Source organism: Archocentrus centrarchus, chromosome 21 (genome assembly GCF_007364275.1).
Source record: "Archocentrus centrarchus isolate MPI-CPG fArcCen1 chromosome 21, fArcCen1, whole genome shotgun sequence".
NCBI lineage: Eukaryota > Metazoa > Chordata > Actinopteri > Cichliformes > Cichlidae > Archocentrus > Archocentrus centrarchus.
The window spans coordinates 29,770,565-29,831,512 of NC_044366.1; the positions used below are offsets into that span (position 1 = coordinate 29,770,565).

General features: G+C 39.5%; 3 protein-coding genes, 1 long non-coding RNA gene and 1 pseudogene across 5 annotated transcripts; 2 read left to right on the forward strand and 3 right to left on the reverse strand.

The window, feature by feature from the left end:
- The window catches only part of LOC115800087 (MAGUK p55 subfamily member 4-like), a 17,020-nt pseudogene extending 14,511 nt beyond the window's left edge, over window positions 1-2,509 (reverse strand).
- A 20,263-nt stretch (window positions 2,510-22,772) lies between these two features.
- On the reverse strand, window positions 22,773-23,699 carry LOC115800164 (olfactory receptor 6N2-like). The gene has a single exon (XM_030757421.1). It carries the CDS (start codon window positions 23,697-23,699, stop codon window positions 22,773-22,775), a length of 927 nt encoding a protein of 308 aa, XP_030613281.1.
- A 10,133-nt stretch (window positions 23,700-33,832) lies between these two features.
- LOC115800165 (olfactory receptor 11A1-like) lies at window positions 33,833-34,786 on the reverse strand. Its single transcript, XM_030757422.1, has one exon. The coding sequence runs from the start codon at window positions 34,775-34,777 to the stop codon at window positions 33,833-33,835; it is 945 nt and encodes a 314-aa protein (XP_030613282.1). The 5' UTR covers window positions 34,778-34,786.
- Window positions 34,787-48,349: 13,563 nt separating this feature from the next.
- On the forward strand, window positions 48,350-49,258 carry LOC115800086 (olfactory receptor 6N2-like). The gene has a single exon (XM_030757339.1). The coding sequence runs from the start codon at window positions 48,350-48,352 to the stop codon at window positions 49,256-49,258; it is 909 nt and encodes a 302-aa protein (XP_030613199.1).
- Window positions 49,259-52,758: 3,500 nt separating this feature from the next.
- On the forward strand, window positions 52,759-54,119 carry LOC115800088 (uncharacterized). 2 transcript variants are annotated; one of them, XR_004021638.1, is made up of 3 exons: window positions 52,759-52,885; window positions 53,311-53,386; window positions 53,491-54,119. It is a non-coding gene; the product is annotated as an uncharacterized LOC115800088 (long non-coding RNA). The 2 variants fall into 2 exon arrangements; XR_004021637.1 differs by having other exon boundaries at window positions 53,513-54,119.
- Window positions 54,120-60,948: the final 6,829 nt, after the last annotated feature.

Sequence of the window (60,948 nt, forward strand, 5' to 3'; positions counted from 1 at the left end):
TTCACCACACTGGACAGCACTTCACTGACTGAATGCACACATACATAATTTTAAAAAAAAGAGAGAAAAACAAATGAAGACATACAGCTGGGAAACTTGGGAACACTTGGTAAATGGACTGACAGATTCCAACATGCCGGAGACTGAATGTTGCCTTAAATATCACAGCAGCTGTTTGAGGCTTTAAGTTTTTCTTGAGCAGAAGGTGAAAAGCAAACATGTCTGAGCCAGACAGGATTAACATTACAGAGAAGCTGTGACCCTACAAAGACTAATTCTTTTGGAATAAAGTTTTAATTTAAAGTCTCTACTTGGGATTGAAACAGGTGAATTTAGTGGAAATTAACTGGGGCAGCTCAGGTGGGCACAGCAGACACATTCAGTGTGTTTACAAATGTTTTGTTGAACAAGTGTGAGATGGGGTTTGCTCTGTTTGCTCTCAGTTAGTGGCTGCATCAGTGTTATTCAATCTGCAGCAAAATGTATAAATGACAGAGATTCCCTGACCCTGCAGAGAGAGACACATTCTACTGGATTTTTCTGTGTGTGTGTGAGTGTGTGTGTGTGTGTCTGCATGCGTGTGTGTGTGTGTGTACACTTCTCACCATCCTCCATAGCTTGTTTCATGGTGTTTTTTCAGAGGAGGAGGAAAGGGTTATTCTGAAAAGATGTGGAAAAGGGAAAAAAGCAGTGAAGTAACAGCCTCACAAATTAGATTTAAAAGAGAAAAGTCTGGATAAGTTAACAATCGTTAATTTGCACCAGTGGCACTAACTAAACTGATTAGTAGACTAAAATGATCACAAATTATATCCTGTGTGGCTATCATTATGCTTCTTTGTAACACATGAAACAAGACGACATATTTAAGTTTTCATTGCAAACTCATTTCACCTTGGGTCAGAATGCCCAGCTGATCTTGATATTTTCAAGAAAATAGATACTCAAAATAAAAAAAGTCTGTATTGCTAATAATTTTTGCTTCTGAATTGTACCAGTGGTTCTAATAATCGTCTTCCTGCATGTAGAAAGTGAAAATCAGGTTTCAGGGCGTGTCTTACTAAATATTTGATACAGATATAATCTTCTGTTTCTGGATGTTATGTCTGATAACCACAGCATACAGTAAGTTCAAAAACAGCACCTTGAGGCTCTGGACAGACCGAGTGCAGCAGCTGGATAAAGTGAACAAAGCACACCTTTGAAGTTTTGCAAATGCTCCGGCCCTATAACTTTTGTAACTTCATAACAAAGTCTGATTATTATTAAATGTTATCAGCCCTGCTAAAGAAAATAAGTGCAATTTATATCTGTAAACCCATCGTGTAATACACATACTACCTAAAATGGTGTTCAGATTATTAACTTAAATCATGTTGTGATTGACTTTATTGTTATGCTCTTTAGTTTTGGCCATTGTAGGTGTGGTGTATGCTGAATGCAGATATATAAATAAAATGCTAAAATTAAAACCAGATTTCTATTTTTCTTGCATGAAGCTTTTCATTATGAACAACAAATGGTCAAATTTGTTGACAGATTTAAAAACAAAATCAAATTCCCTGAAACAGCAGCACAGGAGGAAAAACAGGGAGTGAAGGGAACGTTTCAAATGCAGCTTCTGTGACTTTAGAACTTCCTGTTACAGCAGCAGGTTACTAAATGTGGACTAATTTCAGGTTAGGTCACTTCAGCTGCTTATCTCAGGTCAGCTTCCGTTTCCACTTATACTGCTTGGGAGGAGCTTCAATTAGTCATCAGAAGTTAGGAGGTCACGTCACACTCACAGAACTTTCTCGGGATTATTTCTGTTGGTGTCTATTATCAAATACCACAAAATGAATAACAGATATTTTTAGCTTCATGGTATGCTACAAAAGTGTTCTGATGATTTTTCTGGCAGATCAGTTTCTAAAATTGGATGGTGGTGAAATATAAGTTTGATTTATAAAAAAATCGTGCCTGATGTTCCCAGAAAAATATGATTTCATCATATAAGATACATATTATCATTAAAAGGTTAATTGAATCCAAATCTATGTACACAAGGGACATTTTGGGGGAGTGCTATTGTATATAAAATATACAATAAAATTTTTTGTACACTATCATCAGGAGGGTCCCGTAATAAATATCATTTATTATTATTTTATTTAGATTATTCTGTCTTTGCTTAAATCCCTCGTCTTCACCCCTGAAGTCCTTAGCGCTACTAAGCAAATAGCAAACACAATAGAAGCAAACAAAAAGCTTAGTGAGCATATTAGCATTTAGCTCAGAGGACAACTGTAAATAAAACCCCATAGTGTGACTAGGAAGGCTCTATGTGCTTAGTCTGATTTTTATATCAATTGCAGAAGAGTCAGAAGTGTTAAATAAAATCCACTTACATCCTCTTGCTGCGGTCCAGTTTCCACTGCAGTGATTTTTCAGTGTGTGAATCAGTAGTGTGAGTGCATCAGAAGCAGCCAGTGGTAACTGACATGGCTGTGAGTTTACTACCAAACCTCAACCAACACTAATCCTCGCTGACCCGACTTAATCCACCAACCACCAATCTCTCTCTCTCTCTCTCTCTCTCTCTCTCTCTCTCTCTCTTTCCGCCCTTCACACTCTCTCCTGCCCCCACTTCCCTCTTTGTTGATTTTTGTAATTTTTAAAAAAATCTTTACTTTTCCAAACAACCCTTTTTATCACTCAGTCATTGCTGTCTTTATGTCCATGTTTATTCAAGTTCCCACTTTCTCATTGCATTCCTCATTCATCATCACCTCCTCACATGCTCATTCACTTTAAGTAATTCATCACATCACAAAGCTTCTTAACTCTTCACTGCTTTTAGCCCCCGCCCCACACACACAAACACACACAAAGTATAATCACACATGTTTGTACATCTATCTTTGTGAGAACCCTTTGTAGCACACTGCATTACTCTGTCCTTTATTTTAATCTTAACCTAATTCCAATGACAAAGTCTGAAGCCTCAAACAACCGGCTGCAGGTTTGTCAGAATGTGAAGAGCAACAAAATTATCCTTTATCTTCAATGTCCAGATAAGCGGAACATCAATCTTGGTTCTGGCAATAACAGATGAACAGGGACACATGCACACAGCAGGTCAGCAAGCAACCCAGTGTTAAGATGACAGCACAGAATAACAGTAGATCAGCTGCATTAAATCCCACTTCAACATCTGGGTGAGGCCAGTTGCTATCTGCTTTGTGCATGTGTGTGTTGGGTGTTATCACAGGGTAATGGTCACTGGGTCACCTCCTCAGAGGTTAACACTCCTCCTTCAGAAAGCGAAATAGACAGAAATACAAAGAAAAGAGAGAGAGGCCATATAACAGAAACAGATGCAAGAAAACATCAAAGAGGAGCCCTGTTTTTTTCTTAACAGCTGACCAGCAACAATTCTTTGAAAAATTCCCAAAGCAACACCCACATTAGCTTATCTTAGACTAGTTCAATTCAATTCAATTCAATTCAGTTCAGTTCAGTTCAGTTCAGTTCAGTTCAATTCAATTCAATTCAATTCAATTCAATTCAATTCAATTCAATTTAATTTAATTTAATTTAATTTAACTTAATTTAATTTAATTTAATTCAATTCAATTCAATTCAATTCAATTCAATTCAATTCAATTCAATTCAATTCAATTCAAGTCAGTTCAATTCAATTCACCAAATCACAGCAACAGTTGCCTCAGGGTGCTGACCCTACAGTAATACAAAGGAAAAACCGAACAATCAATACGACCCCTATGAGCAGCACTTGGTGACAGTGGGAAGAAAAAAAACTCCCTTTTATCAGGAAGAAACCTCCAGCAGATCCAGGCTCAGGGAGGGGCAGTCATCTGCCTTGACTGGTTGAGGGTGAGGAGAGTGAGACAGGACGGAAGACACACTGTGGAAGATAGCCAGAGATTAATAATAACCAATGATTAAATGCAGAGTGAGGTATAAACACAGAGAGAGTGAAAAGAGGTTAGTGAAGAAGGAACCCCTCAGTAGTCTAAATCTAAGTAAGGGAGGGTTCAGGGTCACCTGAAACAGCCCTAACTATGAGTTTTATCAAAAAGGAAAGTTTTAATCCTAATATTAAGAATAGAGAGGGTGTCTGTCTCCTGAAACCCAGCTGGGAGCTGGTTCCACATAAGAGGGGCCTGAAAGCTGAAGGCTCTGCCTCCCATTCTACACTTAAATATCCTAGGAACCACAAGTAAGCCAGCAGTCTGAGAGTGAAGTGCTCTGTTGGAGTTACACAATACTATGAGGTCTTTAAGATAAAATAGGGCCTGATTATTTAAGTCAGTAATTTTTTGAGACTATTTAATAGAAAAAAATGATATTGTACTCATAAATATACATACATTAGTGTGTAATTAACACAAATAATTGATGCAGTCTCATAAACTTATAATTAAACCATTAAAAAATGAATTGGTCTTTACTTTGTGGAGGCTGCAATGTTCCCCCACCATATTTCAATACAGTGGCCAAGAAGGACATCTCTTTTCACACTAATCGCCAGGCAGAGGAGAAGAGAACTCGTAGGCATGCTCATGTTGTGGAGGGACACTTAAATTTGTGCCTGCACCTTCAGACCCAGCATCATTCCTATGTTTTATTCAGAAAAGGGGTCCCCATCCCCCAAGAAGGGAAAATGCGAAGAGATGACACAACACCACCGGCATGTTAAACTGAAATGACGCCAGGGCTCTAACACATGAAAATGTGCATAAGCATTTATTCCTGATATTGTCAGCAGATTACACGTGCAGCCCCTCCATTTCCAGACAGCTGACAAGAGCGGCTAAACAACAGCAGCTGGTTATAAGCTAACACTGTCAGCTGATGTTAGACGCGAGTGTCCAAAAAATCACACGTTCCCTTTGATAAACAGTTTGATTTGTGTTTGAGATTTTGAGTTTATTCACTAAACCTCTGAGTTCAACAATGTTAGAGCCACTTCAAAGAAAGTTTCACTAATGTCAGCTAACAGCAGTGCTTACCAACAGCAAAGATCTGGATACTCACCTCAGTAACACTGTCATCAGTTAAAAGTGAGCTTCACTGACTTCATCCATCCTTTTTCTTCCACTTATCTTTTTCTTCCTGGACAATAATCCAGCCTAGGAGTGATAAATGCCTGGACTAGTTTTTCAGCATCACTCTGAGACAGAATGTTTATAATTTTAGAGATTTTGAGCAAATCCAAGAAAGCAGTCCTACACATTTGTTTAATATGTGCATTGACGATCATCTGATCAATAATGACTCCACGATACCTCACAGTGTTACTGGAGGCCAAGGTAATGCCATCCAGAGTAAGTATCTCGTTAGACACCATGTTTCTAAGATTTGTAGGGCAGAGTACAACAACCTGTTGTTGGAGATTGTTTTTAGTTCTGGCTTGTTATTTTTACAATACATGTAAATCCCATATTTATTTGCATTAACTTTCACTTGTGGTCCTTTCTTTCAATCTTTTGTTCTCAATCATATGCCACTCCCACATCCCCTAGACCCACGGGACACAACAGCTTCTCATTTACATGAACAAATTGCAATCTCTTAGATAGCTATGTGACCCAGTCTGACAAAATAAGTTGGAAGTTGCTGGGGCTAATTCTTAGGCCAATAAAATATGAATGTATTGTTGGTCATTTTTGGGTTCAGGATGTTCTAAGCAACAAGGGAGAGATTGCTAACATGTTCTGAGGGCTCATACAGGCTACCAGTGCTGTCATTACTAAAATTAATTTGCATATTAAGTATACAATGTAAGTGGTTGCCTCATAGCAAGAGGGTCCTGGGTTTGAATCCACCAGCCAGTGGGGGTTTCTCTGTGAGGAGTTTGCGTGTTCTCCCTGTGCTTACCCCAGCTTCCTCCCACAGTCCAGAGACCAGCATGTTAGGTTGATTGGCTGTTCAAAAATTGGCCATAGGTAAGATAAGATAAGATAGTGTTTATTTGTCACATGCACAGTTATACACAGTACAATGCACAGTGAAATGTATTTTGTACCAGCTACCATATATACACACACATATAAATAAGAAGAATAAAAATAAGTAATTCACACTATACACTATACTCTATATACTATACACTATACACACTTTTTAAATTATAATATTTACACTGTGCAATAATGGTCCAGTTAGGGCTCAGAGTTGAGCAGACGGATGGCTTGTGGGTAAAAACTCTTCTTCAACCTTTCAGTCTTAGCCCTCAGGCAGCGGTAACGCCGGCCTGATGGGAGCAGGGAGAAGAGAGAGTGTCCGGGGTGGCTGGGCTGTTTTAGGATCTTCATGGCCCTCAGCCTGCACTGCTTGGTGTAAATGTCCTGCAGGTTGGGGAGGGTGGTTCTGATGGTCCGTTCAGCTGAACGAACCACCCTTTTTAGGGCCATGAAGTCCTGCTTGGTGCAGTTTCCCATCCAGGTGGTGATGCTCCCACGCATGATGCTCTCGATGGTGCAGATGTAAAAGTTCCTGGTGTGTGGGTGTCTCCCTGTGCTAGCCCTGCAATAGGCTGGTGACCTGTTGTTGATGCACCCCAACTTTTGACCTATGACACCTGAGGCTCCAGCATCCATGCAACCCTGAACTGTTTGTCATTTCCTGGATGTTTATGTCATTATTAGGTAATTAGAATAGATTCAAGAAGATTTAAATGAGACCAGCAAAAAAAGAAAAAAAAAGAAAAAAGAAATCCAAACACAGGGCACTATGAAAGACACATAAATCCATCCATCCATCCATCCATTCACTTCTGCTTATGCTTTTCAGGGTCGCAGGGGGGCTGGAGCCTATCCCAGCTGTCATAGGGCGAGAGGCAGGGTACTGTTAGGGATTATTTTTTACTCAGTGAATAAAGGACAAACGTTTAAAGGTAAACTCCAGTAAATTAATTAATAAACAGTGGATCAACCACATAATAAACAATTAAATAATATATTAGACAGAGAGCAACAGATCAGAAAGTACTAGACTAACTTCTCTGTTTCAGTGCATCTTATCTTGAGGACCGGCCACAGAACGTACAATTAAAACATCACCAACGTCACCATGTCCTGTCATTAATCTGGACAAGATTTCTCTATGACAAATTAAAACATCAGGAAGATGATGTGCTTCATGACTCCACAGCTGAGGAATCTGGGCCATGAAAAACCAACTTGAACAAGACTGAATGACGAAGGTCAACTCGTAGCGCCCGGGCTCAGAGAGAGAGAGAGAGAGAGTGCACACTCTTACTCTGAGTCCCCACATTAATATATTAAATATCTTACTTTTTTAATTAAAGTGTTTCAGGTGTCTTCCTTCATAAACAACCTGTCAGTACACCCTGTACAGGTTGCCAGCCTGTTGCAGGGCCAACACAGAGAGACAGACAACCACTCACACTCACATTCACACCTATGGGGAATTTAGAGTTTCCAGTTAACCTAACCCCAGTAAGTGCATGTCTTTGGACTGTGGGAGGAAACCGGAGTACCTGGAGAAAACCCACACAGACATGGGGAGAACATGCAAACTCCACACAGAGAGAGAGGGTGGGGCCTGGGCCAAGGTGGAATCAAACCCAGGCCTTCCTGGTATTCTAACTGTGAGGCAGCAGTGCTAACCACCGTGCCACCGCACTGCCCTATAAATGCATTTTCTAAAAATTAAGACCATAATGCTTATTCTTACAGCTCAGCTTTGTTTCTGTCTGAAGATCTCCAGCTCTTCAGGTTTCATAGACTAAAAACTCTTTATCATTAACTTTTATCAGTGCAAACAAAATTACTAAACAAGCAAAGTAAGCAGATACTGCACAACAATATGAACAATACTTCACTTTCTCACTTTTATGTATCACTGCCGGATTTTTATATGCAAAGTACACAAAACACAACAGTGGTTTGTCTTTGTAAAATGAAAATTTAATCTAATACACAGATTCAGTACAACCTCTATATTATGATAAACATGATAATGGGTGGTTGAACACATCTATTTTTATATTTCGGCTTTATTTTTTGCATGCATTTTCTCAAAATGTAAATTCACTTATTTTGTAAACTATTAATAAAATTCAAACAAAAAGAAACAAGGCTAAGTTCATGTATTCTGTTCAGTATTGTCACACAATTTCATTCACTAATCTGAACTAATAAGTTAGAATCTTAAACTTGGCTATATATATGCAACACCACACAGTGGTTCATGAACAGTGACTAAACCACACAGTGGTTTAGTCACTGTTCATGAATCCATTGTAATGGAGCCCCTATAGGTCCTGTCTATCATGGGTATATCTGATAAGGAAAAGAAAAAAAAGTCACTATCTTTTGATATGAAGCTCAAAGTTTACAGTGTCATCATTTGTAGTTTTACCCCAGAAGCACATAAAACACATGTTCTAATTTCTGATACATTTTTGCAATGCGTTACATTGTAGCTTTAATAATTGAGTCTTCCTCTGGAATGAGAAATTATTCACAGACATTTTTAAGTTATTTTTAATGCTGATTTTCTCATAAAGCGGTTGAAATCATATGAGTACTTATATGTATGTATATAAGCATTGTCCTTTTGGTAGCTTGATACAATAGTTTAAAGAGAGATAAATTAAGCATTGATGGATGGGTGGTGGTGGAGTAAGTGCTTATTCACTAGCGTTTGCTTTCACTCTAGTTAGATGTTACAGTATGCCAAAGTAAAGATCAAAATGCAGGATGCAACAAAAGGCAAATGAACTGAAGGGGAGCTTTAATAATTGATATATAAGCTTGACATAAACAAATAACAAATAATATTTAAATGAATCACCCAAATGTGATTTACGAAGGGTTGAGGCACACAATTTACTGCAAGTTGTGCTAAACTTAATGCCAAACAAAGCACATCTTATGCTTGATATGGCTGTGATACAGTGACGTGCGGTGAGGGTCGTGACTGGTGAGGCACTGACGTCATCACATCAGATTTACAAACATATAGCTTATTCACCATTTGATTGGCAACAGTTGTTTTGTTTAACATTAACATAGTCTGAAGCAAACCTTTTAGCTCCGGTGTTGGTCTTCCTTTAATTATTATCTTCTGCTTTGATTGAAAGTCCAGTTTAGAAAATTCTTTCAGTTGAGTTATGTAATCTTCCATGTTGAACATAAGGCCAAGCAACAGGAAAAACTAACTGGCCTTGCTAACTGTTTATGGTAGCTTGCCGCCGAGGAGTCGTAGAGTCCCTGGGATCACCAGCGCCCCCTACCATGAGGCACGAGAACTGCGTGCCTCACCTAGTGTCTCTTCGCAGCAGTTTCATGATCGCTCAACACAAGAATGCATTACACACATACAGTTGTTAATGAAAAAAACAACAAAAAAAACTGCATTATATACACCAGCTAAAATATAGAAATTTAGTTCATATAGTAAAAGTGTTAGAACATTTTAATAGCCACATGCAAAGGGAAAGTAATCCGGTCTCACTGCATAGCATGCCAGCACAGTTAGTAGTCATTGGCAATGACTATACTGAGCCGCACCACGGATTGCGCAATCCGTGGTGCGGCTCGCCGGGCTGGTGCCTCACCGTTCGTCTCTTAGTATTTGACCGGCAAATGCGAAAATTCAGCGATTTTGAAAAAACTAATCTAAAAATGGTGTAGTTAAATGGAAAAGAACTTTAAAATACAAATCACTGAATGAATATAACCATTTAATTTATTTTTTAATTTTATATTTCCACGATGACAGGTGAGGCCGTGCCTCACCTGCCTCCCCTGACTGCACGTCACTGCTGTGATAGTTGCTTGTAGGAGTGTTTATTTATTTGGAATGAAAGGGGGACATATTATCAGAATGAGTGCATAATTATCACTTTGGGTGGGTGGCTCAAAGCTGTAAGTGCAGTGCCGCAACTCTGGCTTTATCCTAAAACTCTTTACTCAGTACTCAAGAATGTTTAGAGATGAGCCCCACTTATTTCTGCTTTTCAGTAGTACTGTTTTTTTTTTTATGAAACAGTTACAACAAGCCACTGCTTTCTATTGAATGAGCTATAACAAACCAAATTCAAAGGTCTGTCAAAATACAATTATTAATCAAACTGCACTTATGTGTTAGATTAATGGCTGAAACTTACAATATGTGACTGCTGAAAAAACAAACAAACCCCCCAACAAGCCTTGATCAATATGTGCATTTACACAAGTGACACAGTAGCAGTACCTTTATTAACACAGGGACTGCATGTGATCTAACAGATCAGCTGTTATACACAGAAATGAAGTTTAAAAGGTAGAACAGGTTGTAATAATGCAGCTCTTCTGATAGAAATTGTTGAGCGCTGTGTGTGAGATCCTAAAGACTGAGACTCAGTTCAGGGGGTTGGCCTGGTGTGGAAGACAGTGATAGAGATGGAGATGGAGCTGTTCTGGAGGCCGGCCTGCAGGCCTCAGCTCTGGAGGTATGGAATCCAGTGGCTCAGTGACGATGGGCTCAGATAACTCTGGACCCACCGGCTAAGACTTCGATGAAGTGAGACCCACTAAAGACTCTGGAGTCTGGGACTGCACAAGGCACTCAGACCTTAATGGTTCAGGATCTGGCAGTTCCAGCTCAGGCTTGGGATGCACAGGATACATGGGATGCACACGATACTTGGAATAAACAGGATGCTTGGGATACACATGATGTGCATAGTTAGCCAGCACTGGTTGCTCAGAGTTGCTTAGGATTTATAGGGTCACCATCTGAGGCGCAATCTCTGAGGCAGCTTGCACTTACTCTCATGGTGCTGACACAGAATCTGGGGAAGTGCCGGCTGGAAGAAGAAACACTGGCAGGGACCAGGTGTAAGTAGACGTGCACTGGGACACGGTCTGGCTGGGACCAGCATTGATCTTCTGCTTCCCTCTTCCATCACTCATGAACAAGACCCCAAGATACTTAAATTTCTCCACTTGGCCAGCAGGTCGTCCCTGACTCAGAGTGGGCATTCCAACCTTTTCTGGCTGAGGACCATTCTCATGAATTCTAATGAAGTCAGCAGAACCACATCATTTTCAAAAAGCAGAGATGAGATTCTGAGGCCACCGAGGCAAAAGCCTTCCACGATACTCATGCAGCACTGAGTGTGATCCCCCTATAGTTGGAACTCACGCTCCAGTCCATCTTCTTAAAGATGGGAACCATCGCCGCAGTCTGCCAACCCAGAGGCACCACCAGGGATCTCCATGTAATGTTGCAGAAGCATTTCAACCAAGACAGCTCATTCTCTTTCTCTTGACAATACTTTCTTTAAAGATACAACACAGTTTGGGATCAACTTGAATGAAAGGCAGATGTAAAATGTAAATGTGAGATCAGTCAAATGTGACATATTTGGATGTGAAATGTGAAAATGTGAAATTTGAATCCCCATCATTCCTATGTGCTTATACACTCCCCTCCCAAAGTAATAGAGAAGTGAGGTCAATCCCTTTATTTTTGCTGTAGAGACAATATGAGACAAAAAATCTTAGCTTTAACATCTTAGCTTTTATTTCCATGTATTTTCATCTGGATCTGAACAACAGTTCTGAAGATGGAAAGCAAAAACAGCAAAAATACACCAGAAATAAAGGGATTGTCCTCACCCTTCCAATACTTTGTATGTTGTCAATACAAACAATGGCAGTGATAAGCACAGCTTTAAATAGCCCTATATAGCATTATTATCCTTTTGCCCTTCAGAACAATCTACTGACCTTGAAGGGGAGGTCAGAGATCAAATGTGACATGATATTTTAAATCTTTATACAGTAATTTCTATGCGTTGACAATACACACCACACTTGTAAGAATCATAGTTTCTAAGTTATAGGGGTTGTTGTCAATTTGCGACCAATAAATCATGGTCCTGGTCAGGCATTATTTAATTACCATCTTTTGTGATCCCTTTCTGTTTCCCCTGTAGTTGCTTGTTTTTTTTGGGGGGGGGGGGGGACTTTTCTTCCCTGCCTGGTTCAGTTGATTGGTTAATTGATTGGTTTGTTTTGTTCTTAGTGTCCTCTGTTTTTAGTCAGTCTCTTCTCCATATTATCTTCTGTCTCTGTGTCAAGTTCGCATGTCTTAGTCCTGCTCTCATCGTCTTGTGCTACTTATTTCCTGTCTTATTTTGATAGTCTCTTGTCTCTCATGTTTTGTACTTGGTTCTGCTTCCCTTGTCTTGTCTTCAGTGATTAATCCCAGCTGTCCTTCTGCCTGTTTCCTCTCCCCTTGTTACCTCATGTGTATATATTGTCTTAGTCTTCCTCTGTTCTTTGTCACATCGTCTGTCCTCTTGCAGTGTGTTCTCCACTTCCATGTGTTTCCACAAATTCTTAGGTTGTACTTCTAGCTCCAGCAGAGCCCTGTCTGTATTTTGTTTAATCTGTGAGTTGCCACCAAATAAAGCTGAGTATTTTTGAGTCCTGCACTGGGGTCCTATTCCTACTTTCCACAAAGCGGTCAATGACAAATGATGCTTTTAGATGATACACTCTAGGTTCTGGTGTAAAAGTTCCTGAGAATCCTGGATCCTGGTCCAGATTTTAAGTCTCTTGGGGCATACAGTACAAGCTGGCCCTTTCAGACTTTCTTCACCATAGCAATGATGTGGCAAAAACCATGACCAGTCCTAAGTGATGTGCACACCTTCACCACTGATCCAGAGTGGGTGGTAGTTCACCTGCTACTGTCTGCTAAAGTCCACATCAATTTTTATAGTTTTTCTGAGCTTTAGTTTGAGGTTATACAATTATCATCTAAAAAATTAATTCCTATGAGTTCATATGATTGAAGGTCATATAGAAAATATGAAACACTGAATGTAATTTTTGCCCAACCTGTAAGAAGAATTAATAATGATTTATTGATTTTGGCACAGATTGGCAAGAGAATTGTGAAATGTCTGTGTTCAAAATGTAAGCCTTACACACTTCATCTGGATTATTACATGAAAACTGTGCACACATTATTATCATTATCACAACCAATGATAACAGCAGAAACATTTATCTGACTTATTAAACTTTTGCTACTTTTGTATCTGTACTTGTTTTAATGAGCCATGTAAGCAGAAAACCAATATTATAGATACTACTTTTATTGTTGTTGTTGAAGGGTACTCTCTGAAGGTCATATTTGTGAGAGTTACCAAGCTGAAGATTAATTGCTCTCTAAGGGCAAAAGACATAATGACCCGTTGACCACCTGATAATTTCAACAGTTACATCACTTAATTTACCTACCCATAACGAGGACAAATGAAGCAAAAATTCTCTGGTGTAAAGACTGAGTGTTTGTTATAACACATTAGATCAATGTCACAGATCTTTATTTACAGAGGTAAATGGGAGAAAAATCCCATGAGTCCTGCTCATTGTAGCCAGTTGGGTCATAATTAGCTGTTTAGAGACTGGCTGTAGTCAGGCCACTCCTGAGGTTTGGTCTGTTTTTCATGCAGTGCAGGTGACATGGGCCATAATACAGGTCACTCATTACATCACCGTGGGCTGTCAGTTTAATTTGTGTAACTAATATTAAAGTGATATATATACCTTAAAGGGCCATGTTTACATTATAAAAGTAAATTGCATCATATAATTGGAAATAACCACACACACACACACACACACACACACACACACACACACACACACACACACACACACACACACACACACACACACACACACACACACACACACACACACACACACACACACACACACACACACACATCATTATAGTGTATTATATTGTCACATTCTGAACTTTCTGACTTCCTAAATGTCACAGCTACACAGACAGAGCCCACAATCAATTTATTACTAGCAAAAGGGAAAGGAGAAGAAAAAGAGAAGAAAGTAGTTGCAGATCATTTACATCAAAATAATATTGATCAAAAGAGTATTATTTGTTATTTGCAAAGCTTTGAGAGCTTGACGATCCTCTACTTTGCTATGCAGATGTGTTTGAGGAGCTTCTAAAAGCAGGGAACCTTATCAACATGGTATGCACAGACCAGTCAACAGTTAAGACTTTTACAATATATTGCCAGAAATCATTGAATTCAAATCACTTCCATGGCCACAGGTGTATAAATCAAGCACCTAGGCATGCAGACTGCTTCTACAAACAATCGTGAAAGAATGGGTCGCTCTCAGAATTCCAGCGTGGTACCGTGATACCTGAGCACCATCCCGGGCAACGATAGTTTTAACTCTGTGTAATGAAGACCAATGTAGGCACTTTCAAAGTCTCAAATTTAACTCTATTGGGGTTGAATTAAATCTTCTGATTTTGTTGTGCAAGTTATGAGAACTCAGAATCTCATCGTTACATGATTACACCCCCCCCCCCCCATTCACTCACTAAAAACCATATATCCTAGTATTTCCTGTTGTACCACAGTGACAGGGTTATGTTTACGTCAAGTAGTGAAGTTAGTGGTTTTTTTTCTAGCTGTCTGTTTAATTAGTAGTATTTTAACACACTTGTACTCAGCCCTACTATTTTAGTATGCTTAGACTATCATTTCAGATTATGTCCCCTCTAGTGTTTCAGCAGACAGAAAATTTTTTTGCTGCAATAATTTTCAATAATTTTGAAGAGCTGAAGAATTTTGAGTCGATTTTTTTTTATGCATGTAAACATCATGTAGCTGATGGAGATGGTTTAACAGGAAAGTAGATGAGGCTGAACTCTGAGTGGCATTGCCACCCCCTCATTCTGAGCGTCCTGAGGCATCCGGCTCAGTTTGAGCCTTGTCCAGAGCCGCTAGCACTGCAGTCGGCCCCTTGATCTGTTTCACTTCCATGGGGGCCCCGGCCCTTAGATCTGGTCCCTTAGCCTGGGCGACCCCCTGAACTACTTGGACTTTGTTGTTGGCCCCTGCCCTGCCTCGTCCCCAGTGTTTTTGGGTTGTGGACTTTTGCCCAGCCTTGTGCTGCTGCTTTTTTGTTTTGTTTTTGGCCCCTGTTTGGACTCTTGTACTTGTACTCTTTCGGTGTTTGCAGTGTCATGTTCGTTTGGTTAAGTTTTGTTATATCGCTGATTATGTTTATTAGTTTTCTTATTGTGTAGATTCTCAGTTTGTTATGGTTTTGAGTTTAGTCTGGTTATTGTATCCTGTTGTCTTCCTGCTTCTCAGTGTTCCAGTGTCTGTTAGTTCCTGGTCTCTTGTCTGTCCTGTTCCTCATGTGTTTAGTCTGCGTTTGTGTCTTGTTTGGTTACTTCCTGTTTTAGTTTGACAGTCCTGTGTTCCCTGTGTGTTGTGTTGAGTTTTGCTTCCTGTGTTTTCATTAATCTGATTCTGTCCACCTGTTCTCCCCAGCTATTTGCTGTTATCGTCATTCTGTGTGTATATATTATCTGCATCTCCCGCTGTTCTCTGTCGTGTCCTCCCTCATGGAAGTGTGGGTTTTGTTCTGTTTTGTTGCTGTTTTCCAGTCACCCTCAGTTTTGTTAAGGTCTTATAGTTTTTGTGCTTGTTATTTTGGTTATTTGTCTATTCGGTAATAAAACCACAATCTACATTCAGGACTGAATGTAGATTGTGGTTTTAGAGTTCTGCTTTTGGGTCCACCCCGCTCACCACACTGCTCACACATGACAAAGCAACAGTGTAACAGTTTGCATGTGTGTGTCATAACTCCTGTACAAATGCCACTGCATTACACATCTGGGTATTGCAAATAGATGGATGGAAAAACTAAAAGCTTAGAAATGTTAATCTTCTGCCATTTTATAGGATCAATATGTAAAATCTGATCGGGCTCTTTTCATAATCTGCTAATCTGTCTTAAAAGTTAATATAAATATGAGTAAGCTTGTAACATGAAGCTTGTAACATGAATTGTTCCAAAAAATTCCTGTCAGAGTAAACCTATAGAGTTTTACATTATAATACAACACAACTGACACTGCAGTCTCAACAGCAGATATAAGCCAAAACCAGATAATGCACACTATAGTGCAATTACAGCAGAGCACCAGAATATAAAGTGTGAATATGATGACAAAATAAATATATCTATATCTGTGCAATTTTGCAAACTCACTAAAAGTTATTAATGTTACATTTAATTAAAGTAATCAAATCAAAAGTGCAGACAGATCATATCACATTCAAATCTGATAGATATTCAAATCTGAGCCTACTGCAGAACAATATTTTCTGTACTGAACTGTCTTCTGTATTAACCGTCTATATTCACAGATGCAGTTAGAAAAAAATAAAGTGATCCACTGTTTTTAACAGAATGAGTCATCCTCAGTTTCAGCTGTGATGAGGAACACCACATTCAGAGCCATGAAAACACTGAAGCATGAAGAGGTCAGAGTGAATGAAGAAGCAAAACACCTTCAGTTTGTTTCTTTTTACAAATCTGAACAAAGACAATCCATATTCCTTAATGCCAATGATGTGGTGGTTTTGGTCCAATCATGTCCTTTTCATAACCATAAAATTTTATATATCTATATCTATATCTATATCTATATCTATATCTATATCTATATCTATATCTATCGCTCTCTCTCTATATATATATATATTCTGTGATTTGTAACAGCACAGACAAATAATGTAGTAATTTTCACAGTTTTTGATAAATTAATGGTGTGTTTATTTGTATAGGGGCAGGTATGTAGCATGAGCCAATGCCACACACCACAGCATTTACAGGCTAAGCTGTATTTGTTAAAGGGGATGTGACATCATATCATATAATCTCAGTTAAGCTTCACTGTAAACTGTGCCTTTTTATGTCCTGTGGGTTCTACTACAACTGCAGGCTACAAGAACCAGCAAAAGTAGTCAGATTTGACCTTTTCACATCATTTACTAAATGGCAACTTCTCAGATGGTGTCTTCAATCCTGAATCAGATTTTATTGTCATGGTCCTGGGCCGTCTGCCCAGCGTTTTGTGTTTCATTTTATTTTCCCTGTGTTTTCCCAGTTTGTTTTGGTTTTCATTGTTCTTAGTTCTGGCTTTATCATTTGTGGTTTTCTGGTTCCTTCATCCCTGTCTCCCCGGCGTCTGTGTTCTGGTGTCTGTTTGTCCTTTTGTCTTACCCCTGACCTTCTATGTTTCCGTATTGAGTTTTATTCCCAGTGTTGTGACTAGTCTGCATTTCTGTCCCCATGTCTGTGTCTCTGTTTCCCTGTGCCATGTTCCTTCTTTAGTCACTTCCTGTTTTATTTTGACAGTCTTGTGTTCCCCGTGCTTTGAGTTTAGTTTTGCTTCCCCTGTTATTAGTTTCATTTGCTTCACCTGCTGTGCCCTGCTGTTTCCTCTTGCCCTGATTACCTAATGTGTATTTAAGCCCTCAGTTTTCTTCTGTTCTTTGTCGTGTTGTTGTCTATGGTCCTGCTGTGTGCGTCTTTGTTTCTTGTTCCCTCTAGTTTTAGTTCTGGCCACAGACCAGCCCAGTTTATTTGTTTATACAGCATTTATCTAATCCAAAATATAATCTTAACAAAGCAGTCTTGTTTTTTTTTTTTACACAGAAAATCTGACCTCAGTTCCTGGGGCTTCGACATATGTTTACCTGAAGTTTTTTAATTTTTATGTTCACCATGTATAACAGGTTTCTGGCATAGAGCCCAGCCCCACTCCAGGAGACTGTTTCCAGAGCCCAGACCATGCATTAAGATGAGTCTATATCTACCCGCTATCTCTCAACCTCCCACACTCAGGCTCCTTCCCCACCAGAAAGGTGACATTCCAAATCCCAATAGCCAGCCTTGACACCCACAGATCGGTCCACCAGGGCATCGCCCTTGGCTGCCACCTGACACACAGTGAACCTGGCTCCTATGAGTCCTCCCCCGGGTGGTGGGCCTACAAGAGGGTTCTCTTCAGGCTTCGCCTGGCCAGGCCCCATGGGCTAAGGCCCAGTGTTACATACTGTAGAGCTGTGTGGCCGGACCCAGTAGAGAGAATGATGATTGGAGAGCTCCAGTGGTGGCTGGCTAGTGAGTAGTATGGGCAGCAGATCCCTTGGCTGACTACTTTTCGTTTGTGGGACTTTATCCACCCCAGTCTTTGGTTTGAATTTTGTTGTTGATATAGTGACGTTGCTGTCTCTTTTTGTCGGATTTCCTTATCAACATAGTGGCACTGCCGTCTCCTTGTGTTGAGCGTTTTATTGATAGTGGCAGGGCCGACATTCTGAGTTGAGATTCTTCCTTCTAATTTCTAATAAAAATCAGTATTTAACAGTTGCTGCCTGTTTGGTCTTTTTGTCCCGGTTTTATCTACTGTTGCCCCACATTACCCCCAGACCTCATTGTGGGGCTGTAACACCCGGCCACAGCGTGCTCTCCCTCGAGCTCCCTCACCGGGCCTGGTTCCAGGGTGGGACCGCAATAATACAATTCAGTTTTATTTCTACAGCACCAAAGATTTCTGAGCCAGGATGTTTCTAAGTTTAGAGATATTTGCAAATGCAACAAAACAGTCCTGTGTATTTGTTTAATATGTGCATTGAAGGAAATGTCCTAATAAAAAATGATTCCTTAGAGTTTTACTGAAGGCCAAGGTAATACCACCCAGAGTACGAATTCAGAAGAGGAATCTTCTGAGAATTTCATGTCAACTACAACATGGATGATTTTTAAAGTAAATTTGATATATCATATTCAGTTAACCACCTTGTGTATCAGACGGCAGTTTGCTAGTTTTGATGGTAGCGATGAGTTCTGATAGTGAACCAGTGAAATTCTCAGCCTGGCATGATGTTGGCCCAGAGCGATCAACAGCTGGATTCAGAATTTCATCTCAGCCATCAAGGATGATTTCAAATAAATTTTTGATATCACAGAATAAAAGAACACATCTTGATTAGAAAAAAATGCTACTGAACGTTCTCTTAATTTCCTCAAAATAATGAGAGACCGATGACAGCTCACTTGTCAGTCTACTGTTTACCTCAGCTGTCAATGTCAGATGAAAATCGTCCACCTTTATTTACTCTGGAGGAGACTGTAAAACTTTATGAAAGGAATCAGATATGAATTGGTAAGTCAGTGAAACCCACTTCTGATCGATGACAGTGTTACTAACGTGAGTTGTTGAGGGAATGCTGAACTTTTCTGGCAGTAAGCCCTGCTGCTTTTGCCTCTGTCGGCCTTTGGTTAGTTGCTGTAAGCTGGAATTAGTGAAACTGTCTTTGAAGTGGATCTAATGCTGGACACCAACACTTAGTGAATAAAGTCTCATATGATGTAAGAATGCAATTCAACTGTTTATCAAAGGGAAGAGTCATTTTCAGGACACTCGAGCCTAACATTAACTGGTTTGTCCGAAGACAGGAGGCTTGTATGTCTAATCTGCTGTCAATAAGTAATTGTGGCAATACAGGGAATTAATAAACATGTTTATGCACTTTTTTGTGTGTTAGAGCTCTGATTTCAGTTCAGGAAATGAAGCTTGAGGTGAGGAAGAAGAGGATGGCATTTTATTAAGATGCTGGTGGTGCTGTCTCTTTCCTTCCCATTTTCACTTCTTTGGTGAAGGGGACTCCTTCTTAGATGATAAAAACATAGGTATGATACTTCATATCTTGAGTCTGAAGGTGCAGACATGAATTTAAATGTCCCTCCATGGACGCAAACACCTATGAGTTCTCTTCTCCTCCACCTCTAGCCTACTATGTAAATGGCTGCTCTCTAGTCACTTATCTATATTCATGAGTGCAATATCCTTTTTTTCCCCAATTAAATAACCTAAAAAAAATTACTGACTGCAAAGTTTTTAGAGGAGAATATTTAATTGAAATTTACTGTAGCAATTTACTGCAAGTTGTACTAAATTTGCTGTCAAAATAAGCACATTTTATTTTGTGCCAGATGCAGTTATAATTGCTCATTTATTTTAAAACTGAGGGAGAACTGTTCTCAGAACAAATTAAATCAACAAACAAATCAAAGACAAGATCAATGCATACATTAATTATTTATTTCTGACATTTAAATCAACATATCTTTATATGTACTCAATAGCTCCATATTTACATTTCCATATGTACCTAAGTTTACCATATACACATATATATTACCAGAGGTGGCAAAAGTACTGACATTCTGTACTTAAGTAGAAGTACAAGTACTTGTGTTAAAAAATACTTTGGTAAAAGTCGAAGTACTGGTTCAACTTCTTTACTTAAGTAAAAGTAAAAAAGTACAGGCTCTGAAATTTACTCAAAGTAAGAAAGTAAAAGTAGCTCTTTGGAGGACGTTTCTACCTGCTATTTTTGTGTAAAGCTAACTGAACCTTATTATATATTATTGTAATAATATAAAATAATACATGAGAACACAAACGTTATTCCAATCTAAATTTTAATTCTAATGAATGCTCTCAGCTTGAATCACAAACTGTGAAAGGGAATTTAAGCACAGCTCTGTTCTCTGTGTCCTCCATAGTAGAGGGTGACTGTGTCTCCACCTAAACACAAACATGAGGATACTCAGGGGTTACAGTGGGATTCAGAAGGTGGAGGAACCCTAAGATCAGCTGTAGTGGCTCTGCATGGGGAGAAGAATCACAACTTTCTATTGTGAGCTCCAGTAAATGATGTTGGTGTGCAGGCTGTGATCAGCTGACCTGCTGCTGCTGCTCTGAGGTTTACTGCTCTGTGTGGATGAACTGAACTCACAAAGATGTAACCCAGTATTTCACAGCTATCTGAGCTGATCTCCATCCCCTACACTGACAGCATACAGGCTGTAGAAATGTTGGATTCAGTGAATGAATCTCAGCATCAGCAGCTTTGATTCAAACTCATCTCTGCTGCACTGATGTAACCTGTAACTCTGACCATGAACACAAAGTGCACCAACACAGAGCTTTACCGTAAATACAGTACAACAAGATAACCTGTTTATTACGTACTAAACTGCAGCGTTTTCATAGAATCTTTGAATAACACAAAGTCAGTATACTTCAGTTTATTTTCCAGTCCTTACCTTTAATTCTAGCCTCTCTTCTTCCTCTCCTGTCCTCTTTCTCCATCTCTGAGTGAACTTCTCTCTCTTTGCTCTCCCTGAAATGCAGCAGCTCTTCTTTTAGCTAGCAGACACACTGTGTGACAAACTGCACACACTTTGTGTGTTTGCTGATATTTGTTGAGCATTTAAAAACGTTGCATTTACCTGCCACACGTTACTCCCTTCATGCTCGCTCCTCTTCAGTAGCGCTAGCTAAGCTGTTTATGTCCCGCGAGCATAACTTACGGATTCGGTCCGGCCCGCTGTGACCCCTGATTATAGCGCTAAAAATGAGACATTAATTACATGGGTTTGTGTGTTTAATCCCTTTGTACCCGATAAGCCCCGGTGATGGAGGATTCGCCAGTACGATTGTCTCTTATATGTTAATATTCCTCCGTTTAGGCTCAGATCGCTTGATGACTGACGGCGCACTGACCGGAAACGCAAACTTCTCCCTGACGTGTTAAAAAGTAACGAGTCTGTTTTGAAAATGTAAGAAGTAGAAAGTACCGATACTTGTGTAAAAATGTAGGGAGTAAAAGTAAAAAGTACTCAGAAAAATAAATACTCAAGTAAAGTACAGATACCTAAAAAAATCTACTTAAGTACAGTAACGAAGTATTTGTACTTCGTTACTTCCCACCTCTGTATATAACATTATGTTGACAATATGAAAACAATACTCAAAAGAAAATAAAACAATGTGAAAAAGAGAAGTAAAGAAAGAAAAGAAAAAAATGAATCTGAAATGAAGTAGGAAGAATTATACAATTACTTATTAATTCCTACCCCATATTCAGCACTTTATCCATAGATTATATGTAACAATCCCACAACTTGTTTTGTCCAGCGTATACCTTAATCCCCCTTAAATACACAACATGAAAAGAAAACATGTTTACACTTTGTATACCTGGCTGTTATTGCCATTGCTGATTATATTAATCCCGATCCCTAGGTACCCAGTTTTCTATTCAATTTTCAGCATGTGGTCCAGTCACAGTGTTGTTAACACATGGACAGCTCAGGTTTTGATGGTAAACAATGTTTCATGTTCTTCTACACATAGTACAGGTCATCTGCTACACATTACTAAATTACAGGTTGATTCAGTGAAATAGTTTGTAATAATGCTGCTCTCCTCTGGATACATCCTGCACTCAACACACAATCTCCACCAACTTGTAACAGGAGAGTTTGTCATAACAAAAGTGGTAATTCTGCTTCAACCTCCTCTTATTGATATGAATTGCCATAGAGAGAAGCACACACATGAAAGCTGTGCTTACACTATTGTTTTTTTTAAATAATATGTTACTAAACCTTTACAATCCCACACTGAGCATGCTCAATTTTGACCCACTAATCTGCGCTGCTCTCGACAGAATGCTGGTCATTACTGAAATAAAATTAAAATGCTTAATTGTTAGCGGATCCCATGCAGAATCTTCCTCTCCCAACTTTTTGCAATTGTAGCATCTTGCTAATCTACTGGTTAACAAAATGGGCCCTAAGAATCCAAACCCAAAGTGAGGGACTGTTATGTGATTTTAATGGACATAGCAGCATGTTACCATGCCTCACATTTAACAAATTTACTGTAAGAGGCATGCAGGTAAGATTGTGGTTTTTAATAAAAAGGAGAAAGAAGTCAGGTACATCAATATTATATAGTGAACATTGGATGGGATAAATACATTACACAACATTTATTTCAAGGATTACCACCAACTTATCATTTTTTTAACATCCCTTTACTTGGCAGAACAACCCCTTGAGCCGTTTAGAAATTTCTTTCATTTTTAGTCCATATATGATTGGATTAAATAGCGGATGATACAAAACAACTTGTAAAGTCAGTATTAAACGTACAGTCTTTGAAATATCAAATTCCAGTCGAAGTATAAAAACCTCACATGTACAGAACAATGAATAGTTCAGTAAAACCAGCAGGTGAGGTAAACAGGTCTGTGCAGCTTTTTTCCTGACTTCTCCACACCTTTGATAGGATATTATAAGAATCTTTGTGTAAGTGAAAACTATGTAGAGCATAGGAAAAAATGCAACATTGAGCAAAACAATCACACCATAAACAGACAGAAGTCTTGAACTCACACAGTGAAGTTTGTAAACTGAATTATTGCAAAATATTCCTTGCAGAGTAAAGGTACACACTCTTGTAGTAGCACTTAGTACTGATGATCCTGCAACCTGACAAGCAGGCACAATCCAAGCTAAGACCAAGAACACACAGAGTGTAGTTTTTCTCATGATAGCTGGATATTGCAAAGGTTTGCATATAGACACATATCTGTCATAGGCCATGGCTGCCAACAGTATAAATTCTGATGCCCCTGAAGTGTATAAAAAAAAATACTGAAGGTGGCACATTGTGTGTGATATGATCTGTTTTTCAGATAAAACATCAAGCAAAAGCTTTGGGTAGATAGTTGTGCTGTAAAAAGTAGAATTAATCAGCAAAGCTGCAATAAAAATATACATGGGCTCATGAAGGCTTTGATGAATCACAATCAGACAAACAATGATGGCATTAGAGCAAATTATTAGAGCATATAGTGTAAAAATAATCACAAAATAGACATATCTGTACTTTTCCACCTCTACATACCCATCAAGAGTTATGTAAGTTAAATTAATTTTATCGTCCATTCGAATTGTCAGAAACGTGAGTTAAATAGCAGATATTCTATCTACCTATAATACTGAGTCTATATTTGAAATGATTCACTCTAAATTGTATGTATGAGATCCTATCTGCAGTTCAGATGGAATATGGTCTGAGCTTGCCATGTGTTTTTATCACAGTGTTTCAACCTCCATGGATTTCATTGAACTCTCCACCAAAAGAGGCATTTACATCACCTTTGTCAACCTCTGGATAATTGTTTTGCTGGGCTGCAAGGCAGCTTTGCAGCCCAATCTGTAAGTAATCTGTAAGTAAGTAATCTAAGATTCTGAATGAAATCAATGTAGTATGGCTAAGTCTTGATTCTGTATTTGCATGCAAAATAGAATCAGAACCTTCTTTAGGCTTAGACACTCAGTTTGTTCATAACCTGTTCTTTTAGTGTTAAGCATAATACAGAGAAAAGTTCTCAGAATTCTGTGGAGTCCCATTTAAAGAAGAGTTTCTGTTGAACTTTTCATACAGATTTTCTGTCATGGCACTCAGACATTGCAAACGTGTGACAACAGCGACCTCTGGTTGGTTATATTGAAGAGCATACCTTCAGTTGAGGCAAAACTGGGTCAATAACTGAATAACTAAAGAACACAATGATTTTTGGATTTGATTGGACATTCTTGAACAAGCTGGACATTGGTTGGTCCAGCTTAAAGCAGAGAACTCGTAATCTGGAGAGGAAATGGCTAATATAGAAGATCTTGTGTACTGTTACTCTCAGTACTGTTGATATTTATTTAGACTCTCTCTCTGATTGATCTTTCTAAGTTAACTTCAAAAGTTACTTCCTCCAAACCAGCAATGTGTCTGTTAGACCCTATTCCTACGTACAAGACTACTCAAAGAAGTCCTACCAATAATAAATGCTTCGAACTTAAATACTACATGCAACAGGCTTTTAAGGTGGCAGTAATGAAAACATTACTTAAAAAGGCATCACTTGACCCAGCTGTCTTAGTTAATTATCTCCAACCTTCCTTTTCTCTCAAAAGTTCTTGAAAGAGTAGTTGTAAAACAGTTAGCGATCGTATGCAGACAAATTGTTTATTTGAAAAGTTTCAGTCAGGTTTCAAAATTCATCACAGTACAGAAACAGCATTAGTGAAGGTTACAAATGATCTTCTTACAGCCTCTAACAGTGGACTCATCTCTGTGCTTGCCCTGTTAGACCTCAGTACAGCTTTCAATACTGTTGACCATAACATTTTGTTACAGAGATTAGAGCATGCCATAGGCTTCAACCATATTTATTTAATCGATTCCAATCTGTTCATGTAAATCAGTGGTTGTCAAATCCAGGCCTCGTGGCCCAGTGTCCTGCAGGTTTTAGATGTTTCTGTGTTTCAACACACCTGAGTCAAATATAGAAGTCATTAGCAGGACTCTGGAGAACCTGACTGCATACTGAGGAGGTAATTCAGCCATTTGATTCAGGTGTGTTGAATCAGGGACACATCTAAAACCTGCAGGACACTGGGCCACGAGGCCTGGATTTGAGAACCACTGATGTAAATGGGGAGTCTTCTTCAAAAACTAAGGTTAATTATAGAGTACTACAGGGTTCTGTGGTAGGAACGTTTTCATTGTTATGCAGATGATACCCAGCTTTATCTATCCATGAAGTCAGTTGACACACATCACTCTGCACGACCAAATTGAGGGTGTGACCTGCACATCGCACTGATGCCCATCCATGCTTTTCTGCCAAAATATTCCCTGCTGCTACGACATTAGCATCATTGTCACGAACAACAGCTTTTACTTTCTGTGGTGGAATGTTGAATTTAGCAATAATATCCTCAAGCCACGCAATATTTGCTGCTGTGTGTCTCTCATCAAGAGGCAATGTTGTCAGGCTTTGGGTCTTCCTTTCCCTGTCCTCCCCAATAAAGTGACAAGTCATCCCCAGATATGCCTCTGTAGCAATACTTGTCCAAATGTTTGTAAGTGCAATGCTGTCAGTCTCCTCAAGGATGGTCTTTAACTTGTCTTTGATGTCTTCATACTTTGTTTCCATCATATTTGTGAAGTAGAATTTTGAAGGAAGTGTGTACCTGGGATTGGAAGTGGAAATTATCTTCTGAAAGCCTTCAACCTCCACCACGGACAGTGGGTGGATGTCTGCGACAATCATGTTCAAAATGCTTGGTCAACTCAGCTGCTTGTTCAGTTGAATATGGTGCGGCTGTCTGAACAAAGTTGTCCATATGACTCTGGGATTTACTGAAAAAAATGAGTAACGAATAATTCAGTGTGCAACAGTCAGTGGGTCATTTTTATTGGCCCAAGTATAGTTTTGCTGGCATTTGGAAAACATATCTATTACTTGTATATTAATATAATTAATATTTATTTTATAATATAAATGAATACATTCCATAGCATTTTAAATGTGCAAAATAATGTTACTAAAGCCTTGAAATGAATCTAGTTGATTCCCCCCATCCCCCTTTTATTCTCCTCCCTGTACAGTATGTTACAGGTCTAACTATAGATAAGTATAATAATAATACAGAGAAAACCCAACATTCTACTCTTAAGTATCCTAGGAACCAGAAGTAAGCCAGCAGTCTGAGAGCGAAGTGCTCTATTGGGGTGATATGGCACTATAAGGTCTTTATGATAAGATGGGGCCTGATTATTCAAGACCTTATATGTGAGGAGAAGGATTTTAAATTCTATTCTAGATTTAACAGGGAGCCAATGAAGAGAAGCCAATATGGGAGAAATCTGCTCTCTCTTTCTAGTCCCTGTCAGTACTCTAGCTGCAGCATTTTCGATCAGCTGAAGGCTTTTCAATTTCTGCAACTTTACTGTAGTTTTGTTGCTGTGTAAAACGAATGGCGGTCAATGGAAAAATATGAAAAGACACTTTCTCCATATGTACCGTTGATTTGATTAAGACCACCGGTTTTAACAGATTACAGTAACAAGCTCTGCTGTTGTGGATGCTAGTAAAATATTTTCTTTCACTCCAGCTCGGTCTTCTATATATATATGTGTGTGTGTGTGTGTGTTTGTGTGTGTATGTGTGTGGCTTTGGCTCCACATTAAACTATATCTAACAGTGTCATCTTTACTCCTGCTGTGTGTAGGAGCTACTTTGGTATAATTTTGCATACATTATTGTTCACACTCTTGCTTCTAATACTTCTCTATTGCAGGTTTATTTTTAGCTGCAAAAGTGAATGAAATGTGCTAGCTTACCTTGTGCTAGTCCTGCGGTCATGGTTCTGGGCTGTGCCCAGTGTTTTTGTGTTGTTTAATGTTTGTCAAGTTCTCATGTTTTAGTCTTGGTTCTTGTGTCCACTTCCTGTTTTATTTTGGTAGTGTCTGGTTTCTTGTGCAGTGTGTTTAGTTTTGCTTCCCCTTGACTCATCAGCATCATTGTGATCGTCAGCTGTGATCCCAGCTGTTGCCATAGTCCCTCATTATCCCTCTGTGTATATATTGTCTGTGTTCTTGTTAGTTCTTTCTCAGGTCATTGTCTATACTTACGTGTGTGTGCTTTATGTCAAGTTGAGTCACGTTTTGTTTTGAGTGAAGTTTGTACTGCTGGCTCCCACACAGCTCATCCTGTTTTCCTGTTGGAAATAAAGCAAAGTCCAAGAAAAGCTTCTGCCTTTGGCGTCCTGCTTTGGGGTCCTCATCCTGCCAGCCACACAGCAGTACATGACACCCGCTCTGTTGACTGGGTGCTTTCTGTTGAGATGTTGAATCATTGACGTGCTATTGTGGTAAGCTAATTCAGTTTTGCAGTTGACACATTGTACAGTATTTTCGCTTTTCTTCTGTTTAAAATGGTCCCTTTTGATATTTTTCATCTTTTTCTTTGACATTGCTCTTCGCTTCTGTCTTCCTCCACCGCACCATGAAAACAAGGTTTCTACATGAAACATGAATGTGTGAAATGTAAGCACGCTGTGCGTCAGTACAAATCCTCTGTCTGAAACATGATGACCACTGAGCAGTACATGGTTGTGTGGATTAAATGAAGCATCGAAGCAAGGAATTTTCCATCGATTTTTCATAATCGAGTTATTCGAGTTACCCAGTAAATTGCTGCAGCCCTAGTCTGCAGTGATGCTGCCTGCCTGTTCGTTGGCTCTGGATGTGTTTAAGTCCAGGCCAAGTTGGTCCCAATGATCTTTTCTGGAGACCTGATTGTCTGTTCCTGTCCTGTTTGGTGGCCGATCCAAACCAGAGAACGATGGAGGTATACAGGACAGACTGGGTGATGGAGGTTTAGAAGATGATCAACAGCTCTTGAGGCATGTTGAACTTCCTCAGCTGATGCTGAAAGTACAACCTCTGCTGGGCCTTCTTCCTAACATCCATGTGGGACGTCCAGTTCATATCCTAGGAGATTGTGGTTCCCAGGAACTCAAATGAGTCCCCAGTAGATAGTCTGTTCATCTAATTGTTTAAAAAAACAAACCACGTTAGAGACACTGGTGGCTGTGTTCTTAGCACGCACACACATTTGAATGAAAATAAAAGTGGTGGCTCCATTAACACATGCTGTTGTGTGATCTTTGTAAGAACTGACAGGCTTATAAATGTAAAACAGACAGTGCACATTCATTTTTATGACAATATGATGTGCAATATCAGTGCAAACTTCTGATCTATCTTGAAAGCTGACATTTGTTGAAGGAGTAGTTGAATCATCTATGGCAGTGGGTGCTGACATTGAAGGACCTGCAGGGACATCAACTTTGTAATGAGAATTATACCTTAACACATTATACAAAAGTGAGCCATCACAAAATCTGTTTTGTCCACTTACCTACCTCAACAGCTGAACTTGAAACCAATGCAATTACTGGTGAGTGCACCTCACTTTCAGCTGCTGGTGACTGCTCCAGGCTTTCCAGTGCTAATAATGTGCTTGATGAACCTGCCTTCAAATAATGAGGAAAAAGCTATGTTAAATCTTCCATGTCAGATAATGGTCCATTTATATGCACACCCCTTTGTTTAATCTCACCGTATTGTCATCTGCTGAAGAGGGACTTGAGGTATCCAGGGCAGGGACATTGGGTTGAACTCCAAAATATTTTAACAGTGCTCCTTAAAAAATGTGATTAAATTCTTAATGATGGAATTCAACCTAATTATTTAGCCCAACAAACTACCCATCAAACATGCTGTTTTCATCCAAAAGATATATATGTATATTTTCATAACTATACAAATGGACAAAATTACAGACTAGTAAATCAGTTTGTAAAATATAAATAATTATGCAGCATGCAGAATTCCTGAGCATCAGTGACATATTATTGAATACACGTACCCAGCAATTGCTTCCAGTGCTACAAGAAGTGCCATAAATATGTTGTCATTATGCTGTTAAACCACAAGATGGAATAGGTGCACCCCAAGACCACCAATGATGCATAAAAGCGAGGTCTCCTCGTCTAGCCATGCGACCTGACCAGAGTATTTCAGTAAAAGTCTGTTGCCACTGGAACAGTGAGTAAAACCAATTTATATGACTGCTTTTATAGCCTGAATATTCAATATCCCTGACATATAAGTTCCAAGGAAATCATCCAGAAACATTTTGCAATTGAGGTCAGTGACAGAGTTTTAAATGTTTTTTATTTATTTTTTTTTTACATATAGCGAAAACATAAAGACGCCATGGATGAAGGCGATACCTAGCCAGCTAGCAATCGATAACTAGCTGACTATTTGGAGTTGGTTGACAACAAAACATTCTAATTACTCATGGAAACATACCTTTGTCTTCTTTTTTTTATGTTCAATATTCTCTTTTTCTTCTCTGCTCCAGAGAGACAGGTCCTTTTCTGTGACATTTTGCTTTTGTAGTCTCATCCACCAATGATCGTAAGGTCACTTGGAGCAGTGGAGCACTGCTGATGCCGCATGCCTGCCCACACTACCCAAATGCATGCTGACACATTAAGTTATTAAGCAAGTAGTCTACTCATTAAATTAGTGTTGTTACAACAGTACAGTTTTGTAGTCTTATAATAGTTTCATATTTCTTTTAAGACATTGGCATGTTTAAAAAAAAGCCCAAAAAAAAGGAAAAGTTTCACAAGCAATTTAGGTGAGCTTGGGTCCCCTCTGGTGGTCAGGGGGCCTTATGCAGCCACATACGTCGCCTATGCCTTGGGCCGCTCTGCCTCCTGTGATCTGTTTATTAGTGTAAGTGTAACAATACAATGTTTTAATAGATAGGAAAGAGTGTATTGATACAAAGATTTACAGAATTTTACAGAACACCGGGATTTGTTTTTAATATTTCCTATTACATTAAAATACCAAAGAATCAGGTGAAATTAAATGTCATTTTCTTTGTGCACTCTTGGCAAGGGGGGTCTGAAGAAGAGTACTCTTTGTACACTTTGGAAAATGTTGATAATTGTGAATGACCCCTAAGTGCATGTGCACGAATAACCTGATAGGCACAGATCACCGCAAATGTGGATTCTGAGTGAAATCAAAGCACTGCTAGCTTTGCACACATCCACAAACATAAGTTGTGTTCAAGTGTCACTGGAAAACTGGGACATCTGAGCTTAGCGTGGATGTTTCTTTGGCTAAATTAACAGAAAAGCTTATCAAACCTAGAAAACATGGATTTACCATTTACAGACACTACACAGTAGCTTGTTAATATATGGTTTAAATAGGCTGCTCCTACATTCTGGATGTTCTTCTGCTGGGAAAAGTCAGAGTTTAGCTGCAAATGGGGAACACCATAATTGCACATCCCTGTGGCTGATCCTGTGAAGTGAGCATATCTAACTAATCTCTGTATATTCTGAATACAGACGTAATCCAGTTAATGTGGAATAACACTTTGATGTTATTCTTAGCCTGCTGTTATCAGAGAATGCTAACATTAGCTTTAATGGCTAATCCTGAACAGTCTTTTCTTCTGAGCTCATCACTAAGTTAAGCTTTCTGGTCTCAGCTAACATCAGGTTAAACCCTGGAGATGGTAACAAGTGTTTAGATTAACACAAACACTTAAGTATTTTAGATACAACACTGTAGAGGAAAAAGACTAATGATGTATCTAATCTATAATTTTTATAAAAGCATACTTTTATAATCATAAAAAAATAATAATCATATTAATGATAATTAGCCATCGAGCACTTTTTGAAATCAACCCTTCAAACTGGTTCACAAAGGCATCAAATGAAACAAATCATAAAACCATCAGATCTAAAAGAAGTGTCATGAGATGTGGTGTGTAGGAGAGCTGAGGACCCGAATGCAAACAAATAAAGTGAAAGTACAACTTTTATTACGCTGATGCAATGTAAAGTAACACAGATTAATACAAAATTCAATAGATATTTTATGAAACATACCGGGAACCAGTACAAAGAGACTTAAACAACAAAGTTCAGAAACACTAGTATTAATGCTCAGTATGGGTTAGCAAACTGTAAAGGGAGGAAATCCTCATGATGGGGGGGGGGTTCCCCCTTGGATCCTCAAATGTTGGAAGCGGTGTATTTGTCACTGAATGCCTGTCAGCACTAAATACCGATGACAGCAGAGGATTTTGACTTTTGCGAGTTCCTATTTGGAAATAAACTGGCTAGGGCGGACTAAAAAGTGACAAAGTCTCAGCAGTTGGCAGCACTGGTGGAGAATATAGATCAGGCCCTATAGAACACCACCTCTCCTTTGAGCAACATCCTGTGACACTAAGATGCTGTGACAGAGTTGAAAGCCATTTCTTTACTGCATACAAACTCAGAATAGCAAATATCCAGTAGTGTGTGATTAGTGTGTGTAAGGCTACGTTCACACTGCAGCCTGAAGTGACCCAAATCCGATTATTTTTTTTTTTTTTGCCCTTTTTTGCGACCTGTAACCAATCTTTTCATGCCAGTCTGAACAACACAGATCGGATTTTTTCAAATGCGACCCAGGCCACTTGGATATGTGGTCCTAAATCCGATACGTATCCGATCTTTTCAAATGCGACCTGTGTCTGTACGGCTAGGTCATCCAACCGGCACGTTATTGATACTCGACAAATGTCACTATTCTGCGTCCCGTTACGCAGACGCGGGAAGGAAAACGTGTGACTTCCGCAAACATTGAGCGCGCTTGTTACATGTGACGTTATCGCGTCCTCTACTGCGCCTGCGGGACACTTTCAGGTTCGTCTGCTGTTCACACACAGATCACATCCAAGTCGCATATATTTGGAAATGTGAACGACCACGCAAAACAAATCGTATTTCATAAAAAATCGGAATTGGGTCACTTCAGGCTGCAGTGTGAATGTAGCCTAAGACACACATGCATTCTTCCTGCGAAGGAAGGAAAAGTGATGAAATATTTGCGTAGGTTTTGAAGAGAATGTTTGCACTGGCACAAACCACTGAGCCTCAATAAAAACCTGTATAACTATGTTATTATTTATATATATATATATATATATATATATATATAGCACTCCCCTGTGCTATTAGTGGACTCCTAGTGTACTGTTATCACTGTCACAGTATCAAGGTTCTGGTTTAAAACTCATCTGAGGCCTGTATGGCCTGTCAGTACAAACTAAGACAAGTTTGTACTGACAGAATGATCATGATCTGTGGCAGAATGATCATGATCTTGTGTCTCGTGCTTTAGTCCACTTGCTTGGCATTTTTGTTTGTTTGGTCTTACTTTATAGAAAAGTCTCTAACGTGTGTGTGTGTGTGTGTGTGACCTTTAGTATAAACATTGATTACAGAACTCAGAGGCTCACAGAAATATCATTTGAGAGCAACTCTGGCTTGTAGTGACTTATTGTGCTTTAAAATATATTATAATCATGTCATGTTGTTTGTTTTCATGTTGTTTTTAGTTTTAATCAATAGGTTAATAACCACAGGGGTGTTACATTTTTCACCCCTGGATAGGTGTGAAAAAGGAGGGAGTTGTTAGGGATTATTTTTTACTCAGTGAATAAAGGACAAATGTTTAAAGGTAAACTCCAGTAAATTAATTAATAAACAGTGAATCAACCAAATAATAAACAATTAAATAATACTTTAGACAGAGAGCAACAGATCAGAAAGTTCTAGACTAACTTCTCTCTTTCAGTGCATCTTATCTTGAGGACCGGCCACCGAACGTACAATTAGAACATCGCCAGCGTCACCATGTTCTGTCATTAATTTGGACAAGATTTCTCTGTATTGATTAAATTAGAACATCAGGAAGAAGATGTGCTCATGACTGAGAGGAATCTGGGTCATGAAAAACCAGCTTGACAAAGACTGAATGATGAAGGTCAGCTCATAGCGCCCAGAGATTGTTCATGTTTAAAATAACAGGCTGTATAAAAATGTTTTGGTTAGACAGGAACACGGGGTCAGAGAGAGAGAGAGCGAGTGCACACTCTTACTCTGGGTCCCCGCAATATATTAAACTTTTACTTTTTTAATTAAAGTGTTTCAGGTGTCTTCCTTCACAAAAAACCTGTTTACCTGACACAGGCTAATACAAACTAATACAAGTTAAGTGTTAACAAGTTAATACAAGTAATTGTTGATTCTAAACTGTCTGTAGCTGTGAATGTGAGTGTGAAATGTCAGACCTGTAGTTTGGTTTATTTACAACGGCCTCTATGGTCAAAATTAACCTGTGTCAAACTGTTGGAGTGTGAGTGTCTCATCATTTGTGCTCTACAGATGCAAAAACTCCAGTGATTATTTTAAATCATAAGGAAATACACTGATAGAAGTATTTGGAAGCAATATTTTTCTCTGTAAATTGTGTCATCACACATTTCTCCCCATCTATTGTTTGTATACAAGCTCTCAAAATAAAAGCACAACTTCACACATTTTACTCATTTACTTTGAATTACACACGATAACAATTAATGCTGTATACAATTAATTCATAAGTAACGAAGATTTAACATAGTACCTGTCAACATTAGTATAATTTATCTTAATGAAATGATTGATTTTTTTTTTTTTTACTCTGGAGTTGTTGTAAATTCATGATACTGATGTAAAATACCAAAAGCCAAATCAATTTGATGAATTAATAATGATTAATAAAGCTACTATCCACATACTTTCAGTAAATTATCAATTCAGATTTGATGCGTCAAATCATTTTTACTGGAGAAAAATCTTTGTAGATGTTTATAAATTTCCTTCATCTTGAGCCCGTATATGAATGGATTAAATAAAGGATGATACAGAACTATCTGTAATGTCATTATGAAGTGTGTAGTTTTTGGAAAATCTATTTCCAGTCGAGCTGTGATTACATCATAGACCCCCAAACAGGAAAAGGTAATTAAAACTAGCATGTGGGGCAAGCAGGTTTCTGCAGCTTTCTTCTTTGTTTCTTTACAACTTCGATAAGTAATAATAAATATTTTTGTGTATGTGAAAACTATGAAGACTATAGGAAGTATTACAAGATCTACATAACTAACTATACCAAATACAGTAACTAATCTTGATCTTACACACTGAAGGGTGTAAATTGTATTGTTACAAATTATTGATTTTAAATGAAAGGAACACAGTTTACTTTTAGCAATTCCAATTGCTAGGACTGCAATATTAGAAGCAGGTACAAGCCAAGCTATGAGCAGGAAAATACTCACAGTGGTTTTTGTCATGATGGTTGGATATTGCAGAGGTTTACATATAGCCACATATCTGTCATAGGCCATTCCTATCAAGATGAAGAACTCTGAACAACCTAGAGAATACATTATGAAAAACTGAAAGAGACAGGCTGAATATGATATGATTTGCGTTTCAGATAAAAAGTCAGTCAGAAGTTTTGGGTAAATATTTGTACTGTAAAGAACACTGTTCACTAGCAAAGCTGCAATGAAAATGTACATAGGCTCATGGAGATTTCTATGAACCCAAATAAGGTATATAATAATACAGTTACTGCAAATAATTAGTATATACAATGTGAACATCATAAAAAAATAAACAAATCTGTATTTGTTAATTTCCACATGCCCATCCAGAATTATATAGGTAACATTTAACTCCTCATCCATTAACATTATGAGAATGTAGACATTTAATCATTAAACAACTTGCATAATGGCAAATACTCATAAATGCATCATCATGCAGCCTGTTTTGTGTGTCGCTTGAATTTAAAGACAGCTGAATGTGTAATGCACTCTTTAAATAGGTTTACACAGTGAGTGATCTGAGTCTATGCAAGGTGGCTTAAGCCTCCAAGGGGCTGAACTTTAGAGGCCTGTCACACCTTTGCTCATTCTTTCTTACTTGACACTGCGCCCCAACTCACAATGTCAGCTGTAGTATTCTCCAACAATTAACCTGTCCACTGTATTCAATGTGAATATTTGTAGTGATTACAGATATATGACAGATCAGTTTTTACGGATATTAGTCAATGTCATGTTCTGCAGCCAGTTGTGTTCACAACATAACTGATTTTGGCCACATATCCTCGTCCTTGTTTTTTTTGTTTTTTGGCCAAACCCGGTGCTCTGATTTTTCTCTCTTGTATATTCGAACACATTTTTATCTCTGAAATATGGTGGCTTAAGTAGGCTGCATGAGTTTTGATGCTGTCTTTTGTATGGCACTTTGTCTGGATTCATGTACATACATTATCAATTATAAATGCATATGCAAACAGACTTTTGCTCCAGATTCATATACTGTCTACACTTGTATTTTGTTTTTGAAAATAATAAAAGCTTGATTCATGACATTAATATAAAATCTAATCAATTTTATGACTTAATAATGTTTAATAAAGTGTTTTTCTAATATTCACTTGCACAGTGGTGTGGCGCTTAGCACTACTGCCTCATAGCTAGAATGGCATCTAGAAGGTTCCAGTTCGATTCCACCTTGGCCCAGGCCTCTCTCTGTGTGGAGTTTGCATGTTATCTGCGTGGGTTTCCTCTGGGCACTCCGGTTTCCTCCCACAGTCCAAAGACATGTAGTTAGTGGGGTTAGGTTGCCCATAGGTGTGAATGGTTGTCTGTCTCTCTGTGTTGGCCCTGTGATAGGCTGGCAACCTGTACAGGGTGTACCTTGCCTCTCGCCCTATGCCATCTAGGATTGGCTCCAGCCCCTCCCGAAGAGGATAAGTGGAAGAGAATGGATGGGAAAGTTGGAGCCTAGTTTGTTTGTCTCACTGTTCAGAGTCTGCCTTGCCTCAGGCCCATTCTATCACAAACTCATCTAACTCTTATTCGCCAGATCTGACCCCAGACCTAAATGTATAGTATGATCTCCAGCTTGTGTTCAGTAAGGATAATGGTCTGTCACTGTTTTTACACTGAGCATATGACTGTGCCATTAAACTTCTCTCTGGAGCCACACTATCTACCAGTCATTTGTACAGCTTTTCTTAACTTGAGAGACAGGCCAAGGAAAAATACAGTCGTGAGTCCTTGGCAGCAGGAATAATCTGGGTGTTTTCTTCTCTGGTGGTTGGTTATACTAAGAGCTTGTACATTTTACCATGGGTTTAACCTTAACAAGATAATCATTAGAAATAAATACCCCCTTCCTCTCATCTCACTTGATCTGCTACACAGAGTCACTATTTTCACAAAACTGGACCTAAGGAATGCCGACCACCTGGTCAGAATATGTCAAGATGCCAATTTGACACATTCTGACTCTTGCATCCTCCAAGCATTCAAACATGGCATGCATACTGAAATGCCAACAATCATTTGGGGTATCTCTTTAGGTTTAAAATATTCAATAACCTTCAATGTCTGTGTGTAGTCTCCCTCTTTTTGTCACATACTTTGAGCTGGGGTGTGACAAATGCTTTTGCACAATTATCTTAGTCTGGTAAGTTTTCTGAGTCTTAATTGAATGTGTGTTTGTTCTGCTTTTTTAGGTTGCAACTATTTGTGTAGACAAATTTTGCTAGTTGTGTCATTAGGTTTACCTCTGATGAAGGTTTGAGTTAATTAGTCTTGGGTTTGGTGATTTGATATTTTGGGTATTTTGTCTGTTATGTACTACAGATGCAGTCACTTAAAATTGCTGCTCTCATATTCACTGGCTAAAACGTAGCTACTACAAATGGTAGAGCAAGTTTGGAAAATCTAAAACTTTACTCAGTATGACCTTTCACGTTTTCCACTGAAAATCACTGTAATCATTCCTTGCAAACATTCTTTTCATCAATTCATTTGAGTGAATCTAACAACTAAGAAAGTAAATAAATAAATAGGTTTTTAAAAACTTTTATTAATTATAATAGTATTTTAAAAGCGACCTGCTAAAGGTAGCTTATAGCGTGTCATTGGCATTAATATGAACACCCATTCCCTCCGCAATGTCCTGCTTCTGCTGCCTGGTGTCAGACTTGATTTGCATGACAGTATTTGAATCCTGATTTTCGTGAATACACAGCACACTCATACATTAGGAACTTGGCAAGCATAAAATCAGGGACGCTCTACTATAAAGACAAGTTTATCTATATATTGTACTCTTGCATAATTCGTACATGAGCACCATGTTGTATTCCATACAACCAAAACTAGTAATTAAGACCTTGAACTTGTCAGGATAGTGTTTACTGATATCACAAGAGCGCTGTTCTTCAGAAAAGAAAGAAAAGCAAACAAAAACAAGCGGTGCATCGATTGTATAGAAATTGTTTATTTTAAAACCAAGAAGAATATAGAAAAAGCTGAAACGATTAGATACAATATGCAGTATATACAGTTCCATGTTGCTGAAATACTGTTAATTAAGAGGAATATTTACGGCACACAATGAACATTAGAGAAACCCCAGACGCTGCCTTTCAGTGTCAAGCTTTCAGGGACTTCTGAGTCTCTGGTTAATCCTACTCCTTATGTTGTGCCACTGTTGTCCTGACAGGTCTGCAAATCTCTGTTGTACATAAGATAATTTATTTTTTTTTTTACCTGCCTTTGTACCTCCTGTTTCCCATTTCTGCTGCTCCAGTTCATCCTCTTTGTCCAGTTCGTTTCAAATGGCGTCAATGCCATGAAAACATTTGCAGTGTAGTGCTCTGGGGAGTAGTCACCACTCAGAAAACCGTATTTATAGAACTCCTCATCGCAATCGGCAGTCAAAGGCCCCATTATTGGGAGTTGGGTGGTGGCAATAGGCAGTGTAGTGACTGTAACAGAATTATTACACACAGCAAAAAGCCCAGTGTTGATTTAACTCCCACAGAGTTGATTTTATATAAGTCCACACTCTTCAGAGTTAAATTAACACAATCAAAATAGTAAAATTTTTTAACACTGTATAAGAGTTCCTTTTTTAACTCGCAAAACAGAGTTAAATTAACGCTGTGTGGATGCAACGGTTAACACTGATCCAAGAACAAAAATTAACTACTTTGTTAGAGTTGGTTTAACATTTTCAAGTGTTATCTACTACAAAAAAAGTTACTTTATGACTCTGGTTAATCATAATAAAGAGAAACTAAAACAAATAAATCCATTTTAAAGACTTATTATTTTTGCAGCTGTTTCCAACATTTTAAATTGTGGTACAATGAACAAACATTCATTAGAAGCTCCATATGAGTTCAAACGGCTTATGAAATTTAAGCTCAGGGATTTTTGCGAGATGTGTTTCTTCACAATGAACAACGCTGAAAGCATGAAAATGATCATGAGTTGTTTAGATAACAAAAGAAAAGTATTGTCAACTAAAAGTATATCACTTATCTGACAAAACATTGGCATTTCATCTTGCATTGCTCTACAAACAACAAGTCCAGGTCTTGTATTCAATACCATCAACTCTATCCCAGCTAGCTGAACAAACATCTTCTGATGAGATTATTTGAACCACGTCTTCATCTTTAAGTGAAAATGATTTGAGAGGCCCGTGCTCATTTTGTTTAATAGGTATTGTCTCCCAACAATGAGCTATGGCCATCTAATGCTTTTTAGCAAGGGATTTTGTTATATTTTTGAAGTTTTTAAACTAATCTTTAAACATTTTATGTTTGGCTTCAAACCTCATAGATCACATATGTAACAAAGGACCTATTTTCCTAATAGAAGATGGATAGTGGATCATAAAATGATGCTTAGGTATCAAGTTGTGGATATGTGGATATGAGAACTTAGAGTCTGTGGTGCTCAACAATCAAATGCTTCAAATACTGTCATACCCATAGTGAGGATAGGAGAGAAGACAATGTTCATTATTTCCAGTTTTTGTCTTCTGCAGGAATAATGTCCCCAAACAAAAGTGGAATGTTTTTAACAAGACACAATGTCTGAACAGAATTCAAACTTTTGCCATTTCCAGCACTTTCCAAAATAATTTTCGTGGGATGGTTTTTTCTTTCTAAATACCCATAATCAAAACTATAAATCCTGGAAAGTAAGTCTTGTTCTGAGTTGAAGTTTTGAGTAAGATATTCAAAAAGCAATTTGATCTCATACTGTGCACCACCCCCAAGAAGATCATGCATTATATCAAAGGAATAGTTGTTAGAAACATAAAAATATCTCAGTGAATTCAGTGAAGATTTTTTCTTCAAACCATATAATAACTTTAGCTGTGGGTTTTCTTCAAGAGATTTATAATGCATTTCAAAAATCTCCTTTGCTCTAAGTATTATCTTAGGATCATCCTCACTGTAGACAGTCTGTCAGTTTTTTTCTATTAAACAAATTCAACAAAAGTAATGACCACTAAAAGATTCATTAAAACCAAGAATTGTGTGCATTCCTAAATTATCTCGTTATCTGGGAGATTGTGCCAAATACTGGCTCATCAGAAAATCTTAGACTAAGACTTGGTACGATTAAATCATATCCCCTTATTAAAAACAATAGAGGATGATCTCACACGTTGGAACAGTTTACCTATATCACTCATGGGGAGAGTTGCTGCCATTAAAATGATGGTTTTACCAAAAATTAATTATCTATTTTCATTGATCCCTAATAAACCTACTCTTCCTTGGTTTAAGTCACTAGATTCAAACATCTCAAAATTTTTATGGAAAAACAAACCGTCAAGAATAAGCTTAAAAACTTTACAAAAGCCAAAACACAGTGGAGGTCTAGAATTACCAAACTTTTATTACTATTTCTTAAGCAGTAGATTGCAGTATATTTCAAAGTGGATCAAATCCAATTCATTAGACAACCCATGGCTGGATCTAGAACAGGCGTTTTGTGGAAAAATAAAAATCTCAGATTTACCTTTCATTAGTTCCAGTATTAAACATCATAACTGCTATAAAGTCCTTAGTATAAATACCTCTCTGACAGCCTGGTGGGAATTTTTAAAAATAACTAAGTCTTCACTCATCCCCTGTAAACTAACACCCATTTGGAACAATCCAGATATTTGTCAGAAAAAGAAAATGCTGAATTTCCCGTTATGGCGTGATAAGGGTATAAATAACTTAGAACATATTATCCAAGATGGAAATTTTATCACGTTCCAAGAACTTATATCAAAATATAGAATTGGCAACGGTAGATTTCTGGAATATCAACAAGTTAAGTCCGTCCTACAGGGAAGATTTAACCTTAATCAATTGAATCTAGAAATGCCTACTTGGGTAACAGAATTTCTTAACCTCTGTACCCCAAAATTGTTATCAAAATTATATAAATTATTAATAAAAACTGATGATTCAGTTTCCCTCCCAATTACAAAATGGGAGCGTGATCTTTCTGTCAACCTGGATCAAAATTTATGGACAGAAATATGTTTAAATATCTTCAAAATGACTAAAAGACCCCAAATACAACTTGTACAATATAAGATTCTCCATAGAACATACTACACTGGACAAAGGATGTTCCAAATGGGCCTTACACACTCAAACATATGCACCCACTGTACAAGCAATTCAGAGGATAATCATCTACACGCTCTGTGGTCTTGTGTACCAGTTCAGAGATTTTGGCAGAGGATTTGTGAAGATCTATCCACATGGTTTAGCTGTCGTATCCCAACTTCCCCCAGACTATGCATCTTAGGTGATGTCAGTGAATTAATTATGGAGTTAAATATATCACACATAGTTCTTACTGCCTTGTGCATCGCTAAGAAGATGATCCTCATGAACTGGAAGACAAAAAATAAACTATGTATTACTCAGTACAGAAATTTATTAGTAGATCATGTTAGTTTAGAGAGAATGTCTGCTTCTTCTAAAAACAAATTGGAGGAATTTGACTCTCTTTGGTTCCCACTGCTCAGCTCCATTACTTAGTGGGGGTGGTGGGCTGCGGGCTCTGCTCTTGATGTGCTTTGTGGGGGGGTGGGGGGGGAGTCCGGGGGCCTGGGTAGCTGGTAGCCTCCTGAGGCTGGGGTCCTGGGGCGACCTTCTGGTGATGTCTCTGTGCCTGTCCTGGTTGATGGTGGTGGGGGCTTGGATGGTGCTGCCTTCGGTCCTGGGGTGTGGGCGGGGTGCTTGGGGGGGTGGTGCCGGCCCACGGTCGGTTGGCTGGTCTTCCCTGTGTGGCTTGGGGGCTGGGGTCTGGGGCCCCGGCACTGGGGCCGCGCCGGCTCCCGGTGGGCCCCCCCGGCGCGGGGGGGGCCTCTGCTGTCCCGGCCGCGCCGCCGGGTGGGGTGGGTTGGCCTGACGTCGGGATGTCCGGTCTACGCTTTTGGGGCCCTGGGGTGCCTGCATTGCAGGGGGGTGGGGTGGGGGATGGGGCCGCGGTGGGGTGGTTGGGGGGGACTGGGCACTGCATTTCCATGCCCAGGCCAGTATGTCCTGTCGCCTGTTTGTGTCTATTGTTGAGTGAATGGGCATCTAGGAGGAGCGGGCCGCCCTCTGCGGTGGGGGCGAGGGCGCCAACCTCGGGTGCTGCAGTGCTCCGGGATGCTGTCACCGCGGCCCCGGGCTCACCTCCCCCTGCCCTGTGCTGGGGTGTGGGAGGTCGGGGTGCCTATTGAGCCAGCGGACAGCTGGCTCTCTTCTTCCAGGATTCTTCCTGGTCATATGCCCCCCCCCCCCCCCCCTCCCCCTCCCCATACACAAACACACACACACACAGAATACACATCACTCACAGATGTAGGATGGAGAGGCCACGTGGAGAGCTGCACCACCACTTGCCTCTCCGTTTTAATTGCACTTTAGTCATTATAACTCACAACACATACACACTTACAACCTGATACACATAGGACCTTTGGGGCAGGCATGTTACTCAGAGGTTGATGAGATGGGCCGCTGAGGTGGCCCCACTCGGATCCTCGTCACTGTCTGTCTCCAAATTTTATTTGCACTTTAGACATGGAGGGTTTTGGGGGGGCAGTGTGGGCAAGCACTGACGACTAACAGTTGGCGCTTGTGGCATAACTGTCCCCTCAATTTTAACTGCACCCTATACACCTCATTCACTCACAAACATTAACACATAGACCTACAAGTTGGGGAGGAGGAGGGGTGGATGGGTCATCTTACACCCCGATTTCTTGCGTCTCGCCCGGGGTAGGGGGCGGGTGGTTCCTTGGGGACCGGGCTGGTGGCGTCCTGGGGTCGCTGTTGGCCCTGGGGTGGTTTCCACTTGCCCCGCCTTCAGAGGGTGGGTAGCTATGGATGAATGTGTGTCTTTGTGTATTTGTCACCGTCTCCGTGAGTATGGGTGGGTGAGTGAATGTGTATGTATGGCATATCTGTGTGTGGGTAAGTATGTATGGGCATGTATGAGTATCTGTGTATAAATGTGTACACGGGTGTCTGGGTGTGTTTGTATGTATGGCTGGACCTGGGTCTGGGCCTTGTGCCTTGCCTCCTGGCCGCTCCTTGCTGGTTGCCTCCTCCCCCCTACCCCCCTGGGATGGGGGTGCCTCGGGGTTCCTGGGTGGGGCTGGGTGTTCTGGCGTGGGTGCTGGCCTGCCCCCCTTGGGGGTGCGGTGCGGGGCTGCGTTGGCTTTCTTCGGCGGGGGGGGGGGGGCTCTGGGGCGGGTCGGGCGGTCCTTGGGTGCCGGGGGCCCGGGAGCCCTGCCGCCGGCCAGTGCAGGGGGCTGGCCGCTGGGGGGGGGCTGGCTTCTCATCGCCTTGGGTTCCCTGGAGCCCTCGCTCCTCGACTGGGGGGGCTCCGTCTGAGACCACCCTCTCCCGTCTGCTGGGGTAGGTGTGCGGTTGTCTTTGGACTGAGTGGCCGGGGGTCTTCCTGGCTCTTGGTGGGCTGCTGGTGGCCTGGGGTTCCGGGGGCTTTCCGTACCTGCCTCTGGCTTCTGATGGGTGGAGCTGCAGCGTTTTGCCCTCATTAGTAAGTACGTTCCATGACACAGACACAAACATGACACAGACACAAACGCCCACTCAATCACAACTCAACAAAATTGTTGGTGTGCGTAACATGCTTTGTTAGTTTTGTTTTTCACACACAAATTTATTTTTGCAAGTATTGATAGTATTTTTTTATATGTTAAAGTGATGAAGTATCTGATTAATAGACTTGTGCTCTTTCCCCTTTTTTTTTGCTCCCTTTCTCTCTCCCTTTTTCTTCTCTTTATTTTCCTCTTCTTCAGCCTGTCAGCTCTGGCTGTTACATAGTATGTGGAAAAATAACTCAGATAAATAAAATAAAGGGTTTAAAACATCAACAAGAAGAGCCTATTGAGAACCTATAGAGCTCATCTTGAAATAGCAAATATGTTTGGCACAACAACGCATTCAGATCACAGTTCTGCTTGCAAGATCTACCAGACATGACAGGCTAAAAAAAAAAAAAAAAAAAAAAATAAAATCTTATACTAAGGCCTTGGCTTTCCTGATTTTTTTTTTTTTTTAGATCTTTCATTAATGGCTCCAGAACAGCACCAAAACCATATTTGTGAAGATCTTGTGCATGAAAAAGCAATATCAAATGAATATTTATCAAAACTGAATTAAATTTAGGAGTCAGGTTTCTTAGAACAAAGTAAAGACAACCAATTTTGTGAATTCCATGCTTAGAGCCCAGGGGATTGGCTAGTTCAAAATCATTATAGAATATTTGAATTTGTAAGGCAGCTTTTTTTTGCTGAAAACAAAGGATGTGTTTTATAATAGCTTCCATCAGAAAAGTCTGTGTAAGTGTCTTTCTCTGATCCTCATTCTCTCTTAAGTCGAGCACAGATATCCTGATTTCTGCACATGAACTGTAATGTTTCCAATACCGGCACATATACAAAAGTATCCTTCACAGGTACTTGATCACATGTACCAGATTTCTGATTTCGTCTACTGTCATATCTTACTCCCAGTTTTCCCTCCACTGGATCAACAACAACCCATTTAAGGTTGAAATATTTGTTTTGTTTCCATTCTGTATTTAAGTTTGTGAATGGGTTTTCAAATAGTTCGAATGACTCATCTATCACAGAAATATTGGGATCAGTCATGGGTGTAATGCAGAAATAGCTGTCTGCTTTGCGTTTAAGTGAATCTCATTCGTTAGTTCTTCTAAATCCCCTACTATTGAGGAGTCTAGACTGCCAGAGATCCCACTGCCCTGTAATTTACCTACTATAGATGCACAAATCTCTTTAGTTTGATCTTTAGAAATCTGTGAGGAAGTGCTCTCAAGAGGTGAATCAGAAGAAAAGCACTGATTTAACTGGACATCCAAAGCATCTGCTTGACAACTAGATTACAAGATGATGAACTTGGAATGGCTAAACTTTGTGAAATTTGCTGAACATTATTATCAACATTATTAAGATGCTTTTCAAAACCTGTATATGTCAGAAACTGATGCCTGCAGGCTCGCTGAGAACAAAACAATTTGAACTTTGGTCCGGGATAGTAACTATGTTCAACTCTTAAATGTGAGATCAGCTGCTGGCTGCTTGGATACAGTTTCTGACACATAAAGCACGTCAACATTTTTTAGCCTGACTTACTCACAGGAGAGCACAAAGGGTGCAGACCCTGTTGGCCCCAGAGATGTTCCTCTAAACTGCAGCATGACTAAGATTTAAAAAATATACACAAAACATAAGAAATGAGACATACAGCTACAGCCATTACAAAAAATTCAAGATTTAAATTAGCTAACAAAACAAATTCATGTCTAACCAGACATCTTCAAAGATGCCTTAAAACCATCAGTATTTATACATGTCCATAAAAGCAAAGGGACAAATTACTGCACTATTTTTTATTTTAACTTCTGTCCTCCAGGTGGTGGTGGAAGGAGATGTAGGAGCAGTAACAAGGAGGCCATTTCTTGGTCATAGGCTGAGGATATATTCATAAAAGTTTTCAAATGTAATATCAGAACTTTATGAAAACGTAAAGCCAATGTAGAATACTCTGAACAGTCAACCATGTTCAGATATATTTAGGTACTTACTAGATGTCTTATCCTGGTCATCTCCTTGAGGGATTTCCACTTTTGCACCAAACTTCTCAACTCAGGTGTTGGAGTGAGACGCTTAGCTTCCTTGATGACATTTGGTTTGAAGAACACGTCCCACTTCTGCAGCAGTCTGGAGGAGGTTTCTTCATTAAACAGAAGACTGAAGTCTTGATCAATCTTTAATAAAAAGTAGAAATCCAACTATCATCACTGGGTATAAATCCACATTTAGAGACTTTCACTCATTTGAACACTTACCAATCCTTTTGTGTCCAGGCAGGAACATGGGGAACATTGTCAGAATATCAGTTCTTCCGCTGGCGTCTCTAATAAGTTTGTGACGGTGCTCAAAAGTCTCTCATCTTCTGAAAGATCAGGGGCCTGTCTGTGGTGTGGTTAAGCAGAGATGTGGATTCCTGGCGGGCATCCCCATCAAGCTGTCTTCCAACAACCACATTTCTCTGGATATTTGCGCCTCCACATGAAATGTCTTTGGAGCTACTTGGTGGCAAAGAAATCCTTCAAATCTTCCTTTGAACTGTTTTAAGACACCATTAACTGTATCCTGTGGTGCTTGCTGCAACATACAAGTGCTCCTAAAAAAAAGGAGAAAAGAAAAACAGTCAGACTTTTTTTTATGGAAAATCACAGTTTTGGGACAAAATGAAAGAACACAATTGATAAAGAACATGGATGAACTTTTTTGCAGTCAGTGATGTCTAGAGCCCATGGATATCACCAAATGTTGAGTTTCCTTCCTTCAGTTGATGCTTGTTTATGGGTCTCTCTCTGCCTTCAGATATTCTATCCTTAGAATATTTGTCTTCAATAGCTGAAGAGGATGATGTGTTAGGTTAAAATCAGGTGACTAATTTTGCCATTGAAGAATACCACATTTCATATTGCCACAAAAACTCACTGGTTTTGCAGTCTGCTGTGGGTGTCTTAGTATGTGAAGGTTAGGCTGAATGATTTAAAAAATAGTTTCAATACCAAATAAATCCAATTTAATCAAAGTCCAAAGATGAAAACAGAACTCCAAAAGCACATCCTGTATAACAATGATAAACCTGAGACTGGACATAAGAAACAAACACAGGATACACTGAGGGATGAGGTAGAATGCCTTCTTCAAGTCCACAAAACACATACAGACTGGATGGGCAAACTCCCACCAGGCACACTTCAATATCCTCGAGAAGCTAAAGGATCTGAGGTTTGGCTAACAGATAGCCCTTCCTTTCCAGCACCCTGGCATAGACCTTCCAGGGGATGATACAGATTGTGATCCCTCAATAATTGAAGCTCACCCTCTGGTACCCCTTTTTAAAGATGGGGACCACCACCCCACTCTGCCCCACTCCATATCTCCATACAATGTTGCAGAGGCGTACAAACCAAGACAGCCCTACAACATCCAGAGCCTTCAGGAATTCAGGGCAAATTTCATCCACCCTAGGGGACCTGGCAACAAGGAGTTGCTTAACTACCTCAGTGACCTTGCCCCCAGTGATGGGCGAGTCATCTCCCTTGTCTTCAGAGTTTGCTTCTTCTTCAGAAGGCATGTAAGTAAGATTAAGGAGGTCCTTGAAGTATTCCTTCCTCCACCCAACTGTAGAGTCAGGTGATTTCTGCAGCACCCCATGCGCACTATAAATCATGTGAGCAGAGCACTGTTTTCTTCTACCGAGTCACCTAACAGTTTGCCAGAATTGCTTCGAGGCAGACCGAATGCTTTTTTCCATGTCAAAACTCCTCCCACTCCCAAGTTTTTGCTTCTGCCACTGCTGGGACTGCATTCCACTTGGCCTGCCGGTACCAAAGTCTCAGCTGTCTCCAAATTCTCACAAGCTAATCAAGTCTGACAAGACTCCTTCTTCAGTTCAATAATAAAACACCACAAGGGTTGAGACCTGGAGGGATGTGGATTCCTGGATTCCTGGCCAGCATCCCCATCAAGCTGTCTTCCAACAACCACATTTCTCTGGATATGATAAAGAACATTACAAAGCCTTTTGTGGTGTATGGATCTTTGAGGGATGGGAAGAGTGTCATTATCCCAAGGGCATAGTCCTCTCTGATAGCTTTAGCAGGAAGGTGCCTAACAGCAGATTTCAGATTAGTGACAAATGGTCCATTTTTACATAAACTAAAATGTGTAAAAACACAACTACCCATTTTTATCAATAATGTGAGCCACCAGTATGAAAAATATTGTATTACACTGCATTACCGCTACTCTTCCTGTGAGCCTATAACATCATATTTTCATTTTAATGTACATTGTACTGTCATTGTAAATATAAGTAATTTTAATAAAAATGTCAAGCTTATACTTATCAGGGTCCCTGGGTCATGGACCCAGGATGGTTGCGTTTTTATTTGAGGGGTTCTCCCCTTTGTATGATGTGCTATGTTATTCCTCTCTTGTTTCCTCAGTTTTATCAGTGTTCACAAGTGTGTCTATTAAGTTACTTCCTGTTGTACTTTGGTAACCTTACATGGTGAACTTTGTATTCAGTTGTGTTTCCTCTTACCTCAGTAGTGTATTCTAATCACCTGTCCTCCCCGGCTGGTTTCACTTTCCTCATCACTTCATGTGTATTTATTTTCTGTGTTTCTTCCTGCTCTTTGTAGCATCTTCCCTCTTGTTGTGTGGAGTACTCACAGAAGGCTTTGTTGCTTTTGAATGATGTCCTGCCAGTCCTTTTAAGCTGTGTTTGTTTTTTGTTTTTTGTAATGGAACACTCCAACAATAAAACTGTGTTTTGAGTTTCCTTCAGTTTACTGAATCAATCTTCTGCCTGCCACACAGTGGTGTCATGACAATACTAGTACAGCAGTTCACATGACCATTATTTTTGGAATAAACAACAGAATGTTGTCTATGGTAAAGTGTGCAATGTTAGAATGCATTTTCTATGTTTTGTGATTAAACTTTGAATGGTTTACTGTGTTTAGTGCTCCTCACACTAACAGTGCATTTTTTTCAGTGCAAAGTCTGGTTAAGGAAGAGCAGAAAAATGTGTACCCATGTAAGTAAGGCCTAAAACCTGTCAGTTCAAGTCTCCAGAGTTTAAAGTTGCAACATAGTAGCAGGTCTTTGTGGAGACTTAATGAGATCCATGGAGGTTGAAGTTTCATTATATATTTGTCTGACTTGAACAGTTCACTTTCTAAAGATGAACACACTCCAAGTTTAGGTATCTATGAATACAGCAATCGTCATATTAAAACTATTGTATGCAAGCTGCTTGTTACACATTTTGTCTGTTTTAAATATTAGTGTTTAATTTCTGAATGAATGAAATGAATCTAACATATATAGCACTTGGTGGTCATGTGGAAGTAGAGAAATACAGATATCTTTATTTTGTGATCATGTTTACAGTATATATTCTAATAATCTGCAGCAATTCCACTATTGTGTGGATTATCATGATTCACAAAAGCCTTCATGAGCCTATGTACATTTTCATTGCTGCTTTGTTACTGAACTCTGTTCTTTTGAGCACTGTGATCTACCCAAAGCTTTTGATTGACTTTTTATCTGAAAAACAGATCATTTTGTATCAAGCCTGTCTCTTTCAAGTATTTCTGTTTTATGTTTTAAGTGCTTCAGAATTATTACTGCTGACAGCGATGGCTTATGACAGATATGTGTCTATATGTAAACCTCTGCAATATCCAACTATCATGAGAAGAACAACAGTCAATATCTTCCTGGTTTTGGCCTGGTTTCTACCTGCTGTTCAGGTTGCAGTGCCAATAGCAGGAAATGCAAACACACCGCTGTGTAACTTTACTTTGAAAGGTATTTTTTGTAACAATTCTGTCAACCATCTTTATTGTGTGACATCAAGAGCACTTTCTGTATATGGTATGGTTGTTCTATTTAATGTTGCACTTTTTCCTATGCTTTTCATACTTTTTACATACACAAAGATAATTATAGTTGCTTATCAGAGTTGTGGAAATGTAAAGAAAAAGGCTCTACAAACCTGTTTGCCGCATGTGCTAGTTCTAATTAACTATTCTTGTTTGCTTACTTATGATATGATTATAGTTAGACTGGAATCAGAGTTTCCAAAAACTGCACGTTTTTTAATGACACTGCAGGTTGTGACATATAATCCTCTCTGCAATCCAATCATATATGGACTGAAAATGAAAGAAATCTCAAAACAGCTCAGAACATTGTTCTGTTGAGCTAAAGTAAACGAAGTTAGTCATTTATATTTTTTAATTTTTGCATATTGTTTATTGACGAGATGTTAGAAGTCACATTTCTCAATCTAATAACTGATAAGCTTCTACAGCTTTTCAAAATCTTTTATTCTCTTTAGTCATTCCCTTTTTTATTCCTATTATTGTCTCTGATTATAGAGTTTAGGATCATTTGAAATCATTGTCATAAACAAGGAATGTTTTTGGCTTTTGTTTTATAAGTGTAATGTGCAAAAATCTGGTTTAAGCTTTTCCTCCTGTAGCTGAGAGCAGATTATTATTTAAAATCCTAAATGAAAAGTGCACAAATATTAAGATGTTAAATGCCTGATATCACTTTCTTCATATATATTTCAGAATAATAAATTTGTTAATAGTTCCATCTAACATTGTTGCATGTTTGCATTATTACAAGCAATTTTTTATTTTAATTTCACAAGAGAATCCAATAGCTGAGACAAATTCAGTGGGGAAATTCAAAAGAAGTGTAGTGACATAAAGACCAAGGCTTAGGAAATTGAGACAATTATTATCATGTTCAGTTTTTCAACTACAATTCTCAAAGAAAAAAAAAATGTGTGTATATATATATATATATATATATATATATATATATATATATATATACCTCCAAACAGGAATGGTTTTAGATGAGATTATTTCTGATCTCTACTTTTACAGATGGAGCCACTGACATTTTTTCCTTCCTCATCTTCTCTGTTTTTCACTAGTTTTGCATTTGGCCTTAAATGGTCAGTGCCACTATTAGAAGCACGAGGCAAAACCTGGACCCTACAGAGGTTGCACAATTAGTCAAACTCCTCCTGGATGTGACCAGAAAGTTACCAGAAAGTTTCCCAGCACAGTCTCAAGAGATGGAGATTCCAGGAGACAGGCAGTTCCGCTAGAAGAGCTGGACAGGGCCGTAGAAGGTCCTTAACCCCACTGGTATCTGCTCTTTTGTGCAAGGAATAACAGAATGAGCACTGTCAGAGCTCTACAAAATGACCACCAGTAGGCCACTGATGAATGTCCAAAGAGACTTCATGAAGGTGGCCTGAGAGCCCGATGTCCTCTAGTGGGCCCTGTGCTCACTGCCTGGCACTGTGAAGCCTGATTGGCATTTGTCACAGAATATCAGGATTGGCAGGTCCACCAGTGGCACCTGTGCTTTTCACAGATGAGAGCAGGTTCACTCTGAGGATATCTGACAAACACGAAAGTCATGGAAAACATTACGTTGCCTGTAACACCACTCAACAGCTGGGTTTGGTGGTGGGTCAGTGATGGTCTGCTGAGGCATATTGCACAGACCTCTACAGACTTGGCAACAGTACCCTGAAGGCCATTATCAGGATGAAATCCTTGGACTCATTGTTAGATCCTACACTGGTGCAGTAGTTCCTGGGTTCTTCCTGGTTCATGACAATGCCCAACCCCATACAAGTACATGGATGCCAATCACACTGAGTACTATTTTGAGTTGCTGCAATGAAATTTCATCCAAATGGCCTAACCCGTGTAACCCAGGTTACACCTGACACCTAATTTTTTCACTTTGATTTTCAGGGTCTTCATCTTCAGTGTGGCAGCCTTTCATTCTGAACACATTACTGTATCAGTATGGATATCCAGCATAATTTTTTTCTACATTGAGATCTGATGTGTTTTCAAAACCATATAATGTGGCTGTGTGTAACTGAAATGGGGTTTAAAATATATTATATATATGAAAAAATATCAAAAAAGATATTTGCATCTTTAAGCTAGATTGGCACCAAAAGCTTACAATTGTAGCTCTGAGTTAATTATGTTCTGTTTGATTTGTATGTAGGTTTGTGTGATCCATCATATCATTATGGAGTTTGATTACTGCAAAATAAAGTATACATTTTTTTCAAGGTAAAATGGCTGAATCTTCTAACTCTTCAGTGTAATTTAAAGGAATTAGTTTTAATGAGCTTGCATAAAACTAAACTCAACATCACAGCACAGTGGCGTAGTGGTTAGCACTGCTGCCTCACAGCCAGAACTGCCTAGGTTCAATTCCACCTTGTCTGGGGTGGTGTTCTCCCCGTGTTTGTGTGGGTTTTCTCCAGGTATGCCAGTTTCCTCCCACTGTCTAAACACATGCAGTCAGTGGGGTTAGGTTAACTGGTGATTCTAAATTGCCCATAGGCAATTTGTGAATGTGTATGGTTGTCTGTCTCTGTGTTAGCTCTGCGACAGGCTGGCAATCTGTGCAGGGTGTACCCTGCCTCTTGCCCTATGATAGCTGGGTCATGGACCTGACACACAAAAACTTATAGCATCATCTATAAGATGGCTCATAAAATGTGTATCTTACATATTTCATTACAAAGACTACATTTATAGGATCTGTACCTTTTTTTTTTTTTTTGTTTTCATCAATAGTCGAATGGCCAAGCAGATTCTTCTGGGTCACTTCTTACAAGCTCTGTCCAAATAAAAAGAGTCACTCATCATGCATAACTTTGTAGCTGATTGATTACTAGTGGACATTCCAGGCTCTGGTTGCCCAGGTAATCCTGTAATGTATTTACTACCCCATCATATATTAAGTTTCCTGAACTTCCACTGGTACTTGCTTAACTCACTTGCCTCGGGGGTGAGAAATTTAACTTGGGGTTCACCCACTTCACATCGCCAGCAGTTACTGTCTTGATCCTGGGCCAGTGGCCCAGTGTTTTGAGTTCTTTTTGTGAAGTTCTGTTTTGTTCTATTTCTATTTCTAGTTTTGGTTATAGTTTATTATTAGGATTGTATTTTGCCTTTGTTTAGTTTTCCATGTTAGTCCTGGTCTTCCCTGTGCTCCTGTGTGTGTTGTCTAAGTCTTGGCCCTTCTGTGTTTAGGTTCCCTTTCCCTTAGCTCTGGTTTAGTTCTCCCTGTGTTTCTCTTAGTGTCTCTCCCTTGTCTCATGTCTTGTGTTTAGTTGGTCATGTTCTCATTCCCTCTGTGTGTCAGTCCCCCTTTGTTAAGTCTGTATGTATTTGGTTAGGTCACTTCCTGTTTTATTTTGACGATCTTATGTTCTTTGTGCTTTGTGTTTAGGTTTTACTTCCCCTTGTCTCATCAGTGTATTTCGTTCACCTGTGTTCTCACCTGTTTCCTTTTCCCCCGTTATCCCTTTGTGTATTTAAGGTCTGTGTTGTTTAGTTCCTTGTCGCAACGTCGTCTGTTCTCTGCTGTATGGAAGCTCGTTTCCGCCACTAAAAAAAAAAATCGCCATCCGTAACGCAAAATTTTGAGTTATTAACTCGAAATTTCGAGAAAATAACTCGAAATTTCGAGAAAATAACTCGAAATTTCGAGTTAATAACTCAAAATTTCGAGTTATTAACTCAAAATTTCGAGAAAATAACTCGAAATTTCAAGTTATTAACTCGAAATTTCGAGTTACAGATGGCGATATTAACTTGAAATTTCGAGTTAGCACAGCCAATCAGGATGCAGGAACGGATGCAGGAACGTCATTTCCTTGTTACCGGAAGCACAGGGCACAGCCGCACTCGGGTAGAGACTGTGCTGCATTGTCGCCAGGGTTTTCAGGTAGAGATGTAGTCTAACGAGTGGTAACTATCTAAAAGGTATGTAATCAGTGCAGATTTTTTCCGTTATGCCTCACTTATATGAAATATTTTAACACCACACGCTAAGATCGGTCTGGGGGTCGATGTTGAAGTGGCGGCATGACGGCACTATGTGCACAGCTTGGCTTGGCTAGTCGCCGTGCTAACGTAGCTGCTAACGTTTCCTCGTTCCGCTGTGAAAATAAATCAGATGTTCAACGTATGTTCCGCATGACTTTTCTCCCAGGTCATTCGCATCCCACCTGTCATGACATTTCGCCCCACAATTTGAGAACCACTGATTAGTGTTTAATTGCAGGGAAGGTATATTACCCAGGAAGTTATATTACAAGCTTCTCAACTACATTAAGTACACTAGACACCGAGACTTGATGATCATATGGTGGATTCATAAGTGATCATTTGTACATACTTGTTTACAGCATGGAAGACCTGACTGACTTCTTGAGACGAAGAGAAGTCTCTGAGGAAATAATACAAACCCTGGAGAATGAGAAGGTACATAATTCTAATTTTTTTTTCTTTTAAATACTACTTTTTTCATTCAATATATAATTGTATTTTCAAATATATATATGTGTGTGTGTGTGTGTGTGTGAAAGTGAATTATTTTTCCCTCTGTAGATCGATGCCAGTGTTATAAATCTGATGTCAGATGAGGAGCTGAAGACTTATCTACCATCATATGGTGATCGCCTTGCAGTATTTGGATTTTGCAGACGGCAGGGCAACAGCCGAAAGTCGACGCTTTTTGAACGTCTGAAAACCAAATTGTCCAAAAGAAAAACATCTGAAGATGGCAGCAGCACAGCGCAAGAACATTCAGAACCAACCCATAAAAGAAATGCTCTGAAGACAAAGAGAAAAATAGAAATAGGATGGATGCATTATGATGAAGATGCTGATGTTTTCAAGCAGGTTAGAGCTAGACGAGGAGGAGGGACAAGAAAAATGGTAATTTGCAAGGACGCTAAGAAAAGTGACATATTACAGGTTGCAAAAGATCTGTTCTTTCCAAATGGAGGAAATGTTCGGGGGGCCCTTAACAGATTTTGAATGTGATCTAAAGGATTATCAAGAGATGACAGTTGATGGTGGATTAACAGTTGGAGAAATGTACAATGTTACAAAACTAAATATCCTTAGGTTTTACCTGACCACAAAAAAAACCCAAAGCAGCCCAGGTTTGCAATCATCTTCTCAAGACCAAAACTCCTCTTCTTTTACTGTTGCTACAGTTTTCTTCATTTGCTCCTTTTGAACAAGTCAGCCCTGATGTGACACAAACTGTAGACACTACAGACAATAACCTTTCACTCTCTTCCATGCAGGCTGTAAGTGATAACTCTTCTTACAGCAGTGACATTGTTTTTGTTGGACCCGTCTCTGACAGTGAGTCAATAAATTTGGACGACACCCTGGTTTTAACTCCACAACCTGGCCCAACCAGTGAGAGAATGAAAAGAGTACTAGTCGTTCACAGAGGGCAGGTAATGCCAGAGCTCATTTCACATTTTAGTGCTAATGATCTCGAAGATGTTGACATTAAAATCCAGCTTGTACTGCCTGATGGAACACCTGAAAAGCTTATGATCATGGAGGAGTTGTAAGAGACTGTCTTCAGAATTCTGGAAGGAATTCTATGACCAGTGCACCACTGGAACTGCTTACAAAGTGCCCTTCTTAAGGCATGATTTTGGGCAGCAGGAGTGGGAGAGTGTGGGCAGAATCATTGCATTTGGATGGGCCACAGAGAAATATCTCCCTGTGAAAATTGCCCCTGCCATTCTGGAACAAGCTGCCTTTGGATATGTGAAGAGTGATATTGTGGAGAATTTTCTCAAGTTCATGCCTGAATCTGAGCGTACAGTGTTAGAGGCGTGGCAGTCAGATTTAGCAGTGTGGACCAAGAAGAACTTGTAGACATACTTGATAACCAGAGCTGCAGAAGGATGCCAACAGCCTGCAATGCTACCGAAGTCCTAATGGAGCTTGCACACAAAACACTTGTCCAAGAGCCTGCCTATGTCATCGAACAGTGGGCGAAAACACTCAGCACTGCAGGTGAAAGCCTTTGTGATCTGTCTTCAGTATATGAAGCCCTCCAACCAAATGTGAGAAAGGTTCTCGGGTGTTTCACTTTTCCTGAAACAATGACGACCCATCAGAAGGTTATTCAGAAATACCTAACTACATATGTGAAGAATGTTGAGAAGCAACATTTGTGCTTGTTCCTTAGGTTTTGCACAGGTTCAGACTTATATCTTGGAAAGAACATCATTGTTGCATTTAACGAACTGAAGGTTTCCAGAGGCGACCTGTGGCACACACATGTGGATGTGTACTGGAGCTGTCAATAAATTATGACAGCTATCCTGATTTTAGTTCTGAGATGAACAGAGTGTTGGAATCCAATGTGTGGGTCATGGACATTATCTAATACTTTAATTCACAAACACTGGATCTGGACCCACAGATTTGTACAAGAGATTGTATTTGAGTTGTGCACTAAAACAGAACTGTTACAATGTGAATCACATGTTTCAAAACTGATTCCTGAGAAAGTTATTGGTGAAACACTAATTGAATTCAACTTGAGGTACAAAATTAGAGACTTGAATTTATTTGTGTGTGTTCTTATTACACGGCAATATGTTTTGAAAACACTTGATTAATGCACTTCTGCAGAGGTGTCAAAGTGGCAGCCTGGAGGCCTTTTTATAAAAATTCCTATTGCCTCATTCAGCATCTGCGCATACCAAGTTAAAAATCAAAGTATCTTTACACATTTATAAATTTTTTCTATAATTTCATTAGCCATACTCAATCCAAAAAAAGAAGGAAAAACTTAATTTAAATCTGACAGTTTAGTTATCTAATGTTATAAAGTGAGATTATAGTGGCTCCTCAGAAGTTACAGTTTGAGACCCCTGCAGTAATATAGTTAATATATCTAACATGTTCTATTATAATGCACAAGTTTTAATGTTTACAAGTTCAGTTTTATATTATATGCCAGTAATTCAATAGTTATTTTTTGTGCACCTCTATTCAGCCATCTGGGTTATGGTGACTATGTTGCTAAAATGAGTGGCCATAAAGCATAATTGATATATTTTTATTTTGGACTTAAGTGAAATCAACAAGTGCTCAGCTGGGGGTTGTTTCTTGATGTATCAGGAGGGATAAAAGTCTTGTTTCTCCCTTCTTTCATTGCACTGCATGACTGATTTTTCTTATTAACTTTTTTCCCCAACATTTTTTCAGCTTTAAACCTTAATGTTTTTGGTTCATAGAATTTTAGGCCACTATGTTCTTATTTCAGAAAGTTTAGGACATCTTTGTAAAATCTTGCCATTTTACCTGTTCTTATCTTAAATTCTTTGATATTTTACAAGTTTTGCACATTTTTGATTTGTGTAGTCACTTTTTTTTTAACTTACTGCTCTGGATTAAATGTTAATTGCTAAGTGTCCCTGTTTTTGAGATTTGTGTATTATAATAAAGTATTCAAGGAGACTACAATGACAGAGCTCAGTTCATTTTTATATATATTTTTGGACAGACAATCATCACCTTGCTTAGTTAAGCTCATCTATAAGCTAGATTTTCTATATAAAAAAATCTAGACAACCAAATTAGTAATTTAACATTATCAGAAAAAATAAAATTAAGAGACATCAAAAATGAGATACAAGTGAACAAGGATTAAAAAAAATATCTTCAGAAAGCTAAAATCATAAATCCACCATGAGACATATCACTTACCTTAATGATCTCCAAATACCAGGTTTGACAGGCAGCATGTGTAAGATTTAAGCCTTTGTACATGAAAAAACTGGGATGTTCTCTTTGTGCAGACAACAATTACTGTAGAAATAACAACAAAAAAAAAGACTAGATTAAGATTAAGATAGTGTTTATTTGTCACATGCACAGTTATACACAGTACAATGCACAGTGAAATGTATTTTGTACCTGCAACCATATATACACACACATATAAATAAGAAGAATAAAAAAAAAAAAAAAAAGTAATTCACACTATACACTATACTCTATATACTATACAGTGTGAATTACTTTTTTTTTTTTAATTTTTATTCTTCTAAGCCAGAGGACTAACTGTTCCTAAGGAAGCACAAAGGTTAAAGGACATGTGCTTTCAACAGCTCTGTCAAATGCATAAATAGGTATAACCTTTAAGGCAATGTCTCCAACTGAGCAAGCATGAGCTGCCTTAGTTGTACATACAGATCCACTGTATCAAACACATCATTTGTGAAGCCCAGAGCATGTTCAGCCATCAGTTCTACACAGAGATGAAAGACATCCTCATCACATGGAAAGTCTTTGAACACACATTCTTCAAGGCAGGCTTCAACTTTCTCCATATTGACATGCTGGAGACAGTCTCTCGCTCCATAGATGTCTGGGAGGGCATACATAAAAGACGGTCGACCATGAGGACTGCGGGAGTTGTGGACTGGGCGTATTCTGTGGTCGTTCCAAGCCAAAGCAACTTCGTTTAATTCCTCCTTGATGACAAAAATACACACAAGTAACATTTTTAATTTAAACATGTACAAAAAACAACTAACTTCTGCATAAATTATGTTAGATTACGTGACACCATTATTGTACCTTTGTAATGCAAACTTTGTTCTAATTTCACTATTTTTAAGATTAAGATAGTGTTTATTTGTCACATGCACAGTTATACACAGTACAATGCACAACATGTTAATGTATATACATAGGCACAGTTGTGGCTTAGATCATGATGTATGCATTTTAATTTATTTTTAGCTAAAACTGTATATGTATAATATGGGGATTTGAATTCTTATTTATTTATTAGTTTTGGCCCACTATAAATGATCAATTTCAGAGACACATATAAACCCACATAATGAATTTGTAATATGTGTACCTTGATATTCATTTTAATATATTTATCTGAAAAAAGAGATCAGATTTAAAACTATAATTTTCATGTGTACTTTAATGTATACAGTATTTCAGCAATATGCCAAAGGCCATGTATGCTGCTAAAACAGTCAGTTACAACAGATATCAGTAGGTAAACTCACCTGTATAATGTGAAGAAAGCAGAACTGGACCAATGATTTGTCCAAGAACGAGTCTGAGAAGTGTCCATCCTCTCTTAGTTTGTCAAACAGGTCGATCCAGTACTGGACACACTGACTTCGTAAGATTAGCCACCATCTTTCAACATGCTGATTTCCTGTACTTGCTCCAAAAGTGACATGATCAGTTTCTGAATCACTGTCTGAAAAATGTAAAAACCTTTGCATCTGGGCCACATGGACGTTTTCTGTTCCTAAATCTAATCTCACTCGATCAGGGCATCCACCATGTTGAATCACGGCATCCATGTAGTAACCAGCAATCACTCTGGGGTCATTATTTGTCTTGTAAGCTTCAAGCCATATAACGCTCCTTGAGAAGCCGTCAATACATCCACTTATTGCAATTCCAAATGGCTTAAGCTTATCGTATCCGTCGATGTGCCACACATAGTTGGGGCCTCTGCTATGATACACTCGCCTCCGCAGTCGTCTACGGGACCTTAAATCCACACCTTCACCGTCGAGTAAACGGAGCAGAAGACGAACTGTTTCTCTGTCAGTCACAATTCCATTCATCCAACACTTCTGGTGCATCCAGCGATATCCATGTGACTGACCTGAGTTTTCCGGTTGCGCTTGTATAAAAGCCGCCACCTCTTCCACCTCAGTTTTGTTCTTTCTGCGCCAAAGTCTGTTCTTGTGTAAGATCCTTTCGAGGGTGCGTTTGCTGATAATGATGCCATGTGATTCAGCTAATAACGCAAGGATTTCATCGTTTGTAAATCCTCGCTGAAAGTACTTAGCAATTTGCTCATTCATGATCGGATCTGTACTGGTAGCTTAGCTGTAGCATTGATAACTGGTGTCTTCCGGGTTTTATTTCCGTAACAAGGAAATGACGTACCATCACCACGCATCTTGATTGGCTTTGCTAACTCGAAATTTCGAGTTATTAACTCAAAATTTCGAGTTATTAACTCGAAATTTTGAGTTATTTTCTTGAAATTTCGAGTTATTAACTCAAAATTTCGAGTTAATAACTCAAAATTTTGAGTTATTTTCTTGAAATTTCGAGTTATGGATGGCGATTTTTTTTTTTTTAGTGGCGGAAACGAGCTTCCATACTGCTGTGTGCGTTATGTTCATGTTTATGCTTCGAGTTCATGTCTATGCTTCAAGTTACGTCAAGCTATGTCCTATGTCAAGCCAGGCTTTATAAATAAAGCTTTAAGGAATTTCAAACTCCTCGTCTGAGTCCTGCATTGGGGTCCTCTGCCACGCTTGCCACAGCCCAAACCTGACAGTTACTTGACAGTTACATTGAGCTTCTGTGGTCTCTGGTCTCTATATCACTATTTGTTTCCTGTGTGGACGCCCAGTCATTCAGAGAAACTCACTATTTGACCACATCCATGGCCAATCTCTGCTTTAGTTAGCCATGTATATACTTATCTATTGGTTTATTTATTTATTGGTTTGATGATGCTCCTATGTGAATTGCCACCTTATCATGGTGGAGGAGTTTGTGATCCCAGGAGCTATGTTGTCTGGGGGCTTGTCCCATAGCAAATTAGTCCTGGGTGGGGGGCCAGATAAAGAGGTGTTCAGAAGACCCCTATGGAAATGGCAACAAGGGAACTGTTTACACTTCCCGGGATAGGGTTACCGGGGCCCCAACCTGCAGCCAGGCCTAGGGAGGGAGCCCGAGGGAGAGCATCTGGTGGCCAATCATTAGCCTGTGGTGCCCGGCCGGGTGCACCCCGGAGAGGTGACATGGACCCGCCCTTCTGTAGGCCCACCACCCACAAGAGGCATCATGCGTAGTGTTTTTGGGGCGGTGGCCAAGGGCTGAGGCCCGGGTGGACCAATTGCCAGCTATCGAGACTGGCTATTGGGACATGGAATGTCACCTCTCTGGTGGGGAAGTAGCCTCAGCTAGTGTGTGAGGTTGACAGATACCGGCTAGATATAGTCGGGCTCACCTCAGCGCATGGCCTGGGCTCTGGAATCAGTCTCCTAGAGAGGGGCTGGTCTCTGTTTCAGTCTGGAGCAGCCCAGAGGGAGAGGCGGCGGGTGTGTATTCTTGTATCCCCCGGCTTGCTGCATGTACGTCAGAGTTTTCACCGGTAGACGAGAGGGTTGCTTCCCTGCACCTTTGGGCCGGGGTATAGGTCCTGACTGTTGTTTGCGCTAATGCGCCAAATGACAGTTCAGGGTGCCCACCCTTTTTGGAGTCGCTGGGTGGGGTGCTTGAGGGTGCTCCATCCAGTGACTCCATCATCCTGCTGGGGGACTTCAACACTCATGTGGGCAATGATAATGAGACCTGGAGGGGCGTGACTGGGAGGAACAGCCTGCTCGATCTGAACCAGGATGGTGTCTTGTTATTGGACTTCTGTGCAAACCACAGTTTGTCTATAACCAACACCATGTTCGAACATAAGGATGTCCATAAGTGCACATGGCAGTGGGGGCACCCTAGGTCGATGATCGATTTTGTAATCGTATCACCAGATCTGCAGCCGTATGTTCTGGACACTCGGGTGAAGAGAGGAGCTGAGCTGTCAAGTGATCACCATCTGATGGTGAGTTGGATCAGGTGGCGGGGGAGGATACTGGACAGACCCAGCACACCTAAACGTTTTATGAGGGTGCACTGGGAATGCCTGGTATAGGCCCCACTCCGTGTGATCTTCAACTCCCACCTCCAGCAGAACTTTGACAGCATTCTGAGGGAGGCTGAGGACATTGAGTCCGAATGGACCATGTTCCACACCTCCATTGTTGAGGCTGCTGCTCAGAGCTGTGACTGCAAGGTTGTTGGTGCCTGTTGTGGTGGTAATCCCCGAACCAGATGGTGGTCAACGGAGGTGAAGGGAGCCATCAAGCTGAAGAAGGAGTCTTACTGGGCTAGCCTGTGGGACTCTGGAGGCAGCTGACAGGTACCGACAGGCTAAGCAGAATGAA

What these genes read in the sequence shown, in the direction of transcription:
- LOC115800164 (XM_030757421.1), bottom strand. Translation starts at nt 23,699, where the DNA reads ATGGACGATAAAATTAATTTAACTTACATAACTCTTGATGGGTATGTA.
- LOC115800165 (XM_030757422.1), bottom strand. Translation starts at nt 34,777, where the DNA reads ATGTTAATGGATGAGGAGTTAAATGTTACCTATATAATTCTGGATGGG.
- LOC115800086 (XM_030757339.1), top strand. Translation starts at nt 48,350, where the DNA reads ATGAATGAAATGAATCTAACATATATAGCACTTGGTGGTCATGTGGAA.